The sequence below is a fragment of the Mya arenaria genome, chromosome 5 (genome assembly GCF_026914265.1).
Source record: "Mya arenaria isolate MELC-2E11 chromosome 5, ASM2691426v1".
NCBI classification, from domain to species: Eukaryota; Metazoa; Mollusca; class Bivalvia; order Myida; family Myidae; genus Mya; species Mya arenaria.
Window position 1 is genome coordinate 59,908,814 of NC_069126.1, and position 72,089 is coordinate 59,980,902.

General features: G+C 33.3%; 2 protein-coding genes and 1 long non-coding RNA gene across 5 annotated transcripts; all 3 read right to left on the minus strand.

Annotated features, from left to right (window-relative positions):
- Nucleotides 1-2,521: 2,521 nt before the first annotated feature.
- LOC128234584 (uncharacterized) lies at nt 2,522-51,621 on the minus strand. 2 transcript variants are annotated; one of them, XM_052948885.1, is made up of 15 exons: nt 51,468-51,621; nt 50,651-50,962; nt 50,199-50,531; nt 49,816-50,109; nt 48,734-49,048; nt 47,896-48,183; nt 47,238-47,528; nt 46,881-46,994; nt 46,680-46,737; nt 46,373-46,392; nt 46,076-46,155; nt 45,597-45,733; nt 45,066-45,100; nt 44,675-44,742; nt 2,522-2,995 (listed from the first exon to the last, which is right to left on the minus strand). In XM_052948885.1, exons 1-15 carry the CDS (start codon nt 51,604-51,606, stop codon nt 2,822-2,824), a joined length of 2,658 nt encoding a protein of 885 aa, XP_052804845.1. In that variant the 5' UTR covers nt 51,607-51,621; the 3' UTR covers nt 2,522-2,821. The 2 variants fall into 2 exon arrangements, with proteins under 2 accessions (XP_052804845.1, XP_052804844.1); XM_052948884.1 differs by lacking the exon at nt 2,522-2,995 and adding an exon at nt 43,708-44,348.
- On the minus strand, nt 3,320-4,910 carry LOC128234586 (uncharacterized). Its single transcript, XR_008260977.1, has 4 exons — nt 4,812-4,910; nt 4,256-4,389; nt 3,715-3,749; nt 3,320-3,381 (listed from the first exon to the last, which is right to left on the minus strand). It is a non-coding gene; the product is annotated as an uncharacterized LOC128234586 (long non-coding RNA).
- On the minus strand, nt 16,431-24,491 carry LOC128234585 (uncharacterized). 2 transcript variants are annotated; one of them, XR_008260976.1, is made up of 9 exons: nt 24,160-24,491; nt 23,791-24,055; nt 22,599-22,910; nt 20,103-20,393; nt 19,485-19,766; nt 18,832-18,957; nt 18,470-18,555; nt 17,706-17,788; nt 16,431-17,243 (listed from the first exon to the last, which is right to left on the minus strand). XR_008260976.1 is itself a non-coding variant. In XM_052948886.1 (8 exons), exons 3-8 carry the CDS (start codon nt 22,678-22,680, stop codon nt 16,953-16,955), a joined length of 1,155 nt encoding a protein of 384 aa, XP_052804846.1. In that variant the 5' UTR covers nt 22,681-22,910; nt 23,791-24,055; nt 24,160-24,491; the 3' UTR covers nt 16,431-16,952. The 2 variants fall into 2 exon arrangements, 1 of the variants encoding a protein (XP_052804846.1); XM_052948886.1 differs by lacking the exon at nt 18,470-18,555.
- Nucleotides 51,622-72,089: the final 20,468 nt, after the last annotated feature.

Here is a 72,089-nt window from a genome sequence, read left to right on the forward strand (position 1 = left end):
CATAGAATTTAATAGTTAAACCCAGATAAAGTGAACACGCGTTTTCAGTTCCGTATATATGCACCAGTGGTAAAACAAATCAGTTATGTGCAATTCATTATTTGCAGGAACAATAGCTGTTATTGGCCTCGTCGGTGGTATATCATTTGGCGGTTTTATTTGCCGATGTCTCCGCCTACGTGTTGCAGGAATGTTACGTACTTCACTCATAGTTTGCTTCTTAGGAATTCTGTGCTCTGGCGTTTTCTGGATGTCTTGTGGACAAACAAGGCTCGCCGGCCTATATTCGAGTTATCTGGACAATGCTGAGTAATTTCTAGGACAGTTTGTCTATTTCTTAGTTTCATATCATATTTGATCAAGTAGGGGATTTGCTACTGTTTAAGGAAGTTTTTCTTAAGCGCTTGGCATAATCGGTTATATGACTGCTATTGTTAAAACTGAAACTATGATACATTCTCGAGTTTAACACTATTGAAATATTTTCCTGTATCCAGTTCTCGGTCATTGTCCATTGTATTCATTGTAAAGAAATGCCAACGTATATATTATTATATGTTGTTGTCACGTTCTATGAATGGTCAGCAAAACAGAAGTTCAAAGCTTTGATATTTCAAGGAAAATTGGCACTCACTTTCGTCCGAACACAAACCTAAAGGGCATCGAATACACAATGTATTTGTTTTCTTTCTAGGCCGTTTGGCGCCAAAAAGTTCATGTTATGCCGATTATTCCTGCACAACGGCCAAGTTTGAGGTTTTATGTGATGATTTCAATGTCCAATATTTTGCTCCTTGCTTTGCTGGCTGCAGAATAGAACAGGACACGGTATGGACTTCCTGAATTACTGATTTTAAGTAATGTGTTAACAACTGTAGTCAAATTTTATGACCTTTCATGTGCTATTAATTGTGCTTAATTCATTATTATCGCTATGTTGTTTAACGACCTTCGATATTAGTGCCAAATTAACGAGAAAGCATTTTTGCTTTACCTCATGTTTCAATCGAATCTTAAACGTATGTATTTTTCTTTTTTCAGGAATACTCGAATTACTCGTGTGTACCAACCAAAGACAATGGGATCATGTCAAGTGTGGCACAGGGGACATGTGACTCCAGCTGTCCACTCCTCTATCCCTTCCTAGCACTAATGTTGTTAGGTATTTTCTTCACTGCGGCCGCGGATGTACCGGCGGAACAGGCAGTTCTTAGGTAAACAAATAAAATAACATGTGTGGTGCCTGTCCAACAATAGCAGCATTTAAAGTATTAGACATTCTACATTTACGTGTTTTTCAAGGGATATAATTAGCTCGCCCTCTGTTATAATTGTGATTAATAAATACTTTGTGTAGATGAATTTCAACGAGTTGCAAAATACTAAATTGATCAAAGTAAAGGACTCTCCTGAGATGTATTCATTCTATAAGATATTCCTTATCGTATTTGAAATTGGACGCGGTTACAGTTTAAAGAACAATTTCATCATGAAATGTAGTTGATTTTCTATTGCAAATCAATTCATGAAAATCATAAATCCGTCATGTGCGGAACCAATCGATTCTTCATTCCACTTCTAGGTATTCTATTAGAGCATTTGTTTCCCCAAATATGATAACGTCCCTTTAATTGCGGCGCTTTAATGTAAGAAGATTTCTATTTTACAGTATACGTTTCATACCATATTGTCAGTGTTAAGTAACAATGGCAACCACAGAGACAAGCCCATTAGCTCAGCCTTTATTTTTTTCTGTTGAATGGCTCAAGAAAGAAAGCAAAACAAACGCCAAACAAGAACCACATTACGCTCTAAGAAAGCATGAATAACACAATTAAAATCGTGATTATGTTAATGTTGCCTTTTCTGCTTTTAGGAACCATACCCGTTGTGTTGGTGTAAGGCAGGGCAACGGATGCAAGCTGTCTCATTTGGCGGACAGAATGTGGAGAAAACACATCATGTTGGGTTTACGACGATGACATTATACTTCGCAATTACTTCCTCCTGTATTTTATAGGCAAACTATTTTCATTTGTGTTTTTCTTTTGCGCATTGTGGTTTTATAAGCCTCCGAAAGCTGCAGAATCTCGAAACGAATACAACGCAGTAAATGTTCAAACTTTTGAAAATGCTTCCTCTCAGAAAGACATGCATATGTAATCAGACATTTTACAAAAAGACAATATAAAACATAGATGCGAGGATGACAAAAAAGGCCAAGTACTACTTCAATAAATTGTGATATGTTAAATGCGTTTTATACAAAGCAAATCATATGCATTATCAGAGAATCTACATGTACACTTTACTTGTGAAATAACCACCACATGTTAGGCACCAGCATGTATTCCATTTTTGTTTGTAAGAAAATGAGCTTTTAACTGGTTTACATGAAGTAATGCCCACCAACAGTCAGTTGTAAAAATAAAGTAATGGATACATGCAAACAAAATCTCCAATACCCAGTTATTTTATGAATGTTCTCAACATGAAGAAACACTATCAAACAAATCTGTATTAATCAGATGTTTTTTACACTTTTGAAATGCTTGTGAATTTTGACGTACTGAAGCATACTTATATAAACAGAAAAAGGATACATTTTTTTGTAAAATAGGTACCCATAATTAGAAGCACATACAATTACATCATAAAGAAATCCAGCACGCTAAATCTTATATCAATGATAAGAAAACAAATAATTACAACAATGTAGCGTAATTGCAATATACACAAAACAAACATATTATCAAACGGGACAGGGACTGAATCCGTCCCTTGCAGAAGATTATTGTTCAATACACTTAAACTCAAGTGGTTACACATTTTCATTGGATGAGTCAGGTTTAACACTACAAGGTGCACCAAATACAATGTCAGAATACTCCGTCGACTCGTCGTCATTGCACGCAAGAATTCTTACTCGAAATTTCTCCAAGTGCTCGATATCGACATCAGCGTACACTAGCTCATTGGTGGAACGTTTTTGGCTCTGGTAATACAATCAAGATATAGCATAATGAAGTTCAGTTATTCAAATCAATAAATAAACTAATTAACTATTTTTACATTCTAAACAACGCAAACCATCTTTCGAATCAAAGCAAAGCAGCTTGAATTAAGATTACTCATGGTAGTGGCTATAGTGTCATGTTAAATGCTGCGTTTGTTTCATGACCGTTAATAATAACCTAACTATTCTTAAGGATATAATGGATTTAATTAAGCTGATTCGAATGGGTGCTTTAACTAGTGTTTTCCATGCACGCGAAGGATCAATCTTACAAGTGCTTCGACAATCGTAATTTACCTCAGCATTTGGTGCTTCTGGGTTCATTACTTGATTCTGCATAGAAATACCGTTGTCATTTTCGTTGTCTGAAATTAGGAAAAAATATCTTTCTAACAATTTGATAATTTTCGTTCAATTAATATTTTAAGAATACAAAAATATCAGACGGGGGTCCATGTTTTTTGGAATTTGACGTAATAGGGAAACGTAAGAAAACTTAAGACGTGACTATCAACTGCAACCTCATAAAATATCAAAAACACTACAACAATGGCTGTTTTCGATTGTTTTATTGTAAATCTCACGAATTACTTATTCAACAATCATTAAGTACATTATTCTAGATTAAGGCTGTAAAGCCGTGTCGCATTGTGACTAAATTAAACTTATAATGTTATCTACAAAAGAGTGTAAAATACCTGTTGTATAAAGATGTTCTTTGCTTTGACATCGACTGAAACATATTTGTTAAGTGATTTTGTTATTTAATTGCTACACATAAAACATACTGTATACTTTTATCATCAAACAAAATTGAAACGACAGATCACAAACTGATTTATCCATAAATATAAGAAGAAAGTCGTTTAGATAGTTATGTATAACATTAAATAGTACATAGTTATTTGAATGACAGTTTTAACGATAGCTGTTTTGTCGAGGTACAAACGTGCGGTTAATTAAATTAAGCACAATACATGTAATGGTTATAACAGATACATGTTCGATACAGGTACTAAAGTAGTCGTAAAACGATACCAATGCGTTCTTCTGACAAAAAATTAAAAAATAGTATCCTTATGTTCTTTTTATTTTACACAGACTGTACGTACTCGATGTCGTTCTTCAGTTACCCCGACATTCCGTAAAACAAAAAAAAAGTTCAAAATAAGGTGTTTTGGTAATCAGAAACATGTCTGAAAAATCCACGACATTTGATATCACAGGTCTTATACATACCGTACATCAGGACCTGTTTCTACTGAAATACCATTCTCGTTTGATGGTTGTTCTAAGTGCACTGTACTTTCAGTCGCTGCATTTCCGAAGCAATCATTTATGTCATCACATGAAGGCATATATTGGCTAGAAGACTGTAAATGTAAAATTGAAAAAGACGTTAGAATACCGTGAAGATATTTTGACAAAGACAGATCTGATTGTGGGGCTTGTAATATTATGTTAAAAATATATGTTTGCTTGATATAGTCGATATACTACCAGTGTTCTTCACTAACCAAGTTAGATTTACACCCCTTGGCAACTAAATGTTGAATAGCAGTAGAATAACAGAATACGCCATTACTTTTCAGCTATCTGAAAGAATTGACATTGAAAGCGACTCAACGAATTACAGGAAGCGTGAAAATAATTTCATTTCTTAGATCGTTCATAAAACCAGCCCCAGTGTGCAGTAAAATTGTTTGTTAAAGACACACTTAGTTCTCTTGACTGATAATTCGATACAAAGCTATTGCGTTCATTTCACTTAAAAGTGTAAAGATTACTGTGTTACCAGAGCAACGTTTTCTAGATCCCTGCGTGTCCGGTGGATGACAGCATATTCAGCATCGCCAGTATGTGTATGTGTTACGTCTACATTACAAAAGAAGAGTTGGTTTATTGAGGCTTGTTACATGTTACATAAATGGAGAACTGAATGACCTTGCCTCCGAATCGAAACAAACATTGTCAGGCATGATCTGTGTGTTTCAGCTTATATTTAAATTTGAATGCGTAGCATACCACTAAAATACAAAAAAAAAAGAAATCGTGAGTACGAAACGGATTGTCCCGTGATAGTTTATATTTACCATTTCCTTCTGCCACTGTCCTGAAAATGATATTAAGACATTAACAGTTTATCTGTTTGGATAAAGTCTTAAACAGCATATGATGTCAATATGCCTAGAGAATATTGCCGTGATGGATCTCGAATACACGACATGAGGTGGGCAAAGCAGAAACAGACATAACTAGACAATTCTCATCCTTTGTTAAGACATTTGTTACAGTCATGTTCATATTTAAAACGTTAGTTCTGTTCACTAATTCCGACATAATTGTTAGTCGTACTTTTATTGTAATATTGGTACACTTACGGTGGCCGAAGTGGGGCCAACTGTATCGTATCATCCTCGTTCATTAATTGTATCTTTGCTAAACAATATAATGAAAAAAACAGAAACTATATCAATACTATTGCAATGTTAAATTACTTTGAACAATTCAAATACAGTTTTTTTAGAATTACCACTACAATCATTTATACATATTCTAAATATTTATAATGTAACGTAAGTCATACCTTTGTTTTGATGTAGACATAAACACATGACAACAATAACACTAAAAAGAAATGCAATTCCGCCCACAGTCTTCATTACAACGCCAAAACTGCCAGAATCGGAACCAGTTTGATCTAACATACAGGATGTGCTGACATTGTAAATAGTTTATCAGATACGAAATAAAAGCCTGGTTATTTACGATAAATAAAAAAGTAAACATCTGCAATATGTTTAATAATATTTATTGTTTATTAATATAAAGGAACGTATTTTTTCATGCCCATTTACTTACTTTTTTAAAATACTTCGTTATGAAGATCATTGTGTATAATAAATACACACTAAGTAAGAGACTCAACGCATTTGACATATAGTTTACCTTCATTATATTCTCGCTCATCACCAATTACAATTGACCGATCGTCACTGCCATGTTCGTTCTTTGCATAACACGAATAAACCTCTTCAACGTCAGATGTAGTCATTTCATAAGAGCATGTTGATGCATTTAAACACTTCGAACATGTCTTTGTTTGTGGTGATATTGAATTAGACGTTTTCACCATCGTCCAAGTGATATTTCCAACAGGATGGGCATTAACAACACATGTGAGCGTTATGAAGGTGTTTTGTGGAACTGGTAAAACGGGGGTTGAAAAGACAACCACTATCGGCTTTTCTGTACAGATTTAGATAAAGAGTATAGAAACTTGATTTATTACAAACAAAGAGATCTAATACATTACAATTGCCATTTTCAGCAAAGGGGTGAAATAATACACCCTTTATTTTTTTATTCTCTTTAAATTGCGTTTCATTAAAATATCGAGTTGCTATTCATGGTAAGGGCATTTAAAGGAATTTTTTTTGTCCTGTTAGCTATGATAAAACTGTAAACCTGTTTCACCATGAATGTTATACAATTGAGTTTGTGCAAAAAGGAAAATAATGTGCAGTTTAAAAATATCGTAAAACAAATAGTACCACATATGCTTTAGAAGTAAATCTTTTCAGAATATTATTAGAGTTTTAAAAGTGTTTTGAAACATATGAAGTCCAGTGTAAGAGATCACTTATGATTTTACAAATCAATATATAAAGTGTCCTTGTTTGATTGTGTTCATTTATGTCATGTACTCTTGAAGTCTGGAGATCATTTTAAAAAGGATGGCTGTAATGCATTTCAAGCCATTTTATAGACAAACAGCTTAGTGAAAGTGTAATAAATTATGTACGTTTCTCCTTGATGCATATAAAAGCAATGTGTATGCATATTACGAACATAGTGTAATTTCAATTCAGCAACATTATGTAGCTTTCGTTTTAACGACCTAGTCAGATACCATTTACACTAAAGAAGAAAGAGATATCATTGCCGCTAATTTCCAGTTTTAACTTTGTGAATTTCGCAGATAAACAGGGTCTGAAATCTAGATTGTATACAGGCAAATATATGTCATTCCAATCAGAAAAAATGAATTTATTTAAAGACCTATTGCTCATGTTTTTCAACCATATTAAAGCCAATGTAGGCTTAAACTGTTTTGTGGGCCCAAGTCATAATTCAAAAATATATATAAAGTGATTTACCAACTACAAATATTGAAGCTTTCACTGACGTGTTCCTGTCCTTTACAAGAACAGTGCAAATAACATTTAGTTGATGTAATGCATCTGCTGGTTTTTCAAAGGTATCCAATCTAAATCGATTCCTTGACAATTTGATTGAATCATACTGATTAACTCCTATTTCAAACATAACATCGGTGGCGTTATACTCTTCACCCGTTTCGCAGTACACTTTTGCAAGTGTTTCGTTTGCCTTGAGAACGATGCAATCTCTGCATGTAGAGATTTGGCCAAAGGACCAATTACCGGCTTACCTAATAAAATCATCAACACATTAGGCATCACATCTTAAAAACAACAATTATAATCAATATGTACACATTCAATTAATAGTTTTTAAGAAGACTAACTAACCTTTAATCGACACATATACACCATTAGTGTTTTTTCCGGAAATTCGATTCAGACACTGAATCCAATATCTTCCTCTGTCATTTTTCTTTACTTTGAACAAAGTAAAGATAAACTCGTGGCCAACCTGTGCAAGCTCTAAAACACCTTTTGCTTGTTCAATGGACGTATGGTTCTCATTATTGCCAGTCATGAGTTTTACAGAATACTTGCTTGCATTTGTCTCTTTTGCAACCCTTGGTGACGGGAAATATCCAAGCCTCACATTATCTCCGGCAAAATAGGGTCCCTCAGAAAGAAAGTACAGTTCTCCACAGCCGTTTGCATATGAGTAAACTGGAACATTCACAAACTACAATGCGATCAGCCAGTAAATGTTTATTTCTTAAAGTTATCTTTAAATATGTGCCGAAGTTAAAGACAAACATGACAAAATTAGAAATTCAAAACAACTTATCTCAAGCTAACCTTTTAAGTTCAATTCGAGAAAGGCAGATATGCTCGTGTTTCCAATTGATGTGTATACAATGGCCCCATTGAAACTGCTATCTACATCAGTTATTGTTAACAATGTAGATTTTCCCTTATGCTGTACATGTAAATCATTTTCTTCAAGTGTCTTTACACCTGACCCATTCTTTTTTATATAGTTCCACCTGACATCGCCTATTGTAGTCGGTGTATACGGTGTGAATTCGAACGTCACGTTTCTCCCAACAAATGTTGGTTGTAACAAACTAAGCACACCGACATCGTTTATAGCTGTGATTGCAGGAGTACCTTTAATAAGACAATAAGCTTAGTATAAACAATGTTGCATTTGGTCCACTACGTTCGCTAGTACAATCCAAGCACATTGACATAGTTCCAACAGTGATTGGAGGATGACATTAAATAGGACCGGAAGTAAGAATAGACTAAATTTTAATTGGGCATAGTTTAAACCGTGTTCGGAGGAGGACCAAGAGGGGCTGAGAAAGCACACGTATTAAAAACGTATCACATTCATCATTTGCAGTTAGTTATAGACTGGTAGCTACAGGTGAAAGTCAGATTGTGTTAGAGGATGATCGAGTCAATGAGCACTAAGGTCAAGGTCTTATAGGCGCTACACGACTGCCAGAAAACGTTACTAAATTACGAAGATTTACACATTAAATAAAAAAAACTTTGTATCATTACATTTTGTTAAAATATCAACATTTTGCAAGCTAGTACAAAACGCAAAAAAGTATGATGCACATTTTTTTAAAAACTGTACATTTCATCAAAACAGACACTTACCCAATCCTTCACAATCATGTGCTATATGTACAAGTATCCATAACGCCACATATTTACACGCGCAGGCTGATAAGAAAATCATATTGGTGATGATAGAATTCCCTCGTCATTATATTGAATCATGAAGCCATCGGTAAGAGGGTTAGATTTCCGCATATATCAATCCTAGTATCATTGTGAGGTTTACATGACTTGCGGTCGTTAAAAATCAGGCACGTGCAAGGAAAATATTCTGCAATAAATACACAATGATTTAATCTTGCATTCACAATGAAATGAATATCCTACAGAAACGTTTGGTTTTAAGGGGAAACTATATCAAGCTTGGGGTTGTGTCTTTGTGATAAATTGACGTGGAATTGAATCGATCGCAGTGAAACAAATAAAGCAAAACACGAACATCCAAGGAATGAAATTTCCAAAACTTTTAATTTAAACTGATATATATCAGAACTGATTTGAGATACAAAGGCGAAGTGATGAAACATTAAATATAATAACGCATGCCTGTAAAAGGTACTTGCGACGCGCGAAACATCTTAGTTGATTACACAACATCAAATGCGTTGTGTTAGAAGCTATCTGTTTTTATATGCATTATGTGTTTTTATAAATTTTCATAACTTTCAATGTAAAACTTAAAGATACATTAGACGCAAAACCAAATCCGGTTACTGTGTGAATGTCGTGCAAATATTGAATAATCAATTAGAATCATCATTAAAAAGATATAAAACATTATGTATAAGGACATAAAAGACTGTTGTTGCTGCAATAGTAGCAAACATTTGGGCACGTAAAACAATTCGTATCAAAACTTATTTTTAGTACGTCTGCATTTGAATTTAATACCAATTTTAAAGGTACACTTTCATCTCTTTTGATTTTAAACTGAAATAATTTCAATTATCTGACAGTGGTTCTTTTGGTAACTGTTTATACGCAAACTGAATTCACACGACTCTTCTTGTCACATAAGCCGATCGACTGACAGAATGACTTAATTCTAAAGAGCAAATTAAGTTGAATGGTTTCCGATCCGACTCAAAACCAACTTATCCAACAACCTTAACACGTAGATTACCCGTATTATTTTTGAGTTATAAATGTTGAAGCCATAGTAACAATGTTTTATGCCAATAATCTAAACAAAAAGGTTAAATCTGGTTCCTCATAATGCAAGCTAGTATGACAATTAAATTAATTCTGTTGATTCTCGGGTCAAAGGCCAAGTGACCTTATTATGTTATGTTATTCAACTTTGTTTGCTATCTTAAAAAAACATTGCTCTTAGGCTGTTTAATTTCACGTTTATATGACAATAACACGAAGATAACATAAAACTGAAATATTTCTGGTCAGAAGTTAGACCTCTTATTCTTGCATTTTAAAGTTTCCACAAAATGTACAATTATCTATTTTTTATTAGATGAGGTTAAGAGCACCAGTAGTGAATTGTATTGCAGTCATGCAAAGTGGTTGATTTGTACATTATGTGCGTGTTGTTTAAGTCAAGAATTATAAATGTGAAGAGCTCAGATGTGATTTTACTATAAAAAAAAATGCTTACATTTCAGAAATTCCCACTCGATCTTCCGAATCCATTCAATAACCATTTTATCAAAAAATGCTAAAATTTGGATATTTCAGTAGTTGGTTTGAAGCAAATTATAGGCATATATGTGTTTCAATTAGTTCCTAAATAAAAAAATGTTGGTTGGATTTAAACATATGTGTTCATGAAAAAGGTAAAATGACAATTTATATTTCAGTACAGAAATTTACGAACTTGATCGATAGCTAAAAGCTTAAAAAAGCACATTCTTTGACATCATACAGTTATGTTTATTATTTTGTTATCTTACTTGTGTTGACCTTTGACGGCTATTAAATTTTTCAATGTAAATAAGATATCATTTGGTTGAAATTCAGAATACAAAAACAATTAGTCATAATCATAGTCAGTTAATCCATTGCAGCTTATGCAGTGCCACAAATGCATCATCGTTTAGTGTTAATGAGCTTGATTTGTGGTAAATTTTCAGCGATAAGTTTTTTGTATAAACCATTATATAATAAGCATGCTTGCTCTGATTATGCATTTGATAAATCCCCAAATATGCCGAGCCAACACACTTGCCAACCATTGAACGTCTGTAGTTGTTTGTCTTAACAAATAAATCATTGATGTGTATGTGTGATATATGTATGTGCTGATTTGTTTGTTGTATGTGCTGTTTTAACCGCCCCTTGTCTAGTGTCTGTTTTGCTCTGACCTTGTGCCTTTAAGCATGATCACAGTTATGTGTATGTCTTGTTTGGTACGTTTATGTCCTTCGTTTGGTGTCTGCTGGGCTTTGACCTCGTGCCTTTAAAAATCAGCTAAACACTGTATATTTAAATTTACAATATAACTTATTATTTGCCATAAATATTCTTAACATGTATTACACACACACACGCAAGCACATACACACAAAAACACGAATGAACTATGAGAGATAGTCTATAAAAAGCGACTGATGTATCCGAAGTTGTATCCCATAGTCTGAATAAGTCTACGAGTATTTGGGACAGTGACACGTTTATGTTTATTCTTCTCATATTTACAGAACTTCCATTCCCTAAATAATCAACCGATGAACGCAACATCTTCGGATATGGTCGGATCGCGAATCATCGCATAACAATATTAATGGAAAAACTGTTTATTTATCGCTTGTATTGTGCCAAAAGGTCCCGTAAAAAATAAAAAACACTTTAGAGTTGTTATTTGTGATATGTTTAATGTATTGTTGTCAGTAGTGGTTGATCTTTCCCGCTGTATTGTGACGTCATTAGATTAAATCTTTCCTGTTACAGGCAGGTCGTTCTAATTACAGAATAGGTGAAAACAAAGTACTGTAAGGTTTTCTTAAATTAAGTATCTTTTTAACACTTCTTGAATAAAATAAAGAACTATTGGTGTAAATATAAGTAATGAATTGCGGGATTGGTGTCATTATCGGGGATATGAACGCAATAGGGCTGGTCAATGTAAGCGTGGAGACCGTTATATTTGTTCAGGTTTACCATGAATACATTTGACCATTTTGTATTAAGGATGAATTACTCAGCTTTATAAATACAGTGAGCGTCCTTAATTTGCGTCTTGTCAACGAAATATTTTGCAAAGGATATGGAATCTTCTCGTTCTGTAAATATTTTAGATAAGCGCGACCGCCATCTTTGCTGTCTGAGTATCGACATAACTGCGTCACTTTTATTCACTGTGAATCTTTCAATATGTTATGATGGAGAACATTTTGGTTTTCAGTTTATACACAAATCAATGGAAATTACAGCACAGAAGTTTTAAATCCAGTAGCTTATTATTTTTTATTTTGTTTTTACTTGGTTTTCTTATTTGGAGCACTTATTGATTACGACATGTCGATATGCCTTTATTTTGTGGAATTTGCTTTGTAAAGATAAGTGTCTCTTTGATTGTTTACTGTGCTTTGACCATTGTTAATTTAAACACTTCAAGTTGACACTTAAACTTCGTATTGATGGGCTTTAACTTGTGGTTAACATGTTTCCACATGTCTACTGTAATTTGATCTTTACAGTGGCTGCACGTTTGTTTCCGTATTTCATTGTTAAAATAATATATTATGAACACTTACTCGACTACTTCGTAATTCATAAGGATTTAAGGGATAAAAAGAACTTTTAAGTGTTAAACCTAATACGTTCATATTAATCTGATTTCATAAGTCATTCGACTATATTCGTTTTTGCATTGATAGAAAAACACCTCATTTAGGACTTTATATCCTCGTTTGCTTCGTTATAGTTCAGTCATAGGTAATTGTGGGAATTTTTCTATTACAATTCGACCTATCATCATTATTTAGCTTATTAGCGACATGAGCCTTAAAATTCTGTAGTGCTAGACTGTGCATACGGCGCATTCAAAGGACATTCTATCCCAACGATACATGCTTGTCTTTACATAATACCACAAGAACAAGTTGATTCATTAAATCAATGTCGCTGGAAAGATAACACATGTGTTAAAACTGCAGTCAACAGAGGTAACCGGGACGGATCATTTTCATTGTTAACTAGAAACAGTATGTTTAAGCAAATAATTAATCAATGAAATAATTAATAAAAAGAATATAATGGTATGACGTTTATTTCGACGCGCTCGGTGAATAAAAATGTTTCTTTCATGCTTTACGATGAAATATGGGGTTTTAACAGTGAAATAACAACAGTGAAAATATCAATTTGATATTTTCACTGCAAAATAAGGAGTGAAAATATCAATTTTCAGAACTACTTTTAAAATCTTTTGTTGTTACATGTACTTGCCTTGGTCAAAACAGAACACTGGACTTCAGTAAATTATGTCAAAAAAGGTCAAAAAAATAAAGAAATATTTTATAAATTTAAATAAATATATAATTGGAAATTAACAACTTACCGTTTATTACCGGTTATCCCGTTTATCAAACATTTTACTGATCTTTGAAGCTGAATGTTCGAACATTTGCTTTCATTCCAAACAAATTACCGACAAAAACAACTGTTCGAACATAAATAAAATTTTATAGCATCGTTCAAATGTAGTTTGAACTGTTAACCGTTGTAGTACGTAAAATGAGCTTCCTGGAGAATTCACACAACAATTTACAGATTGATCCGATATTTTTTACCCCACCCACATCTCAAAATGTGTCAACAAACTAGCGTGGCATTTACTCTTCCGGAAAACAAACATTTTAAAGCGAAACAGACTGGTCTCTGTAAGATGACTGAATATTAACTTACTTTAAAAACACGCGTATATGCAGTCTTAAACTAAGAAGAATGGTTAAAATCCAATGAGTATCCACATTTGTTTTGCTAACACATTTGACCTTCCAAATTTTCATTCTATAAATAGCGGCGTAGTAATTTGGTTAAAATAAAAAGTGTTTTCATTATTTTTTGGAACATTAGTGCACTAATAATACTTCATGTTTACTATTCATAAAGCTTTGCAATAAAAAACGAGCGAATATTAAGCAATAAGAATGAATAGCAGAGAACTATTTCTCAGCAAACCGAAAGTAGAAAAGTTGACAGCTATAATTATGCATGAGGGGCGTCCCACGGGTAGCGGCGTAAAGCCCACCCTTTTCAAAAAAGGGGGTAATTCAGAAATAAATAAAAAACAAATAAAACTTCGAAAATAAGCATAAAAGAAACAGAAAATTTGTTTATTTCATTGTAAGATCGTATTTAATTTCACTCGTGATCATAAAAAAACTACATTTTCACTCGTGGCTTCGCCACTCGTGAAAATATGTTTTTCTATGTCACTCGTGAAATAAAATACGATCTTACACTGAAATAAACAAATATCCTCTATCTCCTTTGCAAATACTTTGCAGACTCGAATGCTACAATGTCATATCACTATGTCCTGTATTTGTTAAGTAAGTAGGGAATGTAACAGTAATGGTGTATGATCATAAACAATAGTGTCATATGATATTGTTTAACAAAATCCTTATGGATCGTTTCACATAAAGGAACTATAAAACTAATGTCAATATCAAGTTGACGCGGTCGTTTTATCTATTGAAAATGCATAGACGATATCAGATACCATACGTACTTCATATGATTGATGAGGTTTCAGAATTATTGCATAAATGACCATGCATTAGTATATAGAATGTCATCAATCTTTTCACTGTGTACATAGAATATGACACAGATATTGAAACGATACAATCAACTTTAACTATTTGGCCAGTAATGTCGGCCCCCGTGCAAGTTTTTAGCCAAGAAGTTATTTGTGAATAGGCTAGTTCGATTTCTGAAATTTGATGAATAGTTTAGATTTATACCTGACGTTTACATACTATAAACAAAATATGATCTGTTGTACTATTTAAATACATAGGTAAATGATACCGTATTTCTATCGCACTTAGCATGGAAGAAGTAACTTGATATTAACGTACCTCGACCGGTAAAACTAAAATTGTTTGTGATATAAAAGCGTAGGTGGTAACCTAGCAGTTGAAAATGTTGTACATGAAAATAATTGCTTCCCTCTTTGGAGAATCAGTCCAGTTTTGGAAACAGTCCAAAAGTTATTATGTGTAAAATTCCTAAATGCTATCGGAAACGTTGTTTCGTGTTTATGTCCACAGCGATGTAACTCATGCGGTTTATTGACTTAAAACATGATTGAACATGTTCCTTGTTTTAGTCATATAAGAGACAAATGGCAAAATGAATTATGAAACTCTATCATTAAAATGTACGGAATTCGCAAGTTTAGCTCATTTATGTCAATGCCCAATGCTGACCAGTGTCAGTATTTGTTGCATCGACAAGTAGTGTTGCTTCGTCAAGTATTAACGATTGCTTTTATAATTATAATGTAATGGTTGCATGTGTTAGGTGTTACGCTTAAATTACAGCGCCTTGTTTGAATGTACTTCTCGTAAACATATAAACTAGTACACATAACTGTTTTTTTTTCAAATGTGCACCCGAGCATTTTAACATTAACCATTTTAACATAAATCATATCCGGAAGCAAAAATTGAAACAAAGGCGCAGAGTAATGATGATTAAGGTACAACAAAGGTCTGCCTTTCTTTTTATTTCCAAACAGAACCTTTCGGTGTCCTTCCTCTTGAAGTCAACCTCTTCCAACATAATCTATATTTTTTGTATGCTGTCGATAAACTCGACATCCCTGTTGAAATATCTCTACTAAATCACATTTTTAATATAAGGCTTCAAACCGCAGTTTGGCATCATAATAAAATCCAAATTAAAACAAAGATCCCTTCAACGGACAGACAGTAAGACTTCGAGTATTTTTCGAAAAGTTCATCCGATTGGGCTATCGGAACTCAATAGTTTACACTGCGTTGTGAAACGGGAGTGTGATCTGCATTATTGTGTTATTGATAGAATATCTTCCTTTCAGTTTTTGCAATAGGAAAATGCAATTACGATGTGGAAAAGACCTTACTTGATTCGTAATAGCATATTTTACAGAGTTAACACTGACAGATATGTAACATGTATTATAGGTTTTTTTTATCAGCTCACATACCCTTTATATAGCAATATATTTAGAGTGGAAGCATGAATTTTTGTTATTATAAGTGTGTGTGCATACCGGTGAATTTGGTGAAGATAACGCATGCGCAATAAATTTTACCCTCGGGGTATATGCATTGCCGAAAACTGATACAACGGTTTCTGGACGTGCTCTCGGTAAAGTATTTTGATTCGCCCCGCATACACTTAAAAACCATTTATAGTTTAAACAATTACAAACGCTACTCGGTACAATCTGAAATTAAAATGGCTGTGTTGGTGTCTTAGGAATAGACAGTGTTCTTATGTAAGTCGTAACTAAATATTCTGTGTAGCCATTGATCCCGGGCTAGGAAAATGATGACTAAGGGTGCATACCTTTAGAGCACTCTAGCTGAAACAAAGTATTTAGTTCTATTCTTACGTGAAAGGACAAGAAAACATTTTCTGAACGTTTCAGTCAGGTGAAATGATATCTTATTTCTGGAACATATCTTTATAATATGATACAAAAAGGAATATAAAACAGAAACAGTGCAATGTCACATCGTTACAATGTACATACAAAAAATGAGACGAAAATGTTTTGGGCAACTGGTTCGTTTTGCCAACACTCTAGTTTTCTACAAGAACAATAGTCATTAACACATAGGTAAAGGATTTTTAAATACTAGAAATTGCCAACTGCTTCTGAGACAAACAAATAACATAAAATGCCGAAAGAACGACTTATGGTATGCCTCATTGTGCTTAAACAAGGCAGATTGGTATTGTTATTCAACTGTTATTTATCTTATCGAACCAAACTGTTCGTATTGGCAAATGTCTTTGCTTTTATTAAAATAAGACTTCCTGGAGTATTTGGCTTGAGTAGTAACGTGTCATTTAAGTAATCTTATCATACCATATGAAATGGAAGATAATTAGAGTTCGTAACAATCATTTCATGTATAAAAGCCATTTGCTATGTTGTCCAAAGAAGAAAACACCGTGTCCATTTACGTTTGATTTAACCTATAAATCACATGTAAGTAATCTTCACCTCCTTCTAGGTTTGTTTCGCCCATAGCACTTCCTGGATTGTTTGACTCTGAAAAGTAACGTGTCATTTCAGTCATCTGTGTCCCTGTTGGGATTCGTTGGCTTATATTAGCGTACGGGCTACTATTTTCGATCAGGCATTGCCTATTTTCAGTCGCATTTGTTGTCAGATTAGTTCCCGCCTGTGCTGTAGACGTGTTGATTTCGTCAATCTCATCATATATTCCTGGAGACAAGATTGCGTCTAACTGCAATAACAAACCAAACATCAAATTGAATAAGTATAAACACTCTATTGCGCTGATGAAGTATCAATTGTATAAGTATACACACTCTATTTCTCTAATGAACTATTGAACATATGGTTTATGAACACACATAACATGCGATCTATCAGAAATACTTAAACAGTTGTTGTTACTTATTTTACTAAATTAAGACTTATGAAGTGAACATTGTATGTATTGTTATAGGACACGATCGCCCTTGCCAGTCTTTTGATAAAGTATTGATTTAATTGACACACTACATTGACAGTCACGGTAGTTCTAACTCTTACATTGGCAGTAACGGATGCTCTTAATGACCTCAATAACACATTCTATTTTTCTTTAGAGGAGGTAAGTTTATATACAACTAGTATCTGTTTTCACTGAAAAACAATATCTCCATTTTTCTATAAGACAATATTAATAGCGTAGTAACCACACCTCATGAGGCATGTTTGAAGAAGCGACTACAATTCCCTGGTACGTATGATGGCCATCTTGATGTATATTAACATCCTCGTACACTGCAAATATGAGAGCGTATTAAAGATAATCATACTTTAAGTTAAACATAATTTTAGCCATTTCTTATAATATAAATGGTATGGAACTTTTCTTTGCTTATTTATAAAATTATTTATGGCTATGTAAGTAAATATATGTTTTCCCGCTTTTGAATTATAATTTCCCAAAATATTATCTTAAAGCAAAGTGGTTTTATGAATGCCTTTGAAAGATTGGCCCGCAGTGATCGACGGTATAGATAGTGGAGAGGCACTTGTATAAAAAAAGTTCAGTGTATGTATCAATTAGTATCAAAAATGCAATATAAAACAGAGCATTCATGTGTGCCTTGCAAAGATACTTAGTTTGCAAATGATTTGAATATTAACGTTTGTATTTTTTATAAGTTCATGCTTATTTCTTTATTTCGATTGTAACGTAAGCTTATGGATTAACCTTCGAGTTCATTGGTAGAAACCAGTACTGGTGTTCATTTTGAGATGCCATGAAAGGGTAACTCTGTTAGGAATCGGACTAACAACATCCTGAAGTGAGGCGGACACCTAAACATCAATACCGCTCTAATGATTATGAATTTCAGTAAAATATTATTCCTTTTCAACATTAAAGTGTTTGTGTAAAAAGTTGTTTATTTTTTTATCTATTACATTTTCCGGTGCCGCTCGATAAACAGTTCATACCATCAGTCAACGGCGAAGCATCGCGATTTCACTCAGTATCAACTCTACCAAGCCGAATGTAATATTTCTCACTTCCGCAACAGCAACTTCAAAGGAATTCGATTCAAGGCAAAAATATCAAGTCAAATTGAATGCCGAATTTAAAAAAAATGTCAGTTGCGACAAAGCAAGGTTTACATGAATGTGTTTGAATGAAATGAATGCTTTTTTGACGGTGGAATACATTAAAAGTCTTTCCAGATATAACTGCCTTTCATGAAGGATTTAAAACAGGACCATTGTACTACTGAAACCACAACTTCAATTAATAAAAGAGCTAAAAAGGAACATAATATTAATGAAGATAATAGGAAGAGTCATACATGTATTGCATCGACACCAGCGCTTACGAAAGACGCACAAAACCAGGAAAATACTTCCTAGAGTGACAACGGCTATTCCAGAGAGCAGTATCCACAAAAAACTTCCTCTTCCACTTTTTCTTGGTTCTGTAGAACAAATGAACACAATGCATACTGACATTAATATTTGTTTAAAGAATATACATATGCCGCTCTGGGATCCATTTATATTTCGAGAGCAAGACTTAAGGGTTTGTTTTGACCAAATATTCACACACTTATCTGCACTATACAGACTCGAAATCTAATTTAATAATGTCGCTAAATGTGACGTCATCAATGGAAATCAGTAGATAGATACGTAAAGAAAAAGATAACATTTCATTCTTTGAGGCATTGTGCCTTAAGGGATTTAAATTTAAGTACGTTAAAGGGCTCAAATCCCAATCTGTTTTGAATTCTTTACTTTCAAAACGTAGTAAATACACCATTTCATAAATATTTGTTTTACAGATCTTTGAAATTAACAGAATTTGATTCAAAATGGAATTAATTAAATTCAAAAAAAATATAATGATTCAACATAAGAGTTCGTATTTTATGCTTCGAAAACAATAGTGTTCAAGATGTGAATTTAAGGTAAATGTAAAAACAACTACAACAACGTTATTTACCTCCCTTATCAAAAGTTACAATTATGGACCCTCTGTCACTGCCATGCTCGTTTTTTGCTATGCACACATACTCCTGTTCAACGTCAGATGCGATCATTTCATAAGTGCATGTGGATGCATTTAAGCACAACTTTTTATGTGATGAAACTGAATTAAACGCTTTCAACAATTGCCAAGTGATATTTCCATAAGGAAAGGCATTTGAAGCACAGGTGAGCGCTAAGTGGCTAGTAGGTAGAACGGGTAAAACAGATGATGAACTGATTGCCACACTCGGCTTTTCTGGAAATATTTTATTACTAATTATAATAAATAAAAAAAGTTTTTTTTCTAAAATGTACATTTCTTGAAAGTAAACTAATAAAGTAAGCAAACATAACTGTTACGGCGGTTACTGAATATTTTTTCATAGACCATGACAACATTTAAATTAAAAAACAAGATTATTTTTAATATCAAATGGAATGTGTCTCATAGACTTTTTCGATAAAACACGTATACAAAAGACAGAATGTTAGAATATTTCATTTAATAAAATGGAGGAGAAACACGAAATGAATGAATCGTCATATCATTAACTCACATTTATATGTTACACCAAATTATGGCAGCACTTACTTGCAAATATAACAGTTGTTGAGTTTGATACAGTGTTTAAAAAGTCTGGACATTCAGCCCCACATGTTATTTGTTTCCCAAAATCGACATCAGTAACGTTGAAACTTATCGTTGAAACTGATGTGTACCTCGAAATGAAGTGTTGATGTGAATCGTACTTAAAGTTTTCAATACTTGTTTCCCATGTTATATTACACACCGGATTAGAATCTAACGTAGAACAACGGACAGCGAATGCTTTCGATGGGTTGACTAGATCAATAACGTCAAGATTCATTCGCAATGGGGGATCTGGAAAAAAAGTGTATACGAGAGATGTCACAGTAAATCATAAATTATGTTTATACTTAATTTATCTGACGCATAACATAAATATAACACTTCATGGTTGTATTTTTTCAAGAGAAGTCATGAAAAACGTAGATAGTGTATATAATAAATGTCATGAAACACGTATATAACGCAAACAATATTTATCATCATACATGTAGTTAGAGCAAATTATATGTTCAATGAAACATATAAATGGTGCAAATAATAAGAAAAATATCATGAAACATGTAACACAGAAGGTGGCAAGCAGTAGCCTTATGATTTTGCAGTAAAATTGATAAAAGTGTTTTGCATACTAGAAAATAGCATTAACATTTATGAGTTTCAATGTTATTCGTAGTGATACAATCTTAAACAGGATGCTTTTTGAGATATTCTTTGGTACTGCTTTTTTTGTTGCCTAAGCAGAAAAGAAGGATACGTGGCTATTGTACAGTATTCTTAACGTTCCCTACATTTTACTCCACGGCACCAAGTAGTGCGAAGTAGAGTGAGTTGTAACAGAACATAGAAAGGAAATAAACGAGCTTGTGAGCAAACAGTCGTATTAGTTTCTCCTTTTCTACATTCAAAGAATAATCAGGTACCTCATGTCGCTTTTTTTTAAAGCGCAATAAATGACCAAAATGTTTTTCTATTACGCCTGGCATATAAATATATATTGTGATGTGTTTGTTTTCAGGCCAACCGTTTAAACCGTTTGAACTCCGTTTGAAGGTACGGATGGTCGGAAGGTTTAATCCCGGGTCGCGCCACATTAAAGTCATTTCTTTTCATCATTTAATATATTGAAAAGGTTTGTCAAATTATGTTTTAAAAAGATTGTCTTCAATTTATTAAAACTTGTATTTATAAATGTATTTGAGTATTGTAATAAACCGAAGTCAGGATAGTTTAGCTAATATAACAGTGGATGAAACACTGTGAACATTGTGTTGGTATTTAAGTGTTAACATTTTTATTTAATATTCAACATACGAGTTTTATCCGTGTACTTTAGATAAACACGCTAAATATCGTTTAATGTATTTCATGTATACATATCCCGACGTGAGCATCGGATCCGCATTTGCATGGAATAACGCAGTGAACGACTTTTACGGATAGCGTACAAACCCGAAAGAGTTTGACTTGAAAACAATTTAAAAAATATCCATATACATAACACATATTCGGTCTACGGATGCGAACAGCGTCTTCACGGAATACCGGCATTACAACGCAATGAATACGACATCGCTTTCAGCGTTTTGATTTAAAAATGGCTAAATTTCTATAATATACTGGGATACCCTCGTATATCATTACTATTGATTAACATACAAGAACACGTGTACATAAACAGCAATACATTCTTGGTTTGAAGATAAAATATTTTCATTGATTATGTTAGCCTTTTATTGTAAATGTTTAGTTAAACAGAAATAAACTTTTTCACATTTTGGAATGTTCTGATTCCCAAATAGTACATATGATAACATACTTGGGTAAGGAATCACAACAACGAACCTACTGTGTGTCTGATAAAGATTTTCGCTTAATGTACGTATTGGTGTGCGTGACGTAATCAGGTTAGGATGATGGGGTCTTAGGTACTGCACTTCTCTTATTGCCATCTAAAAGTGACTAGATTTTCAATTCTCATTTTAACCCCTTTAGTATTGTCACGATTTAAAAAATATCAGGTAAAGCGGAGATAACTAAATATATTTGCAAGACATGATTATGGTTTTTGTACATTTCACTTCCTTACATTGCCATTCTTCTAAATAAAAGGTTCAAGTTTCATTTCAACATGTTTAGTATTTTCCAAGGTTACGGCGCGAACAAACAATTGCAATCCAGAAACATTTAACAACAGCATAAAACTCCATAAACAACACAGTTCATATATACTATAAACAACACTTGTCAAGGATTGTTAGGAACCGGTCAGTAAAACGTAATGTAAATTATCTATCTTATATATGTATATTCCAAGTTTTATTTCAATCCCATCTGTAGGTTTAAAGTTTTTGTCTTTAAAAGGATGTTCAAACACAAATTAAGACTTACGTTCAACGGACGGGGAAAACAACGGCGAATCCTTTGGAAAACAAAACAATCAAGCTATGAGGTAGTTCAGTTTTTGAATAATACTGATTTATTAAGTTTCACACTTACATTTGTATTCCACATGTATATGATTCGACATATATGTGCTTGTATATAAGTCATCGAGATCTGGAAGCTGTTGACACCACATTTTCTTATTTCCCCACTCCTTTTGAAATGTATGCAATTTTAATACAGAATTGTATAACCCTGTTCTGTTGTCAAATGCAGTCGTAAAGTTGGTATCAATTTCAGATCGCTCTACAAACAATTTCAGCCGTGGTGTCGGTCTTGCTTTCGATGATGTGCAAGTAATATCAACAGCTTCTCCTTCCAGAAGCACTTGACTCGCCGATATATGTGGTGGGCCCTCGGGAATTTCTTGATAGTAAACATAAAAAGAAACATTGTAATGCTGGTTTCAAATCATCTTAAATTTGAATTTATTAGAATATGATGCATGTTAGGGTTCATATTCAAAGTATTTTTTTTTTAATTTAACATTGGCATTTTGTGTTTTTACTTTGAGTGTGTTCTCTTTTGAAACTAGCTATTATCGCCAATAACTGCAAACCGATGTCCATCAGTTATGGAAATGTTAATTATATTTTTCTTTCACTTCCTTAAATCGAATGCTCGAAAATATGCTTGCGGACAGAATCAGAAATAAAACAAATGCTCGAACGTAAATGTGAAATTATGTATTAAATATATTTTCAGACTTCGAAGTACGAAATCCCTGGAAATTAACGCAATTAACAAAAATATAAACTGTAATATCCCACCAAAAATAATATGAATCTAGTTATTTGTCAACAAGGAAGCGTGGTTATAACATATACAACCATATTAGACTAAAACCTGAAGTAAATTGAATACCATAAACAAACTCGAAAACGTGAACACAGTTTTTATTTATTGGTCATCACCATTTGACATTTCAAATATTTAATTAAAAAAAAATGCGATAAGTTTGACTTGGTCATAACTGTTCATGCGCTGCTAAATTTTTTATGACTCGTATATTTAATTCAATTTTTCGGAATTGGCATTAATTAAAGTTCATCGATAAATATTGATAAAATGTTGGAACTGAAACACAAATTTACATATGTCTTTCTTCATAATTATAATGGCTTTATCCTGTGCTTTTATTTTAATGATAACTAATTGTGCCACGTTTATCATGAAATTACCCAAGCATCAAATAAAGATTATTGCAAGTGTTTTAACGACTACATAAATTTGTGCTTCCACTGACATGTTCCGGTATATTCCAGAAACTGTACAAACTGCATTCAGACAATGCATATCATCGGACGGCTTTTCTCTTGAATTTAACCCAAAACTTGTCAGCGACCGACCGACTGAAGTGAACGCAATAAATCCGATTTTAAACGTCACATCAGCATCGTTATATTCTCCGTCTGTAATGCAATACACTTTTGAAAGTGTCTGTTCTGTCTTGAAAATGATGCAATCTCTGCATGTTGATATAGTGGTTAATGGACCTATTACTGGCATGTCTGAAAGTACCGAAAACACACATCGTTTGGCAATTCAAAAACAGAAATGTTAATGTTATTCTACATTTTACACCACTGACAATTCGTAAATACGACCCACTAACCTTTGACAGACAGAGTGATGGTGTTGGAGATCTTTGGAACGCGTCCATTGGAACACTGCACCCGATAAGTGTTTCCACGTGTATTCTTCTTAACGTTGAACAATGTGAAGATATACTCATGGCCCACTTGGTGAAGCTCTAAAACACCGTGTGTCTGTACAATGGACGTATGATCATCATTATTGCTATTGACGAGTTCAATAGAATACTTGCTTGCATTTTTCCATTCTGCCACTGCTGGAGACGGATAATATCCAAAGCTCCAATTATCCCCGAGAAAAACGGGTTTCTCCGACATAAGGTACATTTCTCCACAGCCGTTTGCAATTGTGTAATCTGGAATGATAAAAACATAAAACTTTATTCCATCTGTTCATTAACAGAAATGAAAGGTGTAACACTGTTAAAGCAATCTGAAACCGGCTTAAGCGGTGTTTTAATTTCAAGATTTATGCATATATATTCAACATGTATGTTTATACAAGCTTCAGTTAGCCATGTTTCTTTCACTTTCATATCGGTTTGGCTACTGGGCTTATCCTTGTCGTTTCCATCTTATAATTATGGAATAATCTACTTTCTCTAAAGTTGTATAAGAAAACGGAATCATTACAAACCTTTTAAAATCAGATTGATCAGGGACGACCGTTTATCATCATCAAGAGACGTGTAAACATTTATTCTGTTTAAACTCCGATCTGCGTCAAGTATGGTGAGAAAAGATGATTTTCCATCGCTATACACAATGAATTGTTTGTTATCCCGCTCAATTGTGTGTTCATCTAAACCATTTATATAATTCCATTTGATATCGCCTAATGCAGTTGGTGTCAATGGAGTGAAAGTGAACGTAACGTTTCTTCCTGCAAACGTTGGTTGTAACAATTTGATTACACCGACATCGCTTTCAAACTTTATTGACGCTGTACCTAAATCAGACAATAGTAAAAATAAAGTCTTATCAAGCTTTACTGATGTACGTGACTCGAGTGTATGTCAATAACACCAATGAAGAAACGCACAAAACAAATCTGGAGAGGGCATCAACAATAAGTAATTGCAAAATGATAGATAGGGCAACACTGTCAACAAACATGACATTTTACATATTATATATTGCATATTAGCTAATCAATATATTCGTTTTATCAAACAAATAAATAGTTGAATTCCCCTGGTGCTAAAGTTTCAATAAAAGGATCCTATTCGACAGAAACATTATTTTCGGTATCGTGTTAAGAGAGAAAAGAGGTATCTTATTTAGGTTTACAATGAAAACTGTTGACATTAATTGCTAATTCGTTTGATCATCCATTGTTAGAATCTAAACGGTTACCAGCTGGTTATTCTGTTTTATAGCAGTTTTCTTCAAATCTTAAATCAAATTAGCGACAAAATGATCTCATTGTAGTTATTTATGTAGACATTTGATCACTTATTGAAAACTTATTACTGGATACCAGTAGGCTCTCGTCTGTGATGTTGGATGTTGTTTTCTTCAAATATTACGACAAATTATCAAACACCAGTATTTTATCAACTTTCAGTATCTTGGAATATTTGTAATCCTTAAATTGGTTCTTTTAATGAGCTTTAAAAAAGCTCTAATGACTTAAGTCACAAATGCTTCAAAAGAATGTATGACTTCATTTGTATTTTTATTTAATATATTGTGAAGTCATTTCAGAAATTAGTCGTAAAATTGTAAATTATGTCCAAACTATTTGTGTTCATTGCAGATTTTACTTCATTGCCATTTCTCGTATTGACAAATAACTGACTGAATTAAAGAATTATAAACTCATAACTGATTGCATTCACTTTTACAATACGTCGCATGTTCAATTGAATATGCTTACAATCAAGTATTTAAGTTTGCTATTTTACATCAAAATAATCTAATAAAGGCTACGCAGTGTGCCCAAGGGACGGAATTTCAATCCGGACCAGACACACAAGATGGATATGTTTCTAGCCTTAATATACCTTAAATTTCTTCTTCGTGAAAAAGACTCAGACTAAACGCATATTTGTACATTAAACAAAAGGGGCGTGCGATGATGTTTACTGACGCCATGAATCGGATTTATTTTCTGTCACTGCATACCTTAAGAAGTTAATTCAATATAACGTTATTTAGGAGTTATAATGTTTTGTTTTGAACTACATTTTTGTTAAGTTAATGTTAATGGAAATCAATATTGAAATATAATACTTATGCTTACATAAAGTGTATACAATAGAAACAAAAAGTATTGCGTCATAGCGTTTGACTCATCTAGCATGGGAAGTCCCAGAAGGAGTTTTCAAGCACGGTTGAATTCACGAGAAATGCCTCTCTGGTGTGCTAAAAAAGCAAGTCTCTGTAATCGACAATTGTTCATTGTATGTTGGTCCTTGATGTTTATGCCTTTAAACAGGACCTAAATGCTAAATGGCATGTCCCTGTATTTAATTGATATAATAACTTGTATATATATGTGATTTTTTTTTCAAAAGGTTTAACCTTACAAGTAGTACAATTCTTCGTTATATCAGCTTACAATTACAAGCTCACAAAAACGGAAATCATTTATTTTGAAAACTGGTTAAATGTTTATACGGATATATGAGAGTACGCAAACAATCTTTTGACCAATGTAATTGTACATGTAGATAAAAGTAACATTACTTGCTTAAACCGACAAATAATGATATCCGAAGACATTATCATTGGTGAATAAAAGACTATTATTGCGTATTTGACATACGTTTTCAAATGGTCTACCATTTTCAGATGTAAATGATATCCGAATACATGATCATTAGTAAAATACACCGCTACCAGTTGTTAATGATTTTGCGTTACAGTAACAAGTTCAGAACAACGCAAAGCATCAATTTACCAAACAAGTTAAGAAGGACAAATGTACATTAGCAATCATGTTGACCTATATTATCGTATATGATTATTCTTATAAGAATATGAAACAATGAGATTGTTTTAAAGACAATTTAAAAACTTACCAAGCCCTTCACATTGATGTATTATAAAATAAACAAGTATCCAGAGAGACATTCTGTTGAACAATAATATTCGACGTGGTGTTCATAAGTGAAATAATAACTTTCAATTGCGAGGTACTTGAAACAGGAAGAGCGCAATTAAAGTGTGTTTTACAATGAATGCACATATGTTCCGGAGTAATATATATGATTAGTTTACTTTACTCACGCTTACTATTCACATTGCTCTAACCTCAACCTAAGAAAATGAATAACCGTTTATATGATTCTGCATGTATACCGTCAAACACGTGCATTGTGACCGTAAATATTTTTAACGGCTGAGTCATGGAGTACACCATGGTCGATTTAGACCTGGAACTGTTTTACCAGATTATTTGTTTGAATGACCTAGGTAATTTAGTTGGACTTATCATGAATCATCTAAAACAAGTAAATCAAAACATTTTTTCTCAGATATTGGACGCATCAAGTAAAATAAATACATTGTTTCATGTTTCTTGTTAACTTTAAAGTTACTTTGCTGATGCGTTTATTGTGCGCGCTTTATTATATCAACTAGGGGACAGTTTAAGATATTCAACTGGTTTACCTCACCCGGGGACCCTTCATTACGAAATTTGGATATTTCTGAGCTTGTAGGCAGTAATAAACTAACCGCATTTTATAGATCAATATGACTTGAAACTAATATATCTTAATTTTCGATGTCTTGTACGAAAGTGCTTCGGGCTCTATTTGGGTGGCTAGAGTAGCAGGTAACATCCAAGTTAACATAAAAGCCTTGTAAAAAGTTATCAACCAATCATATTTTAAATACAAGATACACAGCGTCCGTTAGCGGTAACTGAAATCAGAGCACTTAATAAATTAAGGAAATTCGTAGACAAGCGTTCACGTGTTGTCCGAACTTTAATGTGAAGTTTGCACCTTGCGAGAATTACAGATTGGGGAACTTTCTTGCATAGTCATACACTTTGTGTTCGTAATAGGAATATCATGCAGTTCGTTTTTCATTTTCTTGAATTGGTTGCAATTCTGAACATCGATGTATGACTATTTGAACTTAGCACATCGAGAGAATTAGACTCCCAGTATTGCAAAGTATTGACCTTTGTTATTTGTACTGCGTAACACAGTTTGTGCAATCCATTCAATTACTTAAATGCAATTTAAAACACTGAATTACAGCGAACAGATGTTGTGGCTTGTCTTGTGATATTGTAGTTGTCTGACGGCATATGAGTCATAGCAACAAACAACATTCGTTTAATAATGGCATGTCTTGAATTCATTCGTTTGGTGTAACTATTGCGACAATTTCACGACAATGGCATGACATATTTTATATTGTCGTGAGAGAATCGTTCAAAATTAGTGCGAAAATACGACATTTGCATACTACTGGCACTGTTTGCGTCACTCCTGCGTAATTCAGGAGCATTCCTGTCGATAACGTATTCACAATGACAGAAACATGAACATTTCGTACAAATAACTAATAATGGGTTCGTTGATACCCTGGCTTAGAGAAACATCCTCTATAGTACTAAAAAGAATCATAATAGCTTATAAGTGCCTTCACAATCGAGGTAAAATATTTTAATGTTAAACAAATTTATTTTAAAAATTGCTGTATACTAGTTCATGTCTTTTATCAATTGATTGGTGATCCTTTTTTACTTATATTCAGAAGTCTTCAAACAAATAATTTCTGAAAGTAAACTCGTCATTTTTTAGCCCTCGACTGGTCACCAAAAGTAATGTCTGACAGTAAACTGCCGGTTAATGGCATATTATGATAAATTTTACATGTGACCTGATTACTTTGTAAGACTTTCATTAGGCATTTATATTTGAAGAACATAAATCTACTATTTCTATGTTGGGCCATTCGAAACTAAGCTACACCTACAGATTACCCTTCCTGTACGAACGAAAGCATGGGCAACATTTTCAAATTGGTAAGAGTAATAAATAAAATCTTATATTCACATATGTTTTACGTCTCCCATAATGATATAAAATGCGAACATATCAACTAATACACATGTCTAGATTTTCATTAAAGGTTGTTAAAACTAGAACTTAATTACAAATCGAAATTGATGACAGTTACTTCAACCACAATTCTAGTGGAACATCATTCTCATTTCTTGACACCCAAATTGATACTAAAAGCAAGGGCGAATAGTTTATCATCTTAAATTTAATAAAAAATAAGAAATTAGAGCTATAATATAATTGATTGATATACCCGCACGCATAAAGACAAGATATTTTTCATTGATGCCGGCTGATATTAAAATGTGAATGATAATGGAAAGTTATTTGTTTTAAAAAGGAAAGTCACACTGATCGATTACCAATATTTATTTTCAAATTGATGCAACTATGTTAAAATGACACAACTTGTATTCGTGTTGTCATTAAATTATCAGTTGTTGTTTCCCTTAAAATAACTCTTAGAGCACATTGTCAGAATATTAGAAAACAATATTTAATCTTTAAGGGCACATGAACCAAACATTTTTTTAGGGTCAACCAAATTTACGCCCGGCATAAGAGTACTACGGTACATTGTAGTAATTTGTACCGAGTACCAGGCGGATACCTCCTAAACATTGAGAGAGGTTTACTCCAAACATTGCAACATAGACAAAAACGAAAAGTCATATTTATAACTCTAAGACGAATTGTTAGTAGGTGAGACCAAGCACTACGATCTATCATGGTGATAATGTGTACCAAGTATCAGAGTGATACCTCTAAAACTATAACCCATAACAAGCTTCATTTTCAATACTATATCGTTTGTGTTAAAGAAATGAATAAATCATCAGATATATAAGATTCAACATTGTTTTGAATCCTATATAGAACATTTACCTTACATAACATACTTAGATCAATTAATATTCTGAGAAAAAATCATACAACGTATTTAATGAATAAACTAAATGTGCGAACTTGAAATATAGACATAGCTGATCTTGATCAATATCACGTGATTTATGTTTTGTAAATTTTAACTAATGGAATAATCACTTAATATATATCATCAAATTTATCAAATATACTGCGACAATCAAGGAAAAACCTGCTGTGTGTGTGCGCGTGTGCGTGTGCGTGTGTGCGTGTGTGTGGGGATGGGTGTTTATGTGGACGTTGTGTGTGTGAATAATACTGCAATAATACATAAACAGAGTTTGTGTTTATTTCAACTTACCTGTAGCGAGTCGTTCTCGTCGCTCCTCTGAATTATTCTTTGCTTGTTTATTCTCCACATTTGATAGATGTTTTACCTCCAGATTTTGGCTTCCCCATGTGCAATTCATTCTCTTATTCCATATGTCCATATGTACTTTGAATTGAGTGTTTCGACATCAGATGAATTACACTCCAGAATTATTATTGTTTATCGACTGATTATTTTAAAATGCTTCTTCCAGTTGCAGAATAATATTGGCGTTTGATTGTCACCATTTCGAACAATCAGGTGCACTTCTCTCAAATAGTTGTAGGTTGACATTCTTTACATCATAATACCCCCCCCCCCCCCATAATCAAACAGATAATCCGATATGATCATGAACATATACATGTGCATGTTGACGACGGGAATTGTCAGAGAAGCCTGTGAATATGAACAAAGCACTTAAGTGTCACTCCCCTTGTCCAAATCTAGTGATGCTGTTATATAGAAATTTATCATATCTGGTCATACATCAATGCTTAATCAAATTAAACTTAATTGGCATAATGTTCAAATTACAAACACCTTTTTTAATTGTACATGTGTGAGGAAAGGATCTGCGGTTATATAGAACTTTTTAGCAATCATATAAGACAGAAAACTGAATTATCCATCAATTTCCCGCTAATTTAGAAGTGCGAAAGCTAAATTAAGGTATAAAGTGACACAATTTAAACTCAAAACCGGCCTTAGTAAAGCAAACTTGTTTTGAATGATGCGGTATAGTTAAGTCGGAATGGAAGTAAATATAAATAGGGATCTTCTTTATTATCAATAAATCACCTTTCATTCTGATTTTAAAATGGCCTTGTAGATGGCATTTGTGTCAACTTGCAGCTAAGTACGAAATATATGTATTACACATATAAATAGTTGAAAGCATCGAGCAAACACACTGATAATGTTGAGATATTAATAAACATTAATTAACATTGAGAATATTTAACATGACATAACAACTTTCTAGGGTGGGTTTCATACTTTGACCTGAAAATAACATCGATCTTTACATCCAAGTGGTAAAAGTTGAATTGCAATTTTTAATATACCATCCGATGAGGTATATCGATGTAAAAAGTATTTGGTGAAAATTGTCATCTTCAAACATATATTATGCTTTAGAAAAGTAGCAGTTTTAACAGCGGCGTTAGAGGCCTTATTGCCTTTTTAGGTCGCACCACATGACCTGGCAGTGACCTGGGGTGATTTCAATGTGATTAAGCGTATCCATTTTCCTTAACAGTTGAACATATGTAAGTATCCGACTAAAGAGTAATTTTAATTCGGGTAAGGAGTGTTCAAACTGCATTGATAAAGATTAACAACAGTTCACATGTGTAACATGACACACTTAACTAAGAGGTTTAATGAATCAGTGTGAAGAAACTTACAATTAAGCTTTCATAAGACCCTTTTGGAGCCATCAGTACCGGTACCCTCTTTGGAAGGCCATTGTTCCAGCATGCCTCTAACGGTAATAAGCCCTAAGTCTCATATGTATGTCATTATGTCCGTTAAAGATACACTCGTACTCGTACTAAGATTTACCACATTTAATAGGATTGTTTTAATATTCCAAAAAGGAGGAATACATGTCGAAGACAATGGTTCTTATGAAGTTTACCGAGTTGAATTTGAATGAAATGAGCTTAAAACACAGTATTTCCGCCTCATCAGACTATAATAGACCAGAGTAAATCTCTTAGCATTCACAAAGCATTTAATATTTTTGCTCTTTCTGCTATTAAATACACGGTTACAATCGGTTATGAGCAATTCATATTCTTCATAAATGCATTATTTAGTAAGCAGTTAAAGGTTTATTAGTCAAACTTTATGTTTGCAATACATGTGTATGTATTGATTTTGAATAAGAGTGTCACTTTCAGGCATGCGTCTTTAATTCCTGGGTAACATAGCTGCTGTTGCTAAAGGTTTGTGTTCCTAACTCTGTCTAAGTTCTAAGTCTTATTTGTTAGAGACAGATATCTTATAACATTTCTTACTCTTTCTAGTTTATTACCCAAATCCCATTGTATTAAGATGATATGTTTCGTAATTCCATAAGATTATTAATATGTAGGAACACCAAATACGCTTATAACTAATCGTACTTCATTAACATCTCTTTAAGTGTCTTAAGTTTAATTCTTTCAAACATGGAGCATATAGACGAGACTATTTCACACATACACACGTTTTTATTCGTTGAAGTTAAACATTTTAATAAGCTTACTGTATCATTTGAGATAATGTTGATCTGTTAATTGTAAACAACATATTGCAACCACTGAAATTACCGCTTTCAGGCCCCGAGATGGACCGTGAGTCAATTATAAGCATACCAATATAAGAACCCAGCCTCCACTGACTAGGTCAGAAAACCAAGCAAACACACCGCCCGCAAGCATCCCCCTTAAACACAATGCACATACAATGAACCAATGAGCTTTACGTCTATTGTTTCTGGAATCTGAGTATTTCAAAGTTGTTAATAAAAATCAAAGGACAGTTAGGTTAGTATTTGGGCACGGATAGAAATATGGTATAACAAAATGCGTTAAATTATTAATATATATATTAATATATACGTATATCGATTTTTTTACAATTATAGTATATTTGTGTTAAGATCGACAAGATAAAATGTATTTCCAGGCATCAATATAACAATGAAACAGCATTTGATCATTTATGCTTGTGTTAAACATACAGAATATTATATAAAAACACTTATGCTATAAGTTGTAAAGTCATAGATTGAATAATTTAATATAGATAGTTGATATGCACAGATAATTATGATGATTTAACATTAAATAATAAATTATCGCCATGACTCGTGCTTAACAGAGTTCCCGAATTCTATATCAAATACAGGTAAGTGACAAAATGATATGAAAATAGTTAAACAAAGAACTTAATAACAAATTATTATGAACATTGCAACAGCTTGACAACATTCACTGTGTCAATTAATCTCATTTAAAATAGTACGAAAAAAGAATTGTTATTACCCGCCATTTACATGATTAATAAAATAAGCTCTAACTCAAAATAATAAGATGCTTATATCACTTCAATATAGTTTACGCATTCCAGCATAAAAAATAAGTCATAAGCTCGACTTATCCGTACCTTTGATAAGCTCTATTTTCGTTAAGTCGGACAACAGATCACGTCTCGTTTTAACGCAATAATGGCTCTATACGCGCATGCGTTACCAATTAGACTGCTATTCTGCCATCTAAGTTTATGCTTTTCTTACAGCTCGATTAACTCTTTTGCATGTTATATGTTGTGTTATTTTTTTCATTTTATACTATGATTTGTTTTACATCTCATCTTCATTATCTTCAAATTATAGATGCCTTCAAATATACTTATTTCTTCAATGTTACTTTTACTGATTTGTGCTTGTAAAAGTGTGAGTTTAGGTACTTATCTCCAGTGAACACTGCTGACCACCAGATGGCGGCGACCCATGCAAAGGTTATAAAGATTAATTTGATGTTTGTGTATTCTTTTAATGCTGTTTGTGTCAATGTGTGTTTTTCCTTCAGTGTCACCATACGATAGTCTTTGATATTTTTGGGGGCTTTTATTGTATTATTTAAGCAAACACTCTTATTTGGTTGCTAAACACCTGGTTAATACCAGTCATTAAATCATTATCATGATTTGTTTGTGAAGGGTGATACTTTGAAGGTAAATAGCATCGAATGGTTAAACAATTAAAATAAACAAGGAAACCCCTCGACTCCACCTTTGTCAAGCTATGTCCTTCTTGTGAAATGTCAATATCTATTATATTGTAAAATGTCACAAATATATAACAACAAATAATCTCCTATTTAACGAGCACTCGCCTTTGTCTTTAAACTCTTTGTTTGAACAATTTAGCTGGAAACTTGCATTGAGACCAACTTAAAAAATGAAATGAAGTTACTTGTTTGGCATTTAAAAAAGAAGTTTGGGCTTATAAAAGGGGAAATAATAAGCATTAAGCAGATAATGTCATAACAATGAACAGTTGTTTAAGCTCTATCGTTGTTTCTATAATGCGATTATCTTATTTTGACACGCGTTCATTCGAGAAATAGGCACAATATCTTGCTGTTTCTCTTTATTCAAACTCTCAGTTCCTAGAACGCTAATATTTATTGTTGTTTTCATACCAGAATGATTTTATTTAGTATTTATGGTAAGATTTGCAGTATGTTGTAAACTATGTACCGACAGGCTGTTGAAGCTGTAGCGGGTTATGTGAATAACACCTTGTAATCTCCTGAAACTGCTTTGTCAACTAACCTACCAAACGGTAAAAAACATCAAAGCAATCCGATTATGCTCTTATCCATAGTAAAATAGTTTTTAATAGTCTGAAAACGTGAGACACGATAATTCCTATGTGTCCAACCGCCCGATGTTCCGACGCAATCTGTACAGATTATACCTTATAATGTTGTTTACCATGGACATTTGCAAAACTCTTTCGACAGAGGTAATTTTAAGGGGTTTTAATTGATGTATCGATAGTGGTGTTTGAAATAAAAGTAATGAAATTATTTGTTTTAAAACACAATTCATCAGATTAGTTGTTTTGAAATTAAATTATTTTATATGCTCATTATTAGGTATAATATATTATTATATTAAATTCTAAATAATGCTAAGTGGGACTCTATTGCTGAATGTGTGCATACATAATATTCTGCCCATACAAGTAAACAGTACTTAATGTAAATGGGTCCCGTGGTTGTTACTGAGGCAACATAGTGGAACAAGATATAAAAGGAAAAACTCTATACAGCAGTTACTTCAAGTGTCGTAACGTAGTCCCTGTCACGATGCATGTCATGTAATGATGGTCAATTTCTCAATCCTTGGGGGTCCTTCGGTTGCTACCGTGACAACCGAGCGAGAACAACTGACATCCAAGGACAATCTATATACAGCAGTTACTTCCAGTGTCGTAAAGTAGTCCCTGTCACGACGCATGTCATGTAATGATGGTCAATTTCTCAATCCTTGGGGGTCCTTCGGTTGCTACCGTGACAACCGAGCGAGAACAACTGACATCCAAGGACAATCTATATACAGCAGTTACTTCCAGTGTCGTAAAGAGGTCCATGTCACGACGCATGTTATGTAATGATGGTCAATATCTCAATCCTTGGGTGTCTTTGGTTGTTACTGGCTCAAGACCACAGTTATCTGCCCCCCGTTGACCGGATGTGAATACAGAAACAAAGAGTGCTTGTGTTCAAGTATCAATATGTTATTAAAATTGAATGAAAAAGAAGCAAAAAATGTTCTTTTTGCAGAGAACTTGACTGAATTTGACACTCTATTGCAGAAATTGATAGTTTTCAATGTAAATATTGGAACAATCATAGCTTGTGGAAGTCTGAAAATTAGTTGTTTGTAGCCGATTGACTCCCTGGCGGAAGGGTTATGTATTTGAACTCAATTTTGACAGTCGGGTCAATGGTCAACATGGTGTTTTCTTGTGATTATATTTTGTGTCTTGAATTGTTCTAGAGATGCCATGTCCTTGTTTTTCAATTGGGGTGTGTATAAAGTCAAAAGCCAGGTTAGTGTCTATATGAAACATATAGTAAAAATAACTGTGGTCTCACGCCTGATATAGAGGAAGCTTTTGGAGGGGTGGCCTATTTTAAATTGTTATAAATTCTTAATTTATACAGCTATCTGGTTGAAATTTGGCCAGTTGACAGTGCTTAGCCATAGAATATTGGTGTTTGAGTATGAAATGTGAAAATCTTATATTACATAATATAAATTAATAATATATAATTTTCTTATATATTTTTGACATTTTTAAAAAAAACTACTTTCACTTTCAATTTAATGTTTGGAAATAGTTCCAAATGATGGTAACTAATGAATGAAAGCCTCACTTTCAATTCCAAAGTATAAATGGAGGGATTTTTTTAACATAGGAAGCAGACCCAGGAGGAACTGTCTGTTGAAGACCCCCCCCCCCCCACCAAGCTGCCCACCAGAGGCCAAGCTGTACTTGGTGTTTGCCAACATGCTGTAATTTGTAAGTACTTCAAAATAATATATTAGAAAATGGTATCCAAACTGAAGTACAAAGTGAGACAGTTTGGTCATAAAAGCCCATTGAGACTGTTTGTTCCATTCCTAAATTAATTTCTTTCATGTTGTCAATCATTTCTGATGTGGCTTTGATAATAATATTATTTTCTAATGAAACTGCTGACTTGTATCAGTCTTTGGTCTGTATTGTGCATCTATTCACACATTTTGTTTGCTCTTTTAAGCAAACATTACAATAATTGCAAATTCTATAAGCAATTAAACAAAACTTACTGCACATAGGATGCAGAATGATGTTTTATTTAGTGTGCATATGATTTTCAGCTTATGGACAAGAAAACATATACTTTAACAATCACAGCAACACAATGAGATCCCAATTTTAAAGAAATAATGCCACCTTTCATTAATTCATTAATTCATTCTATCAATCATTCATATATATTCATTAATTCATTCATTTATTCAATTTATTCATTGAAAAACTTGCCATTTCTCAAGGCAAAATAAATAAAAAGTGAGCAGCTTTTATAAAGAATAGAGCCTTTTCCCTTAATGCATTAAAAAACACAACCTTAATACAGTATAAATGTTTTAAAAACCCTAATTTATTGCTTATTTTAATAGCCAGCCTGGTTGCTGTAGCCACAGAGGAATTTTCAAGGACAAGAACCAGTGCTGGTAAAACTGTGGTCTCTGTGGTTTTCCATACCGGCTCTCGGCAAGGATTTTCAAGAAAGGAATACCATCTTCAAGTAAGAAGAAATTCTAAGCATGTCTGGTTTGAATGCTTGCAAAATGCATCTGGGTACTCAGTAAGATGAGGTTTACCTTTGAGTTGTTAAAAACTGATTGCAAAATGTCCAAAAGACTATATATTCTATTAAATTTGTCCTGAAAATCTTTGAATTCATGAACTTTTCTGCATATTTATCACATTTATGACTATATTAAAGGTTGTGTATGCCTCAAATGAGTGTTTACAGGCCTTTTTCAAACTTTAACAGTAGTGGCAGATAGTTTTATTTGTGTAAAACATTGCTTTTGTGTCTTGCTTGCAGATCATGATGTGCCAATAAGCTCCAGTTAGCTGCGGCCTTTTCCCCAGGCGGTAGTCCTGCAATCTGAATCCAGGAGATGCAGCTCTGAATCCAATATTTCAGAAGAATGAAGATGTTAGTCAACTCTGTAGTGCTTGTTTGTATGTAAATGATTCCAATGAGTGAGATTTATAGCCAATCAGGTGTAAATAAGCATCTTATAGACAATAGTGAAGTGCTGTACTCTGAATTTAATGCCAAATCTAGCCTTCAAAACAGATTCTTAAAGTATTTTTTTTTTTAAAAATGGGCATAATAATGCTATCTCTGCATTTTCTACATCATGTAGCCACCTCATACATGAAAACACTAGCAGTTGTCATGAATCTTTAAGTTTTGGTGTGTTTTTTGCCATTTCCTTTGTTGCGCCATTTGTCCCGGAAGCCAACAATTTGGCATATAGTGTTGTTTGGACTGTCTATTAACACATTATCACTAAATTTCTTGTGTTAAACTGAACAGTTCTGTTACCTTTGTATATAAGTGGACCAGAAAAGCAAAATTTTGACAAGTTGAGGCATTTCAGTTGGGCTCTATGTCATTTTTTATATAAAACACTAAGCCGATGAAGTGGAAAAACCTTATTTTGCTTAGAAAAAATCTTAAAAGAGTAGGCAGGCCAGTTTTGTGGTGCTGTTCTATAGACACCATTAAAAGCTACAAGGAAAACTTTACTTGGTCAAATTATTCCAATGCATAAGGAAATAATGGCTCTTCAAAGGTTTGCGGCTTAACATTTGAGGGAAATGGCTGTTTCTGCTTTTTATGAAAATACCACAGGTGCTAATACTTGTCTCATTCATTTAGTGTTTGATATATCATTGCCAAACTTTCAGTATGTGTTGCATATAGCCTGAAGCTGAACTATAGGAGTTTTGAAGTCTGTTTCTGAAAACATGTTGCTTAAATAGGCTCAAGACCACAGTTATCTGCCCCCCGTTGACCCCGAAGATCCGGATGTGAATACAGAAACAAAGAGTGCTTGTGTTCAAGTATCAATATTTTATTAAAATTGAATGAAAAAGAAGCAAAAAATGTTCTTTTTGCAGAGAACTTGAATGAAATTGACACTCTATTGCAGAAATTGATAGTTTTCAATGTAAATATTGGAACAATCATAGCTTGTGGAAGTCTGAAAATTAGTTGTTTTTAGCCGATTGACTCCCTGGCGGAAGGGTTATGTATTTGAACTCAATTTTGACAGTCGGGTCAATGGTCAACATGGTGTTTTCTTGTGATTATATTTTGTGTCTTGAATTGTTCTAGAGAGGACATGTCCTTGTTTTTCAATTGGGGTGTGTATAAAGTCAAAAGCCAGGTTAGTGTCTATATGAAACATATAGTAAAAATAACTGTGGTCTCACGCCTACTGAGGCAAAAAAGTGGAATAAGGTTTACAAGGACAAGCTCTACACAGCAGTTACTTAATTTTCCGAAATGCGATGACGTTCAACATCAACTGTGGTCTTTAAAAAGTATATACTTAAAATAATAACATGTCTAAAACTTTAAAAAAAAAGATTATCTAAAAAAACATTTGTTCGTACTTGTATTTTTTAAAACTAAATATTGTTTTGTGCGCGTCCTAAGCTGTGTCTTCGGATACATAGGTCTTGTGGCATTATTCTTCTACCATATACCAGTTGTAAGTTATGACCGTACTTTCACCTTAAAACCAACGTTGACAGTTCTGCTACCTGTGTGTTGTTTGAATATCGACGAGTTACGAATATAATTTATTTTTGAAAAAGTATCGCTTCAATTAACCACTAGCAATTATTTAACTGTTCGAATAATTTAAATATTATTTAACACAAATCACCGTTGTTATGATCTCGCATGACCACAAACAAGAAATAAAGATACGCTCAGCGTCATGAATAATTTGCTTTTATAAATTGTTATTTCAATGTTTTATACTCAGGAAATTACTGATTATATGGATTTCTTTGCAAAAGAATGATTATGTATCTGTATTATTTTTTAATAAAATCATAATCATATTATTAGTAAGATTTTAAGGTATACATATAGGTTAAGGAACAGACACAGGAATGGTAAACATAGCATCTCTTCTTAAATAAGTCACACCTGATGCAAGTGTACACATAAGAAAAAACCGCGATCTTGCTAAATTTTCTAGGTGTCATATCAAAAACATATATTTTACTATAAATAAGTGCAAAATCGGATTGGTTTTATTTTCTGGCATGTTCCAGTTTAGTTGATAAAGCCGTTTTTGAAAATTACAAGGTTTTATTAACGTAAGCTTCCTCAGCTGTCGCAGCATGTCAGCGCAATGACTAATTAAATAATCAAAGCACCGCCTTGCTTTGGTCGAAAATTCTTCACTGTGTGTTCCAGTGCGCATGCCGATCAGTTGCGTATTCCAGGACGCAGAAAACACTAGTCAACACTCTATTTCACTCATGAAGTCAGCGGAAGCGTGTACATGGAATGTCATATGATAATGCATTTCATTGTTCATGTCACTAGCAACCGATTTATTTCGTCAGTGGCGGATCTAGATGGGGGTCACATAAGCAACCACCCCCCCCCGGTTAAACGGCATATATATGAAAAGTTTAAATTATATTAAATGCAAATCATTAAGTATTCAGATAATCAAGTAACATGCAAGTATTGCGCTCGAAAATGGAATGGATCACAGAGTATTTAAGTGTTTACTTTTCCCAAATGAGGTAAATGCTTTTCATTCATTTGCTTTACAAATCTAAAACATAGTGAAAAAGGAAGTTATATATGGATAATAGGATCTGTACATGCTGTTGTTACTTTAACGAATCATTCTCCTGGTATTGTTTGGCTGTCGTATATACTGGCATCAGAGTAATTAATGTACTGACCTGAGATTAACGATTCTTTCATGGAATCCCGACCTCAAATATTGGTTCGGACAATACGAAGTCACATGTTCGAATAAGGTGTGATATCATTTAAGTTATTGATGCATCCCGAGTTTAAAGTTCGATTTAAGCAAATTTTATACAAGTGTGATCTAATCTCCGAAACTGAGTCATGTTAAGGAATTAGCGTTAACAACAAAAGCAAATTTTAGCTAAGAAATACAATGAACTACAGGAAAAACTAATGACATAATTTACAATTTAATTAAAAGAACCTTTTCGATAATACTAAAAACAGTGCTATGATTGTCTGCGTATAAGATCCGTTTCACAAACGGAAACGACAAATCCTTCACATGACTCATTTTTGCTGAAGACATTGCAAAATCATGAGACCTTTTTGAAGTTGAATTTACTTAGAACATGTTTTGTTTCAGCTGCTAAATCGGTACGCGAAAACCGAGAAAATAAACTACATAAAGGAACTCATGACGCAGTTGAAATCGCTGAGCCTCAAAGACCACCGCTCAAAGCATTACCAAAGATTTACCTCGGATTGTTCAAGAACCCGCCATTTTTGTTTACGACATTAGCAGGAATTACGGAAGGATTTGTTCTGGGTGGAGTGGGGTCTTTTTGTGCAAAGTTCTTGCAAACGATGTTTCGGGTATCGTCTTCAAGAGCAGGAATTATATTTGATCAGATATTTTTTTCATAATTGTTCGTCCATGGTGCTTATTATTATTGCATTAATTAAACGTAACCATCGTTTTGGCCAGATGCTTTTGAATAATTGAACTTTATCATTTGAGAAATGCCAATCAAAAAGAATCCACATTTTGACAATTCTTCTTGCCTTCATTAACATTTTTACTACTATAATAAAAATATTGTATATATGTATTCATATATAAGTATAACAGTTTACGGTTTATTCGTTACGCAGGGAAATTAATATTTAAACCAAGAAAAATGAACACGAGTTTTCAGTTCAGTTATATATACCAGTCTTTAAAAGAGTCAATTAAGTGCAGCATTTAACCTACTTACAGTAGCAATAGCTGTTGTTGGCCTGGCCGGTGGTATATCATTTACATTACGTTTTGCAGGAATTTTACGTACTTCACTCATAGTTTCCTTCTTAGGAATTCTATGCTCTGGTGTTTTCTGGATGTCTTGTGGACAAACAAGGCTCGCCGGCCAACATTCGAGTTATCAGGACAATGCTGAGTAATTCCTAGAACTGTTTGTCTATGGTTTGTTTCATATTATATTTGATCAAGTTAGGGAATTGCTACTGTTTAAGGAAGTTTTTCTTAAGCGCTTGGTATGATTGATTATATGACTGATATTGTTAAAACTGAAACTATGGTACATTCTCGAGCTTGACACTTTCGAAATATTTTCCTGTATCCTGTTCTCGTTCATCGTCCATTGTATTCATTGTAAAGAAATACCAACAAATTGATTAATACAGTGTGCGGTCACGCCCTTTGAACGGTCTGCGAAAAGAAGTTTGATGGGAGTTTACATATTTTAAAGAGTCCAAACACGAATCAAAAGGGCATCGCCAAATTAAGATTATACAATGTATTTGTTTTCTTTTCAGGCCGTTTGGCGCCTTACAAAATTCATGTAATGCCGACTGTTCCTGCACAACGGCCAAGTTTGAAGTTTTATGTTATGATTTTAATGTCCAATATATTTCTCCTTGCTTTGCTGGCTGCAGGATAGAACAGGACACGGTATGGAATTCATGAAATACTGATTTTAAGTAATATTTTAACAACCGTAGTAAAATATTAAGACTTTTCATTTGCTATTATTTGTGCTTAATTCATGATTATCGCTATGTGTGTTTATTTTCCTTTTCGTTTGTGCCAATTAAAGAGAAAGTGACCTCATTTTTTTTTCTTAACCTCGTGTTTCTATTGAATCTCAAACGTTTGTATTTTCTTTTTTCATGAATACTCGAATTGCTCCTGTGTACCAACCAAAGACAATGGGGCCCAAGTGTCAAGTGTGGCACAGGGGTCATGTGACTCCAGCTGTCCACTCTTCTATCCCTTCCTAGCACTATCGATGTACCGGCGGAACAGGCAGTTCTTAGGTGAAAAAATAAAATAATATGTGGTGCCTGTCCGAGAATAACAGAATTTTAAGAATAAGAAATTCTACATTTGCATGTCGTTGTTTTTTCATGGGATATAATTGGCTCGTCCTCTGTTATAATTGTGACTAATAAATACTTTGTGTAGATGAATTTCAACGAGTTGCAAAATACTAAATTGATCCAGGAAGAGGACTGTCCTGAGATGTACTCATTCTTTAATATTTGCCTTATAATATATAAAGGTTAAAGCGGTTACAGTTTAAAAACAATTGTCATCATGGTTTCATGTCATTTGCTATTGAAGATCAATTCATGAAAATCATAAATCCGTCATGTGCGGAAACAATCGATTCTTCATTCGACTTCTAGGTATTCTATTAGTGCATTTGTTTTCCCCTAATATGATAACGTCCCTTTAATTGCGGCGCTTTATTGTTAGAAGATTTCTATTTTACAGTATACGTTTCATACCATATTGTCAGTGTTAAGTAACAATGGCAACCACAGAGACAAGCCCATTAGCTCGGCTTTTATCCCTGTTGAATGTATCAAGGAAGAAAGCAAAACAAATGAAAAACTAGAACCAAATTACGCTCTAAGAAAAGCATGAATAACACAAATAGAATCTTTATTATGTTAATGTACATTTGCTTTTTCTGATTACAGGAACCATACTTAGTGTGGTGGTGTACGGCAGGGCAACGGATGCAAGCTGTCTCATTTGGCAGACAGAATGTGGAGAAAACACATCATGTTGGGTTTACGACGATGACATTACACGGCGCAATTACTTCCTCCTATATTTTATAGGCAAACTATTTTCATAGTTTTTTTTTTTATTTTGTGCATCGTGGCTTTATAAGCCTCCGAAAACTGCAAAATCTCCAAAATAACATAACACAGTAAATGTACAAACTTTTGAAATCGCTTCCTCCCAGAAGGACATGTAGATGTCATCAGACATTTAACAAAAGACAATTTAAAACATAGATGCGAGGATGTCAAAAAAAAACCACTTCAATAAATTGTAATATGTTTAATGCGTTTTATACAAAACAAAACATATACATAATCAGAAAATTTATATGTACACTTCACTTGTAAAATGACCACCACATATTGAGCACCAGCTGTTATTCCATTTTATTCCATGTTATTCCATTTATGTTTGCAATAAAATGAGCTTCTAACTGGTTTACAGGAAGAAATGCCCATCAACAGTCAGTTGTTAAAATAAACTAGGGATACATACAAACAAAATCCCCAATGACCAGTTATTTCTTAAGTGTTCTCAATATATAGAAAAAATATCGAACAAAACTGTATTAACCAGATGTTTTAGACACTTTAGAAATGCTTGGGAATTTTAACGTATTAAAACATAATACAAACAGAAAGAAGATGCATTTTTGTAGAATAGATACCCAGAAATGGATACACATACACTCATTTAGACATCCAGCACGCTAAATATCAATGATAAGAAAACAAATAATTACAAAAATTTAGCGTAATTGCAATATACACAAAACAAACATGCAAAGGATTATTGTTTAATACACTATTGTTTATTACACTTACGTGGTATTCACATTTTCATTGGATGAGTCAGGTTTAACACTACAAGATGCACCAAATACAATGTCAGAATACTCCGTCGTTTCGTCGTCATTGCACGCACGAATTCTTACTCGAAATTTCTCCAAGTGCTCGATATCGACATCAGCGTACACTAGCTCATTTGTTGAACGTTTAGAGCTCTGCAAATACAATTAAGATATAGCATAATGAATATCAGTTACAATTCAAATCAATAAATAAACTAATTAACAATTTTTACATTCTAAACAACGCAAACCATATTTCGAATCAATGCAAAGCAGCTTGAATTAAGATTACTCATCGCAGTGGTTTTACTTTAGTGTCATGTTAAATGCTGCGTTTCTTTCATGGACATTTATAATAACCTTACTATTCGTAAGAATATAAGGGATTTAATTAAGTTGATTCGAATGGGTGCTTTAACTAGTGTTTTCCATGCAGGCGAAGGATCAATCTTACAAGTGCTTCGACAATCGTAATTTACCTCAGCATGTGGTGCGTCTGGGTTCATTTCTTGATTCTGCATAGAAATACCGTTGCCATTTTCTTTGTCTAAAATTAAGAACAAATATCTTTCTAACAATTTGATAATATTTTAAGATTACAAAAATATTAGACGGGGGGTCCATGTTTTTTTTTTTAAATTTAACGTAATAAGGAAAGGTAAGAAAACTGAAGACGTGACTATCAACTGCAACCTCATAAAATATCAAAAACACCACAACAATGGCTGTTAACGATTGTTTTATTGTAAATCACACGAATTACTCATTCCACAATCAATAAGAATATTAGTCTAAAACAAGGCTGTAAAGCCGTGTAGCATTGTGACTAAATTAAACTTATAATTTTATCTACAAAAGAGTGTACAATACCTGTTGTATAAAGATGTTCTTTGCTTTGACATCGACTGAAACATATTTGTTGAGTGATTTTGTTATTTGTTTGCTACATATAAAACATACTGTATACTTTTATAATAAAACAAAATTGAAACGACAGATCACACACGGATTTATCCATAAATATAAGAAGAAAGTCGTTTATATAGGTATGTATTACATTTAATCCTACATAGTCATTTGAATGACAGTCAAACGAAAGCTGTTTTGTCGACGTCCAAACGTGCGGTTAATTGAATTAAGCACAATACATGTATTAGTTATTACAGACACATGTTAGATACAAGTACTAAATTAGTTGTAAACTAATGCGTTCATCTGACAAATACTTAGTATCCTTATTTGCTTTTTATTTCACACAGACTCTACGTTATAAACTCGATGCCGTGCTTCGGTTACCTCGACTTTCCGTAAAAAAAGAAAAACCAGTTCAAAAAGGTGTTTTGGTAATCAAAATATGTCTGAAACATCCATGACATTTGATATCAGCCGTCATATACCTACCGAACATCAGGACCTGTTGTTTCTACTGAAATACCATTCTCGTTTGATGGTTGTTCTAAGTGTACTGTACTTTCAGTCGCTGCATTTTCGAAGCTCTCATCCATAGCATCACATGAAGGCATAGATAGGCTAGAAGGCTGTAAAAATAAAATTGAACCGTGAATAAATTTTGACGAAAACATACCTGATACGGGGGCTTGTAATGGTATGTTAAAAAATTATGTTTGCTTGATATACTACCAAATAGCAGTTGAATGACAGACTAATCAATTACTTTTCAGGTATAAGATATAATTGTCATTATAAGCGACTAAACAGATTACAGGAAGCGTTAAATTATGTCCTTGCCTTTGTTTGTTCGTAAAACCAACCCCAGTTTGCAGTAAATTGTTTTTTGTAAGACACACTTAGTTATCTTGATTAGTATACAAAGCTATTGCGTTTATTTCATTTAATAGCGTATAAGACTACTGTTTTACCAGAGCAACGTTTTCTAGATTCCGGCGTGTCCCGAGGATGCCAGCATATTCAGCATCGCCAGTATGTTCATGTGTTACATCTATATTATAGAAGAAAAACGGGTTTATTGATGCATGTAACATGTATATAAATGGGGAACTTAATGACCTTGCACTCGCATCGAAATAAAAATGATAAGGCATTAACTGTGTGTTTCAGCTTAGATTTACATTTGAATATGTAGCATACCACTTAAATACCAACACACAATAAATCGTTCATACAAAACTGATTATCCCGTAATAGTTTATATTTACCATCTCTTTCTACCAGTGGCCTGAAAATGATATTAAGACATTAACAGGTTATCTGTTTGGATATATTCTACAACAGCATATGGTGTCTTATCAATAGGCCTAGAGAATGTGCGGTGATGGATCTGAATACACTACATGAGGTGTGGGAAGCAGAAACCGACACCACTAGACAAATCTCATTATTGTTTAAGACATTAGTAATGTAACAGCCAGGTTCACTTTTAAAATTTCTGTAATTACTATTACTTGCTGTTCACTTATTCTGCCATAATTGTTAGTCGTACTTTTTTAATATTGGTACACTTACGGTGGCCGAAGTGGGGCCAACTGTATCGTATTATCCTCATTTATTAATTGTCGCTTTGCTGAAAACGGAATATATACTGAAAAAACGGAATAATATTTATACTATTGCAATGTTTCAACAATTCAAATACAGTTTTTGTAGAATTACCACTACAATCATTTATAAATATTCGAAATATTTATAATGCAACGTAAGTCATACCTTTGTTTAGACGTAGACATAAACACATGACAACAATAACAATAAAAAGAAATGCAATTCCACCCGCAGTTATCAATCCATTGCCCAAAATGCCAGAATCGGAACCAGTTTGATCTAACATAGAGGATGTGCTGACATTGTAAATAGTTTATCAGATACGAAATAAAAGCCTGGTTATTTACGATATATAAAAGAGTAAACAACTGCAATATGTTTGATATTGGTTTGAATAATATAATGAAAAGTATTTGTTCATGCTCATTTACTTACTATTTAAAAAGACCTCGTTAAGAAGATCATTGTATAGAATAAACGCACACTAAGTAAGAGACTCAAATCATTTAACATATATTTTACCTTCTTTATATCCACGCTTATCACCAATTACAATTGACCCTTCGTCACTGCCATGTTCGTTCTTTGCATAACACGAATAAACCTGTTCAACGTCAGATGTAGTCATTTCATAAGTGCATGTTGATGCGTTCGAACACGTCTTTGTTTGTGATGATTTTGAATTAGTTGCTTTTACCATCGTCCAAGTGATGTTTCCAAAAGGATGGGCATTTGCAACACATGTGAGCGTTATGATGGTATTTGATGGAACAGGTAAAACAGGGGTTGAATAGACATCCACTGTCGGCTTTTCTGTACATAATTAGTTAAAGAGTATAGGTACTTGTTTTATTAAAATGTACATTAGTGGCACTTCATTAAAACAGCTAAACAATATTTTCGATGAGACACCTCTTCAAAAGCCGTGTAAAAAGTAATATCATTGAGCGAAAATTTCTCTCTAACTACCATTTCAAATGACAATTATTTTGGATTAATTTCAAATAAATAAATGTTCTTGCTATGTCCCGATAAACTATGTGTGTATAACCTTGCATTAAAACATACCACAGGATATACGAATTAGAAATGTGGTGAAATGTGACCGAAATTATTATAAACACAGTCACATACTATAACATGTGTTGACCATATTTTCCCTTTTTATTTCGGCACTTACTTGCGAATATAACAGTTGTTGCGTTTTCAAGAGCATTCTTGAAGTATTGACATTCAGTACTACATCGTATTTGCTTTCCGTAATCTTCATAGGTAGCGCTGAAACTAATTATTGACTCTGTAGCTTCCTTAAATGTATGATTTTTAATTACAGTGTACTTAAAATGTTTAATTGTTGATTCCCACTTAACATTGCATGCTGGATCAGCGAACATCGATGTACAAGTTGCAGTTATAACTTCTGATAGATTGTCTTGTTGAATAACAATAATGAGACGAGATGGGGGATCTAAAATAAACAAACCAAAAACAAAAATAGCTACATACAAATCTATGAAAATAACACAAACACTTCTACATGCAGTGCATTTTTCATAAAAAAGACTTAACATACATGTAAACAAGTAACAAATCAATACATTTTGAAAGACATATTTTTACAAATGTTCCACGTTATCAATCGAATAACATCAACGGTTCCGGTTTGATTTAAACTGATCATTGTTCAAATGTTACTGTAAAACGCTAACAAAAAAACTAATACATGTAAAATATAATTTACATTTTTCATACACCTTTGATACAGTTTGAACAATCATTTTTTAGTTTAACAAACTGATAATCTCACCTCGGTCATAGTGTGTAGATTTCAATATATTTCTAAGTTAACGTGTGTTTTTCGATTGTAAATAAATACAGTACTTATGACTGCTAACCATGGATATTTATTGAACCCTTCAGAAGCAGATAACATATCCATTTGTACACACATGCAGTGATGTATGCATCACAAGCTTAAATTAAGTATTATGGGAAAATACAACCATTTTCACACTTACATTTGTAAAGTATATATACATTGTTCGACAAACTCTCATGATATAATCCATTAACCTCCGGATGCTGTTGACAGTACATGTTCTTGTTTCCCCAATCCCTCTTAAACGAATGTAGTGTAGATACAGATGTGTATAATGCGGTTGAGTCGTCAAGAGTTGTTGATGCATTTGTATTGGTATCAATTTCAGTAGCGTTGACAAGAAATCTCAGCAATGGTGGCGGCCTTGCGCTCGATGAAGTGCAAGTTATATTCACTGTTTCTCCCTCCAATATCACTTCTTTAGCCGACAGATACGGGGGACCATTCGGATTTACTTGATAACAGAAATTTAAAAACGAAAATAGATAAGAATTAACAAAACACCGTTAGTAGATCTAGTACAAAAATACATATGTTTTAGAATGAAAACTTTTCAGAATTTTCAGAATTTTATAGATTTTGGTGTTTTAAACACTTGCAGAAAATATAATTCATTTTAAAACATGCAATGAAACCCTTCAATCTGAGAGATTAATTATGATTTTACAAATTCATATCTAAAGCGTCCTTGTTATATTGTATGCATGGACGTAATGTACTCTTGAAGTCTGGAGTTTAAATGAGATGGCTGTATTGCATTTTCAAGCCTTTTTATACAAACCAGCTAGTCAAAGTACAATGTATATTTAAATAGCATACATGTACGTTTCTCCTCGATCAATATTAAAGCAATTTGTATGTCGTATTGTATAAGGCAGAAATGCATATGAATCATACAAACATATTATTATTTTAACCTTCTGCATAGATAATTTAAAATTAGCAATATCATGTCATTTATTTAACTCACGGGACAAATTTGAACTACACTAAAGATGAAAAAGATCTCAAGGCTCTTAATGTCCAGTATTAACATCTCTGCAGATAAAAAGGGTCTGGATTCTAGATTGTATGCAGACAAAAATATGTCATTTACATCAGAGAATTGTATTTAATTAAGGACATTTTAAGCATATTTTACAACCATCTTAAAGCCTTCGTAAGCTTAGACTGAATTGTAGGCTCATATTATTATACAAACATTAATACAAAATGATTTACCGACTACAAATATTGAAGCTTTCACTGAAATGTTCCGATGTATTCCAAAGACTGTGCAAATAGCATTAAGTTGATGGAACGAATCTGCTGGTTTTTCATATGACTTCAATACAAATTCTTTTCGTGATAATTTGATTGATTCATACTGAAAAAGACCTATTTCAAACTTTACATTTGTGGCGTTATACTCTTCATCCGTTTTACAGTACACTTGTCCAAGTGTTTGATCTGTCTTGAAAACGATACACTCTCTGCATGTAGGAAGTGTGGTCAAGGGACCAATAATCGGCATACCTGAAGATATAATCAACATATTATGCATCACATATTACAGCAATCATAATAAATATGCACCAATTCAATTTTAAATAACACTATCTAACCTTCAATCGACACATGGACAGCATTAGAGTACTTTCTGGAAACTCCATTCAGACACTGAACCCAATACGATCCACTGTCATTTTTCTTAACGTTGAACAAAGTAAAGATAATCTCTTGGCCCACCTGGTCAAGTTCTAAAACACCTTCTGCTTGTTGAATGGAAGTATGGTCATCATTACTCCCATTGATGAGCTTTACAGAATACTTGCTTGTATTTTTCATTTTTGCAACTTGTGGTGACGGGAAATATCCAAGACTCAAATTGTCTCCGGCATAATTAGGTCCCTCCGTAAGAAAGTACAGTTCTCCACAGTTGTTTGCGTGTGTAAAAACTGGAATATATACAAAAAACAATGCGATAAGCCATTAAATCTTAATTTTCAAAGTGTTTTTTACTGTTTGCCGAAATTGTGATAATATTAGAAATATTTAAAACTATTCCCAAGCTAACCTTTTAAGTTCAATTCGAGTAAGGCAGACATTCTATTCTTGTCAATTGATGTGTATACAGAGGTTCCATTGAAACTGCGATCTACATCAGGTATGGTAAAATATGTAGAATTTCCCTTATGCTGAACACGCATATCATCCTCTTCTATTGCTTTTTCCTTTGACCCATTCTGTTTTATATAGTTCCACCTGACATCGCCTATTGAAGTCGGTGCAGACGGTGTGAATTCAAACGTCACATTCCTCCCAACAAATGTTGGTTGTAATAAACTAAGCACTCCGACATCGTTTTTAACAGTGATTGCAGGTGTACCTTAAATAAACCAAAGCTTCGGATTAGCATTGTTTGATTTGGTCAACTACGTACCCTGGTACAATCTAAGCACATTGTCATAGTTCCAACAGTGATTGAAGAATGACCTTAAATAAGAAAGAAAGAAAGAAAGAATAGACGAGTTTTTTTGCCATTTACAATAGTTTAAACGGTGCTATGAGGTAGACCAAGAGTGGCCGAGAACGCACACGTATCAAAATATTATTACATTCATCAAATAAAATATCAATGGACTAGTAACTACAGAAAAAAGCCCGGTATATTGTGTTTAACGATGATCGAGTCTTGATTTTCAAAGTCAGGGCTTACAGATGCTACACGACTGACAGAGAACGTCACTAAACAACGAAGATGTACACAGAAAAAAATATCAACACATATTGATAAATTTTAAATATTTCGTAAGCAAGTACAAACATAAATACAATAAAGTATGATGCACAATTTTAAAGGAAACTGTATTTCTATCAAAACATACACTTACCCAGTCCCTCACAACATCGTGATACATAAACAAGTATCCATAACGTCATACTTTTACACGCGCAAGCTAATAAGAAAATCATTTTGGTGATGATTGGATTTCCACCGTCATTGTAATGAATCATTGTAAATAATGCCATTGTTGAGAGGGTTAAATTTCCACATATATCAATCTAATAGAATTGGAACGCACTAAAACAAATATACATATAAGCAAAATATGAATAACCAAGGAGAGCAATGTCCAATACCATTGTTTTAAACTGATAATCATCAGATTTGTTTGGAGTTACAAAGGTCAAGTGATTTTACATTGAAATAATCATGATAAATAATGCCTGTTAAAGGCACATGCGACTCGCGATCGAATGCGTTATGTTAGAAGCTATCTGTTTATCATGTGTTATTTTTTTAAGTGTAATAACAATGTAATATTTAAAAAAATAACAGACGTGAAACCAAAACTGGTTGTAGTATCTACTGTATGAATGTCATGCAACTCTAAAGTTAGGCCAATGATGAATGTGATAAGGTGTTAATGATAGATAACCAATAAGAACGATCATTACATATAAAACAATATATCTAAGGACAAGACTGATGCTGATATAGTATCAAGTATTTGGGCACGTAAAACAATTCGTATTTAAGCTTTTTTTAGTTCGTCTGCATCTGAATTTTACATCAAATTCAAAGCAACACATTCATCTCTTTTGAATTGACAATCGAAATAGTACTACAAAATTGTCTGACTGTTGTTTTTTGGTGTTTGTAATGCAAAAACGTAAGATACACGACATGCTTTGTCAATCACATAAGCCAATCGATGACTGGCTTAATTCCAAAGAGCACATGATCTTAAATTATCATAAAAAGAGCTTTAGGAGTTGAATGGTTTCCGATAAAACGACTCAAAAACAACTTATCCAACAACATTAACGTGTAGATTACACGTATTATTTTTGGGTTCTAAATATTGAAGCCATAGTAACAATGTTTCATCTGGTTCCTCATAATGCAAGCTATTATGAGAATTACTTCTGTTGATTCTGGGATCAAAGGCCAAATGACTTTTTTTGTTATTCAACGTTTTTGTTACCTACAAAAAATAACACTGCTCACAGGCTTTTAAATTTCACGTGAGAAGATAGACCACGTATTCTTGCATTTTAAGGTTTCCATAGAATTAAGTATTATTTATTTTTTTAGGTTTGGTTAAAAGCATCAGTAGTGGATTGTGTTGAATTTATGCAAGTGGTTGATGTTTACATTATGTGCGTGTTGTTTAAGTAAAAAATTATAAATGTGAAAAGCTCAGATGTGATCTTACATAAAAAAATGCTAAAATTCAGAAAATCTCACTCGTTCTCCCGAATCCGTTCAATAACCATTTCATTAAAAAAATGCTAAAATCGGAATATTGCAGTAGTTAGTTAGAAGCAAATCGTAGGCATATATGTGTTTCAATTAGATTATAAGTAATATGTTAGTAAAACATTTGTGTTGGTTAGATTTAAACATATGCTATTACATGAAAAGGTTCAAATTACAACTTATGTATCAGTACAAATATTTACGATATTTACTTGATCGATAGCTAAAAGCTTAAGAAAACACATTATTTGACAGCACACAGTTATGTTTATTATGTTGTTTTCTTAATTGTGTTGGTCTGTGACAGCTATTTAATGTTTCAATGTAAAAATAGGATATTTGGTTGAAGCTCAGAATACAAAACCAATTAATCATAATCATAGTCAGTTAATCCATTGCAGTTTATACAGTGCCACAAATCGTTAAGTGTTAATAAGCTTGATGCATGGTAAAATTTCAGCAATAAGTTTTTTGTATACACCATTATATTAAGTATTCTTGCTTTGACTATGCATTTGATAACTCCCCAACACACCTGCCAACCATTGAACGTATGTTATATTTGTCTCAACAAATAAATCATTGTTATGTATGTGTGATATATCTGTGCTGATTTGTTTGTTATATGTGCTGTTTCGTTCGTCCCCTGTTTAGTGTCTGTTTTGCTTTGACTTCGTGCCTTTAAGCATGATCACAGTTATGTGTAAGTGTTGTTTGGTACATGTATGCTCGCCGTTTAGTGTCTGTTGGGCTGTGACATTATGTCTTTAAACATTATTATAGTTATGTGTACGTTTTGATTGGTACGTTTATATCCGCCATTTAGTGTATGTTGGTCTGTGACCTCTTGTCTTTAAAAATAATCATAGTTATGTGTAAGTGTGTATTGGTAAGTCATGTGTTCCTCGTTAAGAGTCTGCTGGGCTTTGATCGTGTGCATTTGGTCATCGGTATTTGCTTTTTGCTACTCAGCTAATAACTGTATAATTTTATTTACAATATATCTTTTTATTTGCCATAAATATTCTTAAATTACACACAAGCACACGCGCACGCACACGCGCACGCACACGCACACACAAACACGCACACGCACACACACACACACACACGCGCGCACACACACACACACACACACACACACTCGCACACACACACATACACACACACATACACACACACGCGCGCGCACACACACACACATAGACAACAAACTCCCAAGAAGTATCCTAGTTTTAACAGTCAAATTTAGAAAATTGAACTATGACTGATAAATTAATAAAATCGACTGATGTATCCGAAATTTAATCCCATTAATCAGCTTTTTAAATACATTGAGCGTCCTCAATTTGCGTCTTGACAACGGAGATTTTAGCAAATTATCTGGCCTGAATGCGCTAGGGTTACCCGCGTTAAAGGGTATGGACTCTTCTCGTTCGGTAAATATTTTAGATAAGCGTCGTCTTTACTGTCTGAGTATCGACACAACTGCATTAATTTAAATTTAAATAAGTTTGATACAGGTTTTGATAGTATTTGCCAACCTTTATTTTCGAGAAAAACAACATCTAGTGTGAACCCTAACACATTTACTAAGAATAAGCAAGATACGTTGTTGTTTAATAATATATGTTCTGGTGATAAAAATATGTTTTAAAGCACTAAATAATTACAGAAGAAACAATTCTCAAGAAAATAGGCGTCTAATGATTGAAGCTAGAAGTAAATATAAGGCTAGCGTTCGAAAGTTCAACTTTCAGAAAATGAAAGAGAACACTAATAAACTTTATAAACCAAAACATAAAAATGCAAAAGATTATTGGAAGCTATTTGAAGAAGGCACGACTCACCAAACACCAAAAAATATAAGCATGGACTCTTTAACGGAATACTTTCAGGCAATAAACTTCATTTACTTCAAACGAGTTACAAAAGGGTATTTCAAATCTCAATACTGGAAAGAGTGCAGGACCAGATTTAATGTTAAATGATTTTTTTTTTTATCAACGGTAAAGCTGAACTTTCACATTACTTGTTAAAACTGTTCAATAAAATACTTTTCCTTGGATATTTTCCGGATAAATGGACAGAAGGCTTTATTGTTCCAATACACAAAAAGGGAGTATCAATGACCCAAACAATTTTAGAGGTATTACTTTGTTAAGCATCCTTGGAAAATTATTTACAAATTTAATTAATAGTAGGCTTTCAAACTGGGCCGAAAATTACCATGTATTACTAGAGGCAGAGGTAGGATTTAGGGCTAAGATGGGAACTACCGACAATATTTTTGCTTTGCATTGACTAATAACTCATTTTATTAATCAAAATAAGCAATTATTCTGTACGTTTATTGATTTTACTAAAGCTTTTGACTACATTGTAAGGGAAAATCTTTGGTTTAACATATATAGACTTGGTATTCGGGGTAGACTTTTTAAAGTTATAAAATCCATGTATAGTCATGTATATACAAGAGTTAAGCTTCAGAACGACTAAGGTACTATATTCGAAAGTCATCTAGGGTTGCGATAATGTGAATGTCTTTCGCCAAAATTGTTTTCTCTCTATATTAATGACTTGGAAGAAACACTTTATCTTAAAGGGGGCAAAAGGGGTGGATACTAATTTATTGAAATTTTTCTTACTTATGTATGCAGACGATATTGTAAATTTTGCAAATTCTGTGGAAGAACTCCAATTTAATCTTGATATACTAGGTGAGTACTGCAAACAATAGAAATTAAAAGTTAATATAAATAAAACAAAAGTGTTAATTTTTAGAAAAGGTGGAAGAGTGCCCAGAGATCTGGAGTTTTTATATGACGATGCCACCATTGAAATTGTAAATAATTTTACGTACTTAGGAATAGTTTTTACAACAGGAGGATCGTTTATGCAGGCCATAAAACCTTAGCTGGTCAAGCGCAAAAGGCGATATACAAATTAAGAAAATACTTAAATAAATTCGTCAATATTACTCCAGAACATAAAATTGAGCTCTTCGATAAACTTATTAAGCCAATTTTGTTGTATGGGTCTGAAGTATGGGGATCTATTAAAAGAATTCATATAGAAAGGATACATACTCAATTTATCAAATATATACTATCTGTGAAAACTAGTACACAAAATGATTTTATCCTAGCAGAGACCGGTAGACTAGATATTCAGACACACAGCACTATAAGCATGATTAAGTACTGGTTTAAGGTTATTTGTTCTCCGGAACACAAATACATTAATCCTATTTATAAACTCATGTTAGATGATATTGAAATTCGTCCTTTAAAACATAACTGGGCAACACAGGTTAAGAGTGTTCTAAGCTCATTGGGTTTCTATCATGTCTGGTTAGTACAAGGTGTAGGAGACTACACGAGTTTTCTATCACTTTTTAAACAAAGACTAACGGATAATTGTGTTCAAAGCCTTCGTAGTAGGCTCACTGAATCTTCTAGGGCATTGTTTTATAGAAATATTTTTGGCTTTGATTTTCAGTTTTATTTAAAATGCGTTAATATTGAAAAAATATAGGATTGCTCTCAGCAAATTGAGGTTATCATCTCATGAATTAAGTATTGAAACCGGTCGATGGAACCGTACAGATATTGATAATAGGATATGTCCATCTTGTAACATTTTAGAAGATGAATTCCACTTTCTTTTTGAATGTAACATGTATACCGATATTAGACAAAGATACTTACCTCGATACTATCATTGCCATCCAAGCATGTATAAAACAATTGCGCTTTGTATGTCGAAGAATGTTAATGTAGTTAAAAATCTTGCAGTTTTTGTATTTAGAGCTTTTGAAATAAGGAAAGAGTTAACTAGGTAGCGTAATAACTTATAAAGAGTTTAAGCCTTGAATTTAAACGCATATTACTTTCATTTCTTTGTGTGTATAGTTTATCTATGTGCTATACTTGCTCGAATACTAAATGTTTTTACATTTGAACAATTGACTATGATCGCCATATAAATATATATATGAATATGTATCAGCTTTTGCAAGGGTCATTTCGACTTATTTCATTGAAACCATGTATTTTGAATGTTTGAATGAAATAAAATCATCATCTTCTTCTTCATCATCACTTTTATTCACTGTGAATCATTTTCATTGTTTTAATAATGGAGAACATTTGAGGTTTCAGTTTATACAAAAAGCAAAGGAAACTACATGAACTAGCACAGTAGCTTTTAAACGCTTATCCTATTGTTGCTGATTTATATTTACTTGTTATTTATTTGGAACAAGCATCCATCTTGATATATCATAAACTGGATTTAGGCTCCATCATGTCGCTTTAATGCCTCTATAATGACGGTTACACTAGCACTTAGTGATAACGACATGTTGATATGTATATACCCTTGGCATTTGCTTTGTTAAGATTAGTGTCTCGTTGATTGTTTACTAGGCTTTGGTCACTGTCATTGTTAACTTAAACAATTCAAGTTGATACTTGAACTTTGTTTTGACATGCTATAACCTGTGGTTGACATTGTTTCCTCTTGTCTACTGAATTTTGATCTCTACTATTCAGTGGCTGGACGTTTGTTTCCGTATTTCATTGTTTAAACAATATTGATTGAGTATGATTATCTGATCACATATTGGAGTATTCATTAGTATGCAGTAGTTAAAATGAGTTCATTTCAACGAATAAATGTAACTTTTAGTGTTTAATCTTATTCAGTTCATATTAATCAGATTTCATTAGTCATTCGAATATTTTATTATGAATTGCTAGAAAACCACATTTCTATCGACTTTGTATCCTCGTTTGCTTTGTTATATTTCAGTCATAGGTCAATGCAAGGTTTTGTCTATTGCCATTAGATCTATCTTCATTATCTAAATTATTAGCGACACGAGACTTATTATTATGTGGTGCTAAATTGCACATACGGCGCAATCAAATGACATCCAATCTCAATGATACTCGAACGTGCTTGTCTTTACCTAATACCTCATCGCCGGTAAGAAAATGCATGTGCTTTGTAGATATTACAGAAACTTAAGAATATAACGAGAAGTAGTCCGGTAAAGAAATTGTTTGTAAATAGTCTGGCTTCTCTCTATATATAAATGTATATTAATTGTGCGTCTAAAATCTGAAACGAGGACGCACTATTTTGTGCAATTAATGTACAATTAAACAGTTTTGCGTCTTTTGATGAGGCTAGCATATATCGATGTAGAGATAATTTTTGTATGCAAAACACTACACAATTTGAGACCAATGCATCGCGTTATCAAGTACTTCCTTTGTGTATGATGTCCGCCAATTAATTCTGCGCTACCTAATATGTACTTTTACTCGTTTTATACAAAGGCACATGTAATTTATTGTTATTAAAATTCTGAAAAGAACAATTATAACAAATAATGAAGCATCATCCAATATACAGATCAACGATATTTAAAAGATACTCATTAAATCTTTTATTTTCTAGATATATTCAAAAGGCGTTCATTATAACCATCATAATAGCAACATCTCCTACATGAACACTATGAAAAGGAAAATATTCAGTGTCGCCAGCAGCCGATGATTAAACAAATAGCAACACCGTACCCTACTGTATCTTAAATAGGGAAGTCTAGCGACACGTCCCAAGCGATTTCAGATTTGAATTCAAATATTTATTAATATTACTTTTTTCTAATTTCTCACAGTCTGACGGCCAGAGCAATTATAACTTACTACCTCAAACATCCTTCTGCAAACATTCGGTACCTGCTGGACATAATCCTTGACATAGACTAAACCTCACAGAAGTTAACAGTTAATGTAATATAAACTATATCGCATGTAAAGCTGCAGGCATCAGAGGTAACCGGGGCAGATCATTTTTATCGCTAACTAGAAACAATGTGTTAAAACATATAATTAATCAAAAATAATAAGGAATGAATTGCGAGATTGTTGTCATTATCGGGGTATAAACGCTGTTTGGGTGTTCAAAGGGTGTGTAGACCGAAGGCCATGCGTACTTTAACCAGCCAAAATGCGTGCATTTTTCCCGATGATAACATCAATCATGCAATTCATTACTTAAATTTACACCAATAGTTCATAATTTACCTTCAGAAGTAATGAAAGAATACTAAATTTTATAAAACCTTTCAGTTATTCTTTCTTGATTTTTAACATTTCCCATCCTGCAGAAATAGTCTTATATCAAAATGAACCTTGTTGAACAGCCCTTGTGGTGTAAGTATATTCATGTGCAGTCCTGACTTTTGTATGTCCACTTCTGATATAACACGAAAATGCACAACTTTTCCTAATTTTGCTGTTTTCAATTTAACCAGAACAGCTTTGAAGCAAATAATGCTACTAACAATAGTGCAGTCTTTTATCAAGTCAAACGTATTATTGAATTGTGGATTTTTTTGGAGTCGGTTGATTACAATGTCATGATGAATCTCCTCCAAACAATTAACTTTATACGTAGACCCTTCACCATGGCGAAAGTCCATCCAAAACCGACACAAAGTTTCGTCCAACTCAACCTCCAGTCATTATTCAAAATATGTGTTTTCCCCCTTCTCTGACAAACAATCCTTCAGAATTTTGGCAGCAAAGTTATTATTCTTTAAAGTTTTTTCCTGCGTTTAATTTTTTACGTTTCTTTTCTGGTTCTTATTATGATGTTTCTCCAAATCTTAAACCGGAAGCCATTTAATCAGATTTTGCCTGACGACAATATTTAAAATGTTAAGGTCGGCAGGGGATTGCACTCGTCTTGTGTTGTAATTGACTCTTTCGTCTTTTCGAAACCGGTCGTGCCAATGCAGACAGGCCAACTTACAAAAATACAGTTATGATATTTGTATTAATATTTCTGATACAAATAAGTGGTTTCGAAGGAAGAATCGATGAATGTCGGCCATTTTTGTCGACTATTGACATTACTGACCCACTATAGAAAAATAGTGGGTCACAATGTGACTTCTCTTATCCAATGAAAAGGTCGATATCTAGTGGGAGGGGAAATAATATGTTTTAGCTGTTATCGACTTATCTAGTGCTAATAAACATCCAGTCCTTTATTTGTATTCGTTTATAAAGTATAAAGTATAATGCTTTGCTGTCACGAGTACAATGTTATTTTTTATAAAAATATCACTCCTTAACGTGTAAGGGCTTTTGGTGTTAGTTCAGTTCATGTATTAACGTAGAAAAATTATCTTGGAATTGCATTTAGACTTTCATGTCATATTTATTAAAACAATGAAACTTGGTTTTGCTTCATATTATGTCCAGGGATAACTAGACACCATGAATGATAACAACTTGTAATGCAACTTGCACAAAATACATATCCTAGATACATTGATGCCAAGTGAAAAATGTGACAAGCCACTCCTTTTTCATTGAAAAGCATTAGTATCGCTATGTGTAATGGAATGTGATCATAAGCTCTGATGAACAAAAATATGTTTACATAAGCTCAATTTCAATGGCATGTCAACATGTTGTTGCCACCATAACATAGGAGAACACCAACAGTTTTCTAAGACGTCGACATTTCTCGCGAACTATTTGTCTTTTACTTCAAATTACTGCTTGTAGACAACTACGCACGGGCTAGTGTTGAAGATTATGCATGCACGATAAATTCGACCCTCGGTCATAATGCGTTGCCGGAAACTGATACACCGGTTTCGGGACGTGCTCTCGTGTAAGGTAGTTTGATTCGACCGGCATACACTTCAAAAATACGTATAGGTTTACCAATTACCAACGCTGCTCGGTGCATTCCGAAATTGAGATGGTTGTGTTGGGGTTTTAGGAATAGACAGTTTTCTTATGTAAGTCGTATCTTAACATTCTGTATAGCTATGGATCCCGGGCTAGGAAAACAATGAGTAAGGGTGCATAAGTTTAGAGCATTCTAGCCTAACCAAAATTTCAAGTTCTGTTCAAACATAAAAAGACATGAAATATTTTCCTGAAAGACGTTTTAGTCTGATGAAAAGTGCTTTATTTCTGGAATATATATTTACAATATGATACAAAAAAGAATATAAAACAGAATCATTGCAATGTCATATCATTACAGTTCACATAAAAAAGGAGAAGAACAATTTGAGTAACGAGTTTGCTTTGTCAACACTCCAGTGTTCTACAATAACAATAGCCATCACCATAAAATTGTTTAATACTACAACTGGACAACTGCTTCGGAGACAAATAATTAACATAAAATACCGACCCGTTGATATATGGTATGCCTCATTGTTCGTAAAAAAGGCAGATATGGTATTGTTATTCAACGGTTTTCATCTAATCGAACAAAACAGTTTGTGTTGACAAATTGCTTGGCTTCAAGAAAATTGTTTTATAAAAACACACTCTCATACCGACCATTTTCTTGTTCTATGAAAGACATCTACGTTAAATTTCCTCCTTCTGCGTGTGTTTCCCCCATGACACTTTCTGGATTGTTTGGATATGAAAAGTTACTCGTTATCTATGCCGTTGTCGGAATTGTTTCGGTACATATATAAAATGTAATAACTGTATAGTTAGTAACGATACTTTCATGTGTTGAATTTATTTATGTTTTCCAAAGAATAAAAAACTTTTCCGTCATTTACTTTGGATTTAACGTATAAATCACATGTAAGTAACCTTCACTTCCTTCTGAGTTTGTTTCGCCCATAACACTTCCTGGATTGTTTGACTCTGAGAAGTAACGTGTCATTTGAGTCATCTGTGTTCCTGTTGGGATTCTTTGGCTTATATTAGAGTACGGGTTACTACTTTCGATCAGGCATTGCCTATTTTCAGTCGCACTTGTTGTCAGATTAGTTCCCGCCTGTACTGTAGACAGGTTGTTTTCGTCAATCTCATCATATATTCCTGGAGACATCGTTGCATCTAACTGCGATAACAAACGTACAATCAAATTGAATAACTATACACACTCTACTGCGCTGGTGAACTATTGAACATGTGGTTTATAAACACACATAACATGCAATATATGAGAAATGCTTAAACATTATTTGTTACTTATTTTACTTAATTAAAACTTATGAGTAAGCATCTTAAATCCGAATTGAAACCAAACGCGTTCAATAAAGTGAAAATTGTATGTATTGTTATAGGACACGATCGCCCTTGCAAATCTTTATATAAAGTATCGATATTATTGACACACTACATTGACAGTCACGGTAATTCTAACACTCAATGAGTCTTACATTGGCAGTAACGGATGCTCTTAATGACATCAATAACACATAATAATTTTTGTTCTCATATGGAGGTAAGTTTGTATACAACTAATATCTGTTTTCACTAAATAACAATATTTTCATTTCTCTGCAAGACAATATTAGTAGCATAGAAACCACACCTCATGAGGCCTGTATGAAGAAGGGACTGCAATGCCCTGGTACGTATGGTGGCCATCTTGGTGTATATTAACATCCTCGTACACTGCAAATATAAGAGAGTATAAAAGATAAGCATACTTTAACATAAACATACTTTTAGTCTCTTTTTATAATATAAAATGTATTGAACTTTTCTTTTCTTATTTTTAAAAGTCTTAACTCATTATGGCTATATCAGTAAATCTATGTTTTCCCGCTTTCGAACTATAATTTGCCAAAAGATAATCTTAAAGCAACGTGTTTCATTTTATGAATGCCTTTGAAGGATAGGCTGGTAATAAGTGCCCGCAGTAATCGACGGTATTGATAGTGGAGAGGCACTTCCATAAAAGACTCAAGTTTATGTATCAATAAGTATCGAAAAAGCAATATTAGACAGAGCATTTATGTATGCCTTGCAAAGACACTTAATTTCCAATTGATTTGAATATCAACGTTTGTATTTGTAATAAGTTAAGTTTATACTACTTTCTTTATCTCGATTGTAACGTTAGCAAATAGAATAACTTTCGAGGTCATGTCTTTTGTAGAAACTACTACTGGTGTTCATTTTGAGAGGCCATTGAAAGGTAACCCAAGTGGGAATCGGACTTACAACATCCTGGAAGTGAGGCGGTCACTTGTACATCAATACCACTCTAATGTTTTTGAATTTTAGTGAAATAGTATTCCGTTTCTAAGTTAAAGTGTTTGTGTTACAAGTTGTTTATTTTGTTTATCTATAACATTTTCCGGGTCCGCTCGATATATAATTGATATAATCAGTCAACGGCAGGGCATCACAATTTCACTCAGTATCAACTTAACCAAGCCTGATTTAATATGTTGCACTTCCGCAACAGCCACTTCAAAGCAATTCAATTCAAGAAAAATATATCAAGTTAAATTCAATGCCGAATTTAAACGATAGCAGTTGCGTCAAAGTATGGTTCACATGAATGTGTCGAATGAAATGCCTTTTGACTTTCGAATACATTAAAAGCATTTTGCAGATAGGACTACCTTGCACGAAGGATTTATAACACTAAAAATTCATTTTTTTCACAAGGACATTGTTCTCTTTTATAACCGAAATCACAACTTCAATTCATAAAATACATACTTTTACAGGCAGAGTTTGTGGTGTTACTCTTTACGCAAAAGCTAAAATGGGACTGTATATTAATGAATATACAGATGCCGCTCTGGGTTCCATTTATATTTCGAGAGCAATATATATGCAAAAAGCTACAGAAACATGCTCAGTAGCAAAAAGTTTAAACATAAACCCGGTTTAGTGGCAATGGGCAACGCCAAAGACATAGAACACAAATTCACAAACCAGAAACATAGAACAGCACACAACTCTACAAGAGTTAAGACTTAAGGGTTTGTTTTGACAAAATATACGAATAATTCTCTGCACCATACAAATTATCTAAATAAATTCTGTCGCTGAATGAGACGTCATGAATTGAAATGAGTAGATAAATATGTAGAGAAAACGATAATATTTATTTTTTAAAGCATTGTGCCTTATATTAAGGAATATCCGAATTAAAGTGGGTTAAAGAGTACAAATCTGTTTTAAATTTTACATTCAAAACGTAGTAAATACACCATTTCATAAAAATTTGTTTTAAAGATTTTCGAAACTAACAGATTTGGATTTAACTGGAATTAATTAAAAAAATACAATGATAAAGATAGTTAGTGTTTTATGCTTAGAAAACAATAGTGTTCAAGAAGTCAATTTAAGATATATGTTAACATCTGCATCAACGTGGTTTACCTCCTTTATCAATAGTTACAATTATGGACCCTCTGGCAGTGCCATGTTCGTTCTCTGCTATGCACAAATACTCCTGGTCAGCGTCAGATGAAGTCATTTCATAAATGCATGTTGGTGCATTTAAACATAACTTTTCATGTGATGAAACTTAACTGAACGCTTTCAACATTTTCCAAGTAACATTTCCATAAGGAAAGGCATTTGAAGCACAGGTGAGTGCTAAGTGGCTAGTAGGTGGAACGGGTAAAATAGATGATGAACTGATTGCCACACTCGGCTTTTCTGGAAATATTTGGTTACTAATTTTAATACATATGTTTTGAAATGTACATTTCTTAAAAGTGAACTAATAAAGTAAACATACATAACTGATTATGGCGGTTACTGAATATTTTTCATTAAAAGGCTTTTTCATAGACCGTGACAACATTTGAATGAAAAAGGATTTTTTTTTATATCAAATGATATGTGTCCCATAGACTATTTCGGTAAAAGTCGTATACAATAGACATAATGTTAGAATACTTCATATAATAAAATGGAGGAGAAAAACGAATTGAATGAAACGTCAAATCATTATCTCACGTTTATATGTTACAGCAATTTATAGCAGCACGTACTTGCAAATATGACAGTTGTTGAGTTTGATAGAGAGTTTGAAAAGTCTGGACATTCGGTCCTACATCTGATTTGTTTTCCAAAATCAGCATCAGTAACGTTGAAACGTATAGGTGATGTGTACGTCGAACTGTAGTATTGAGGTAAAGTATACTTGAAGTATTCAATGCTTGATTCCCATGTTATATTACACACCGGATAAGAGTGTAACGCAAAACAACGGGCAGCCATTTCTCTTGATTGGTTGCCTCGGTCAATAACTTCAAGATTCAGTTGCAATGGGGGATCAGGAAATATGTATACGAAAGGTGTCTCAGTAAATCATAGATCATGGTTGTACTTTCTTTATCTAATGTACAACACAAATAGAACAAGTCATGGTTGTATTCTATCAAGGAAAGTCATGAAATACGTAGATTGTGTTGATAATAAATATCATAAAACACGTAGATAGCGCAAATAATATATATCATCAAACATGCAGTTAGTGCAAATTGAATGTACAATGGATCATATAAATGGAACAAAAATAAATATCACGAAACAAGTAACTCAGAAGTTTGCAAACAGTAGCCTCATTATTTTGCAATAAAATTTATAACAGTTTTTTTAAAAATGTATTGCATGTTAAAAAAGCATTAACAATTATGAGTTTCAACGTTTTTTTGTATTAATACAGTCATATACGAATTGTTTATTGAGATATATTTTATGAAATATTCTTACGTAGTTTTTTGTTAATTGTTGACTAAGTAGAACAATTAGAGGTACTTTCGGCATTTGAAGAGTATTCTTAATGTTCCCTAAAGTTTACAGCCAACAATTTTACCCCGCGGAACAAAGAAGTGCGAAGTAGAGCGTTTTGTCGCAGAACATAGGAAGGCAATATACGAACTTGTCGTGTTAATTTCATACCTTAAAATCGTGTTACCAACGCTACAACATTCTAACATTTATCAGGTAACTCACGTCGCTTTTTTTATGAAATTGCGCGCAAAAATTGACCACCTTTTATTTCTATAACGACTGACATATGTATATGCATTTATTTAAAGGCCAACCGTATGAGCTTTGTAAAAAATCAGGATAGAGTAGCAAATATATCAGTTGAAGAAATACTGTGAACATTTTGTTGGTCTTTCGAAGTTTGGAAATTAAATTTAATATTCAAAATATGAGTTTCATCCGACTACTTAAAACATACACGCTTAATGTCGTTTAATATATGTCATGTATCCAAATCCTGGCATGCGCATCGGATTCAATTTTGCGGATATGGAATGAATCGGATATGGAATAAAACCAGACAATACTCTTTCTGTGTGTGATAAAAATCGTGATGTTGTTAAGACCACTCTTGAAGAAGAAAGTAACATTTTGATAAACTGGTTTACTTCCAATCAAATGCAGGCTAACCCTGACAAATTTCAGGCAATTTCAGTTGGCTCAAGGTCTGTTAAAGAAATAAAACGATTCAATATACTTAATCACACCATTGTTTGTAAAGAGCAAGTGAAACTTTTAGGTGTTGAGGTAGATTGTTTATTAAATTTTGATGCCAAGATTTCTAAAATGTGCAAAAAACCTGCTAAGCAATTGAATATTCTTCAAAGACTAAGCAATTTTTTGACAACAATTACTAAGCTTATTATCTTAAATCTTTTATCATACCTAATTTCAACTACTGTCCTGTCGTTTGACATTTTTGTAGCAAGACCAACACAGAAAAAATGGAAAATATTCAATACAGAGCTTTAAAAATAGTTTTTAATGATTTCACCTCAACTTACGAAAATCTTCTTCATAGAGTTAAATTGCCAACATTACATTTGAGTAGGGTAAGATACATTGTATTGAAGCTTACAAATGTCTGTATGGTATCTCACCAGAATATGTTCACAACCATATAACTTTTAAGACATGTAATGTTAATCTGAGATACGAAAACTGTGTAGACGTTCCATCAGTTAGAACAACTAAATATGGAAAAAAACCTGTTTCCGCTTTGAGGCCAGTCAGGTATGGAACGGCCTCCCAAAGGAAATAAGGGTCTCCCAAAACTACCTGGAATTTAGAAGGCTGGTCCGCACCTGGACAGGTCCTTCTTGTAAATGTTCAATGTGTAAATAATACATTTTTGCTTTAAAAAATAGAAGAAATTGAGAACTATAAGATGTTGCACTGAATATCTTTTATCCTTTGTCTTAACGGAAAAGGAGTTTTGTTTTCAGTTGGCTGGCTTACACCTACCGGACAAGATATGGGATTCAAATACCAGAAGAGATTGCAGTGGACATCTTTGACTAAAATAACAACTTATTTAATAAAAATTACATGGATTAATATCTAATCATGAGTGTTCAAATTTATATAGCATCTGTCGAACACATACAACTACTTTCTTTCGGCAAGTATTTTGTTTAGGTGTAACGGCTTTACTTTTCTTTTTTTTTCAATTAACATTCTTTTACAGTGATAGGTGTTATATCAAACTAACACGATACATATCATACCTCCTCTAAGCAAGCGATAGATGCTCCCCATACGCCCATTTAAAGCAGAAATTGTAATAAACTGTGCTGGTATATGGTGAGTGGTTGTAGCATAATAATACACAATGTGAAAATACCTAACATGAGTACTAAAGTATCTTTCAAGCAATAACATACAGAAGAAGCAATTCACAAATATCAAAATAAGAGGAGCGTTGCATGACAGGCTGAATATGGATCTTCAAACATGTTATAATGTCAATGCCATAAATATATATATATATGAACTAGTATCATTTTTCATTTGAATCTTTTAAGAACATCCAAAGGTAAAGCCCGAACAAGCTACCGTTATAAAAAAGATATGAGGATAAGAGAAGATAACTAAGAAACTAGGCATTGCTGGGTAGGATTATTCTTACGTCACTTCAATGCATTGGCATTTATTCATAAACATTATTCATTTATTTCCTCAAATTCATCATGATATGGCTCGGACAAGCACCCGTTAAATATGAAGAATAGGCATATAATTCTTGGATAAATTCTTGCAATCCTACTTTCTGATAAGCACCCATCATCGAAAAATATCATGTTAAGGGGAGGTATTTGAAATAAGGTAAATAGAACACATGCAGGGTGGGATTAAGGTTCTGGTACACTGCACCCCAATCTATCTTTATTTCAAGTTTCATTTTAATCCCTTTGGTGTTTTACAATATATGGCCGGGGAATGTTTCAGGGAAGATAACTAAAGCAATACAGGGCAGGATGATGGCGCCTTGGGTAATATGTAATTGGTACATAGTACTTGGTAATATGCAGGTAAGGATTATGGTTCGTGTGTATTGCACTTCCTCACATTGCCATATTTCTAAATATGAAGTTTCATTATAATCCCTTTAGCATATTTTAAGGTACGGCGCGGACGTAAACCTACGTTCAAAAACTGTCAGGTAAATGGGAGATAATAAAAAGAATATGCAGAACAGGATTGTGGTTCTTGTGTTGCAGTGCACTTCCATTCATTGCCATCTATCGTACTATAATAATAAGTTTTATTTCAATCCTTTTAGTATTTTCTAAGGTATGGCCCGGACAATAACCTTATTTCAAAGCTATCAGATAAAAAAGGGGAGAAAACAAAAAAGAGATGCAGGGCTCGATTATGGTCCATGTGCGGTGCACTTCCTCTTTTTGCAATCTATCAATATTTGAGGTGTCATTTCAATCCCTTAAGTGTTTTCAAATGTATGGCCCGGACTAACTACCGGACAAGCAAAAATTTAAAAAATTGAAGATGACATAATGATTATGCATGGTAGGATTATGGTTCTTGTGTACGGCACTTCCTCTCATTATCCTATATTTATATCCTACGTTTTATTTCAAAACCATCTGTAGTTTTGAGGTTTATTTCCGAAAAAGGATGTTCAAGCACAAATTATGAAAAGTGTTAAGGAGAGATAACTTAAGAAATATGATTAATATGATTATGGTTCTCCTGCAAACGCTTACTCTTATATCAATCAATCTATATACAAAGGGTTTTATTTATATCCTATCAGTAGGTTTGAAATTATTGTCCGGACAAGGGTATGACTGACGGACGGACGGACGGAATGACATGCAAGGACGGAGTAAACGTTAACAATATCCTCTCCATTCGGAAAGCATAACAATCAAGCAATTAGGTAGTTCTTTCTTAGTTCTTGGATTATATAAGATATTAAGTTTCATATATATGTTGTATATAAGTCATCGACATCAGGACGCTTAAGACACCACATTTTCTTATTTCCCCACTCCTTTTGAAAGGTATTCAATTTCAATACAGATTGGTATAACCCTGTTTTGTTGTCAAATGCAGACGATACATTGGTAACAATTTCAGATTTCTTAACAAACAATTACAGCCGTGGTGTCGGTCTTGCTTTCGATGATGTGCAAGTTATATCAACAGTTTCTCCTTCGAGTAGCACTTGACTCGCCGAAAGTTGTGGTGGGCCCTCAGGAATTTATTGATAAGAAAATTATAAATGAACAATGTATTTCCGATTTAAAATCATATAAACATTTAATCAGAATACCATGCATGTTAGGTTTAATATTCAAGTTATATTACATTATTGAACAGTCAGAGAATACAATGCCAAATAATTGAAAGTTTATGCTTTTACATTGAGTGTGATTTTCTTTGTGAAACCAGCTTTTATATCAGATCACTGCAAAATGGTTATGACGAAAACGCTCGATAGCTTTCGACTGCCCTACGTTATTACATTTTGCCTTAATAGCTATGATGAAAAGAAAGCGAACGTGAGAAATAAAACATCAACCCAAATGCATTAAATAACAAACAGTGGAAATACCAATCAGATATTTTCGCTGATACTTCACTGAAAACTTATCAAGAGTAGTTTCAAATTCTACCTTTTTGAAGCAGCAAATTATGGCAAACATGATAATTTGACTAAAAAAAAGATTGCATATATTTCAATAAAGTTGTTTTGGGAAATAAACATAATATACCGTTCATTAGGGAAATATGTCCTAACACTTTCTTAAAGTTGAATGCTCGAACACATGCGAAAGGAGTTCTTTAAGGAATGGAAGTTTTGGTGTAAATATAAATCAAACAAGAAAACTTGAGTTTGAATGTTTTGTTTATCAACGTTTCCTTTGTTTACACTTTTGACATTTCATATAATTCATTCAATAAAAATTGAAATCAGTTTAATTCGGTCATATTTGTTCATGCGCTGTTCAATATAAAAATAATTTGTACAAACAATTATATTTACGGAAACATATTAGCATAAATCAAAGTTCATTGACATATATTGATAAAACTATGGAGCTCAAACACAAAATCTCATATATTTTTCTGCATGAGAATAATGGATATTTTCTTTGCATTTGTTTTAATGATAACTAATTCTGCAACGTTTATCTTGAAATTAATCACGCATCAAATAAAGATAAATAAAGTGTTTTACCGACTACATAAATTTGAGCTTCCACTGACATCTTCCGGTATATACCAGAAACTGTACAAACTGCATATAGACGATGCAAATGATCGGACGGCTTTTCTTTTGACTGTAACCCAAACTTTGTCAGCGACCGACTGGCTGAGGAGAACGCAATAAGTCTGATTTTAAACGTCCCATTAGCATCGTCGTATTCTCCATCCGTAGTGCAATACACTTGAGCAAGTGTCTGTTCTGCTTTGAAAACGATGCATTCTCTCCATGTAGAAATATTGGTCAAAGGACGGGCATGCCTGAAAGTACCAAAAACATCGTTTGGCGATTCAAAAACAGAAATGATAATGCTATTCTACACCACTTACAATTTGTTAATACGACCCACTAACCTTTAACAGACAAAGTGATGGTGTTGGAGATCTTTGGAACGCGTCCATTGGAACACTGCACCCGATAGGCGTTTCCACGTGTATTCTTTACGTTGAACAACGTGAAAATATATTCATGGCCCACTTGGTGAAGCTCTAAAACACCGTGTGTCTGTAGAATGGACGTCTGATCCTCATTATTGCTATTGACGAGTGTTCAATAGAATACTTAGTTGCATTTTTCCAGTTCGCCACTGCTGGAGACGGATAATATCCAAAGCTCAAATTGTCCCCGGAAAAAAGGGTTTCTCCGACAGAAGGTACATTTCTCCACAGCCGTTTGCAATTGTGTAATCTGGAATGATTGCATCACACATTAAGATGCAGTGCTGTTTTCTGAAGAATACCTTTTGTCTCAATACATTTCAACTCATTATATATGTATTCAATGTATATAATGCGATATTTCGATCACATGAAACTTTAATAAATATAATCATCAACAGAACTGAAAGGTGCAACACTGTTAAAGCAATCTGGAACCGGCTTAAGCGGTGTTTTTCTTCAAGATATATTCACATGTGTGTTTATATAAGCTTAAAATAGCCGTGTTTCTTCCACATTCATATCAGTTTGGCTACTGGGCTTGCCCTTGTCGTTTCCATCGTATTACTTTAGAATAATCTACTTTCTCTAAAGTTTTATAAGTATACGGACTCATTACAAACCTTTTAAAATCAGATCGAATAGGGGCGACTGTTTATCATCATCAAATGACGTGTAAAAATATATTCCGTTTAAACTCTGATCCGTGTCAAGTATGGTGAGAAAGGACGATTTTCTATCACTATAGACAATGAATTGTTTGTTATCCCGTTCAATTGTGTGGTCATCTGAACCATTCATATACTTCCATTGGATATCGCCTAATGCAGTTGGTGTTAATGGAGTGAAAATGAATGTAACATTTCTTCCTGCATAGGTTGGTTGTAACAAACTGATTACACCGACATCGTTTTCAAACTTAATTGGCGATGTATCTAAATCAGACAATAATAAAAAGAAGGTATTATCAAGCTTTACTGCTGAATATGATTTCAGTGTAAATATATTTTTTATCAAACAAATAAATAGTTGAATTCCTATGTTCCTAATATCCCAATTAAAGGACATTATTTTACAGAAACATTTCTTTCGGTATCGTGTTTAGAGAGCAAAAGAGGTATCTAATTTAGGATTACGATGAAATATGTTGACATTAATTGTTAAGACGTTTGAACATCCATTGTTAGAATCTTAACGGTTACCAGGCGGCTTTTATGTTTTATTGCTGTTTTCTTCAACTCTAAGAACGTAGGCGTTTGATGACTTGTAAAACTGTTACTGGATACCAGTAGATGTTGTTTTTGATGTTGCTGTCTTCAAAAAATACGGCAAATTGATAAAAAAACAATAGAACATTTAGTATCTTTTAATAATATAATCCCTAAAACTGGTTCTTCTAATGAGCTTTAAAAAAGCTTAGATGATTTACGTCACAAACGCTTCAAAAGAATCTTCGACTCCGTTTTTTTTTAAATATA

Excerpts from the sequence above, each read along its gene's own strand:
- LOC128234585 (XM_052948886.1), bottom strand. The coding sequence starts at position 22,680 with ATGTGGTGTCAACAGCTTCCAGATCTCGATGACTTATATACAAGCACA. Across the intron at positions 20,394-22,598 it reads TATACATGTGGAATACAAAT|ATCCCCCATTGCGAATGAAT; the intron begins GTAAGTGTGAAA and ends CTTTTTTTCCAG. Across the intron at positions 17,789-18,831 it reads CTGGTGTCGATGCAATACAT|TGTACGAGGATGTTAATATA; the intron begins GTATGACTCTTC and ends TCATATTTGCAG.
- LOC128234584 (XM_052948884.1), bottom strand. The coding sequence starts at position 51,606 with ATGGCATTATTTACAATGATTCATTACAATGACGGTGGAAATCCAATC. Across the intron at positions 47,529-47,895 it reads AACAACTGTTATATTCGCAA|AAAAGCCGACAGTGGATGTC; the intron begins GTAAGTGCCGAA and ends AATTATGTACAG. Across the intron at positions 46,995-47,237 it reads TAAGCGTGGATATAAAGAAG|ATCAAACTGGTTCCGATTCT; the intron begins GTAAAATATATG and ends CCTCTATGTTAG.